Genomic DNA, 72089 nt, shown 5'->3' with positions numbered 1-72089 from the left:
TCTATATACTTATAGCATTTTTTTTTTAGTGTAAACCATAATGTGGTCCAGGTCTTTCTTTGTCCGTTTAACGATCCAAGGGCCAAAGGGAATCGTCACTTATGGGAATTGAACCCGGGTTATCCCAAAATTCTCCCCCACAAAGAGAGCTCATTTGCCACTTAAGCTACCCTGTTGGGTTATGATACTTTGTTGTTGATTGTTGAGTTGGCATGATAGCTTTGAGATTGCTTATTGTTTAGCATGATAGCATGAGATTGCTTGTTGAGTTATTTAGTATCTCTTCATCCTTGAGTTGAGCATGAGTTACTTTTGAGCTATGATTTGTATTATTTGTTGAAGCATGAGAAGTGTGTTTAAGTTGAATACTTGAGAAAGCTTTGTTATATGTTGAATAGGATGCACGCATCTAGAATTGTTGATGAGTATGTTGAGATTGTTGTTTAAGTGTTGAAAGTGTTTGATATCATGTGTGCTTGCCAAATGATTTTCAAAATCTATATTCTATGTTGAGTGGTTTTATACTTAGCATTCGTGCTAACGAGTTTATTTTCTACTTGTTTTTATAACCCCTTTCAGGTGTGCCCAGTGTTTGAGCGCGCACGAGTTAGATTAGTGCGTAGATTTTGAGTTAGTGGTTTCTAGTTTAGATTCTATTGTTGAACATTTGATGTTAGATTTTGTTGTTGATCTTTTGTTGGTGCTTGGACACCAGGGCTTGTTCCCCTAGACTTAAGGTTGTTGATTATTGAAGTTTGACTTTGTTTAGTTTATTCCTTTAGTAGCCTGAGCAGTCACCGTGGGTGGTGATTGTGGCGGTAACACCCGTTGGATGGTTTTGATTGAATTAAGTATTGAATCTTACTTTTATTCTTGTTTAGCTTATCTTGTTAAGTTAAGTATTTGGGTTTTAGATTAAGAAAAGTGGAGTGTTACAAAGACTCTTTTGCCCTTACTTTTCACGGCACAGACGACAAATGTTAACAGAAGGATTACGGCAGGTCGAAGTTCGAAACTCGGAAGACCACAGGTGGTCGATTTGAAGTTCATGACTAAACGTTCGTGGCGAAACCACCCAACTCGGACAACCTTAGATGACATTAACTCTTTCAAGAAAATAAGAATTCTAAGTCAGACCTTGAAGTTCAGTGTACAAATATTCTAAAGTAATAGGCTCAATAGAGATCTGAGGTGGATAGACTTGAGGCCGATTTGCTGAAAAAGAATGAAGAAACAAACTTTCTTATGCAACATCGAAGGGAACTTGATACAAAAGTGACAGATCTTCAAAAACAAGTGATGAGACAAAAATACCTTTGCTTAAAATGAAATTTCGCCAAAAAAGTTACTAGAAGGACCAAAAGTGTTTAAAATATGATTGTCCGGGGTGTTAAATGTCAGAAACGATAGCATGGGACTAAACGTGGAATTGTCGCAAAAGACAAGGGACCTCTGCTATAATTAACTTTTACATAATATGTTAATTAGTAAACATGAAAGATAAAATAAGACATTGAGTAATTAGAGTTTTCATATCAATGAGACAATGACTTTGACAACCCAAAATATTTTTCCCAATTTCCTATTTTAAAAAGTTTCGAAATAAAATTATTTTATTTCCACGATTATTTATTTCTTAAAACTTGGACCCAAAAGTCTATTTGAGACGAACCCGTATTTGTTCTTATTAGTTTTCCTAGCCTAAGTAATTTTGTTTGGGCCCGAGTGTAAATTATTCTTTAGCCAAATGAATTTTTATTGTTAAGCCATTCCAATCTTATAAGCCTAAATATACATGTACCTTATGTTAGTTTTGAATCCATCCACCATCTACCCCAAGTCCAAACTATTTAACTCAAGATAGCAAGCCTTGTATTCAACTCAATTCTATTCCAATAATCTAGCCCACCACAATATCTAGCCTAGCCCAAATTAATTATAGCAACCCTACCCTATTTAAATCCTTATAAATATCCATTTATATGTTTGTGTCTGGTGGATTCCATATGAAAAACAAATGTGAGCATCAACCAAACAACCCCCATGTTTACTTCTCCTAATTTCGTCTCTCTCTGTCGTTTCCCTCTTCATCACCATGGCAGCCACAACACCCATCTCCAACCATCTTCTTCCTTGCTGCAAACTGCTAGAGCAACCCACCAACACACCCATCTCTTCCTCACTCACCTCTCTCTCCCTCTCGTTTAGTAGTGGTGGTGAGCACTCGGCGTGAACCTCCGGCATCAGCAAGCAGCTTGGAAATGTAAGTAGCAACTACGGTGGAGGTGGCGGCGTGGTGATGCTTCGGCGGAGTCGCAACAACCACGGACCTCTGCCTCCTCTCTTCTTCCCGTCAACAGTAGTGGTAGAGGAGCTCGACAGCAACGGCCAGCGAGATGGAGCTCTGACGGAGCAGCGGGTAGAGACGGTTTCCTCCGGCGCGTAAGGCAGAAACAGATCTGTCGGTTGGATCTCTCTTCCAGCGAGCAGAAGCTGCAGACGGAGTAATGGTGGGCGTTTTCCGGCGACGAGCGGCCTAGGTGGGCAGATCCGACGGTGGCTGATGGCTGGACTCCTCCGGGGAACCATGATAGTGAAGTTGGTTTGGTTTCTTGTTGAAGTGGCTAGCTCGGGGGTGAGCTCAAGTTTAAGTGTTTGGCTTTTGGAGCTTGGTTAAAGGTATAACCCCATGGACTCCCAAAGCTATTTTAGATTCTGTGAAGTCTTCTTTTGTGTTTGAAATTAGTATAAATGCTGGAATAATGTTGTGTTTGAGCTAGTAAATGATCTAATGTTGATCTATGATGTGTTGTTGATGATTTGGGAGTGTTTATTTGTCTGTTATTGCAGTACAGGTGAAGAAGAAGCTCACTGGTGCACAACACAGTGTGCACCAGATGAGGCACGGAGTTAGCCAACGGCCCTAGGGAGGAGTCGTTGGCTAGGCCCGTGGAGGAGTGGCCCTAGGGCACGGCTCTAGGCTAGAGCCATGGCCCTAGGCCGCCGCTTGGCGGCTCCAGGCGGCGGGGCTCCTCAAGCCCCGCCAGGCAAGATCTGTGCAGTGGCCGGGCCCTTGTGGCTCAGCTACGTGTCGTTTCGGATCGGGACTCGCAAGCCCTTGAGTCTCGGACACTCGGGATCGTCACGACGCACGAGTAAAGATTGATTTCATTGAATTCCGAGAAGAAATGAGTATATTACAGCTGAAATTGTAAGGAAAAAGGCTTTAGTAGTTGTTTGTGAATGTTTATAGTGAAGGAAAATGTTGAATATTTGGTCTTGGCTATTTATTTGAGAAGCATGTCAATTATATGATTGTTAGATAATGAAATATGATCCATATTTGTTAAGTTTTGCTAGAAAATCATGCCTAGATGTCTATTATGACTTGTTGAGATTATTGTCAAGATTATTAAATGTTGAAGTGTACAAAGCATGTTCATCTTGAATGCTAGATTACAGTAAATGAGATTATGTTGAGTATTTTGAGTTCAAGTGCACGTTGAATACTTGCTAAGTGTTTGCCAAAGAAGATTTGCTAAGTTATGGTTTACAAGCATGTTTAGACACTTGTTGAGAATTTACAGTGAAAGTGAAATTGGAGCATTTCTTGTAGTAGAATGTACATTTGAGCATATCATGTTCTAAAATGCATAAGTGGCCAATGTGAGCCTAAATATTATTTTTGAAAACCTATATCTATTTTGGAAAATCATTATCTAGTTGCATTGAGTAGTTGCATGGTAAATGGTTTCCAATTTGAGAGAAAAGAGAAGTTGTTGAGAAGCTATGTGCATGAGTTTGCATAAGTAAAGAAGTTGCATGATATATATCTATATACTATCTTTGGTGAGAAAATAGTATTTTGGAGGACCGTTAGGACTATGTCCTTTCGGAAGAAAAGAGATAAGATCGGATAGAACCGACAAAACAGTAACGGACATTGCGAGTCGACAGATTTAACATGTAACGAGGTAGATATTCCTGAGTTACGAGGTTGGAGACTTCCCGCCGGGCTTGGAATCCTGGTTAGGGGGTGTGCACACTAAAAGTACGATACCTGATTCCACAGAGAAAGCAAGCAAGAAAGAAAGATAAAGAACCAAGAGAGTGGTTCTGTGGGCGAGTTGAGAATTAAGCCGGCTAGATTGCCGAGCATGTAAAGGTCCATTCACGAGTGTGAAGGTTCTACCTCCCCCATGAGTTAGAGGTTCCGTAGATACGGATGTGGCGGATGCACGAGATTGCACCGTACGCTAGGGCTTCGCTGCGACGGAGTACCTGCCTCGCATAAGAAGAGAAACGAGAAGTATGAGAAGGTTTGAGCAAGAAAGAAATTGAGTCAAGAGACTTAAGAGAAAGAAATCGAGTCAAGAGACTCAAGAGAAAGAAAGCGAGTCATTGTGACTCTAAGAAACCTCCACATAAAAAGTATATCTTTTTACAAAAGAGTGTATATGTATACCTATCTATACTTATACTAAAGCATCATGTTCATTTTATTGCATGATCCAGTTGATTGCACGAGATTGCATAATGAGTATATGATTGCACGAGATTGCAGATTGAGTATATGATTGCACTAGATTGCATATTGAGTATATGATTGCACGAGATTGCATATTGAGTATATGATTGCACTAGATTGCATATTGAGTATATGATTGCACGAGATTGCATAATGAGTATATGATTGCACGAGATTGCATATTGAGTATATGATTGCACTAGATTGCATGTTGAGTATATGTTAGCATGAGATTGCTTAGAGATTAAATGTTAGCCTGAGATTGCTTATTGAGTTGTATGATAGCATGAGATTGCTTAGAAATTATATGATAGCATGTGATTGCCTATTGAGTGAATGTTGGTATGAGATTGCTTATTGAGTTATGTGTTAGCATGAGATTGCTACTAAGATGTTAGATAGACTTGAGATTATTGATAAGTTAAGTATGTGAAAGTATGAGCTTGATGATAAGCTAGATAATTGTGAAAGCATGCCCATTTGATAATTAGGTTGCAAGCATTTAGAAACCCTGTTGAGCATGATTAACTGTTGTTGAGTGATTGAGAATGATTGATCTAAGTATGTGAACCAAATGTTTTCCAAAAGTATATATTGTAGTACTTTACAGGATTGAGTGGAGTTATACTTAGCTTCGTGCTAACGAGTTTGTTTTCTACTTGTTGTTTGTTAACCTCTTTCAGGTGGGCCCAGTTCGTAAGAGAGAGTACGAGTTAGACTAGACTAGCATTAGTTAGCTTTTGTAGTCTAAACTCTTGATGTTGATTTACTCTTTTGAGACTTGTAGATGACTACCCTATTCTTTTGTTTGTGCTGGACACCGGGGTATATCCCCTATATTGATTGATGTTTAGTAAGATTTTATGATTTAGTTGTTATCCCTAGCCTGTGCAATCACCGAGAAGGGTGACTGTGGCGGTGACACCTCTTAATAAGTTGTTTAGTAAGTTTATTCCGCTGCCTTAGCTTACCTTTCAATGTTAACTTTGTTAATTAAGTTTAAGAAAAGTGGGGTGTTACAATGACATTCAACAATTTACACAATCAATAATTATGTAGTTATTTAGTTAGTTATTGAATAAATTACTTCATTTTGTTAAAACTAAAAAATAAAAAAATAATAAAATAAAAATAAAAAGAGAAAAAATTATTAATTATTTTTTAATCATCTTAAGATTTGAGCTTAAAATTTTATATAAAACAACACAAAAAATAGCAACTAAATTTTTTTTCACACAATTCATAGAAAAAAAAAACTTTTCACAAATTCTTAGGATTGGAAATTGTGTAGGAAAACTAAGGAAAAAAAAAAAGTAAATTAAAAAGTACTCTGTATTTGTGAAGTTGCAAGTAAGAAAAGCTCAATATATGTCATTAATGTAGCTAACTACTTTATATAATTTTAATTCCACATTACAATTAAATTTACCAATATTAAAAAATTGAGAAGATGAAAGATAAAATTGAAAATTATTGTATTAAGTATAAACAACAAGAAATTACAAGGTATAAAGTCATTGATGCAATATATTACATTAACACAATTTTTATTCCTATTATAACTATAACATATTATCAGCTTTTATTTAATTTAGTAGAAGTAGATATATTCAAAGTATTTATGAGACTTTGAGATGGTAATGGTTTATGTGGGATTGTTCGAGCTCAATCCACATCGGGGTTGTATGCAACAATACTTTAGGTTGGACTAGCATTGTCTTGTATATGGAATTGTGTCGGGTCATTCCTCTATTTGAGGTGCACATTGATAGGATGACGCTAATGACGAGTTTAGTTAACTTAGAGTATTAAGAGAGATACTTGACTAGGATTAGTGTTACAAAATATAATAAATATGAGCGGGGTGAGAAAGACAAAAGAGGGGGCGGGGGAGGGGGGATGGATTGGTCATAAACCAATTGAATGTATATTGCCTTCTCTCTACCTTCGATTAAAGATTCGTCATTCACTCTTTGTCTAAACAAAGACGTGATTATATATCGTGTTGGAGCGTTAAAGTCAGCACTCTTTCCCTCATAAATAAGGGGTGTATTTATACTACAATTAGCACAAGTTATAAAGAGTTGACGTTTAGGTCATTATGAGCCTAAAATACAATTAGAGCATCCATATCAGTTGGAGATATTAGGGGGAGAATGTAAGAGTGAGTAGGAAAGAGAATAATGTGGGAGGGGAGGGAAAAAAAAAATCAAAACTGATTTTATAAAAAAATATATATAAAAAATAAGCATGTCATTTCTCTATTGGTTCTCTTTCCTCCATCATTAATTTTTTTTCTTGGGCAGAGTAATATCCCAACATTTGCAGATGCTCCCCACCCCTTCTCTCTCTTGATTCTCTCTCTGCCACCATGACATTTTGGCCTCAAAAGTAGTGAATTCTCCCCCATTTCTCCTCTGATGTAGATGCTCTTATAGTCTAGGGCACGATTGCCCATTACAGTCCTCAATGTTGATTGGTGAACCTTTATGGAGAGTAATTGTGCACGACCTTGTCTTCCACTAGATTCATATGCGGTTGGCTTATTGTCTAGGCAAATTATTGTGGCCTGCGGTTCACAATGCATTATGGTCCAGATATTAAATATGCACTGCAGTTTCATTTCAACACAATTATAATATCATTTTGACATAACTACAGTTTCTCTGGACAATATATATTTAAATATGTAAAATTGTTATTCAGCTTCATTTTGTATACACTGCAGTTTCATTTTAACACAACTACAGTTTCATTTCAATTCAATTGCAATTTCATTTGATAATATAATAAAAATAATACGTGAGATACTGTCAGTTTAAATACACTATAATATCTGTCGTTTTGGACCATGATCCACAAAGCTTTATAAACCACGGTCCATAGTATAATTGTTGTATTGTCTAGGTTTGGGCTCGATGAATTGGGCTTCATTCTCCTTATACCTATTGCTAAGAGTTGAGCCTAGCTATTGTGGTAGCGCAAATTATGATGTGGACTCGTGTCCACAATGCATTGTCGACACGAATCCAAAACGACGGCATTCCAGTTTGAAACAAAAATTGATTTTGTCTCGGCGTTAACGGCGTTATTTGTTTGTGAAATTATGAATGTACAGTTATTAAATTATGAATGTACAGTTATGGAGTTATGGAATTATGAACACAGAGCTCTGACATTATGAACTTACAATTATGAATATATATTGATAAAATTATGAACATAGAGCTCTAAAATTGTGAACATAGAGCTTCGAAAATCATGAATGTACAGTTATGGAATTATGAATGTACAGTTATGAAATTATGAACACAGAACTCTAACATTATGAACTTACAATTATGAACATATAGTGATAAAATTATGAACATAGAGCTCTAAAATTGTGAACATAGAGCTCTAAAATTGTGAACCTAGAGCTTCGAAAATTATGAATTTACAGTTATTGAATTATGAATGTACAGTTACAAAATTATGAATGTACAGTTATGGAAGTATGAATGTACAGTTATGGAATTATGAACACAGAGCTCTGACATTATGAACTTACAATTATGAACATATAGTGATAAAATTATGAACATATGCTCCTATAACGAAGCAGTCTGAAATTTTTTTTAAAAAAAAAATGGTGGAAGATAACGGTGCCACTAACGGCACCGTTACCGTGTCCACAATGTATGCTTAGTGTCATATGTTCCATCAAGTGTACATCATATGCTCCATCAAGTGTATTATTCTTCGTATTTCTCCCTTGTATATGCGATATATATGAAGATAATCTTAGTCGAAGCCCTAGAATGTTCCTCGTCATTCCCAATTTGCTGACTGCTCGTGTGTGCGTTCCTCCATTATTGAGATGTTTACAAGGTATAGCAGCGAAATACGAAGGGAGAAATACGAAGAATAATACATAGGCATGTAAAAGGATGACTTTTACCCCTTCATTTAAAGCCCAATTAACCATATTATGACAAAAGGACCTCAATTTGAAAGAAATTGAAAGTCAAGGGACTTAAACTGTCCAAATTAAAAGTCGGGGACTAATTTTGAAAAATCAATATAGTCGGAGGACCATTGCTGGAATTAACTCAAATTATAAATCAATTTACAACACAAGAAAATTTAAATTAAATTATAACAAATTTCATAGGTATTTAATTTACCAGCAAATTTCAATAAATAATTATTTAAGTTGTAATTATTTAATTCGTGGGTAAATTCATATGTATTCCATTGTTTTCTAATGTCAAATCAAACAAAATTGATTATTAATCAATAGCAACTCAATTTTAAAACAAATTGAGTTAAAATTAATTAAGATTATATCGATATATGAACTTTAGTCCAAAATTATTAATTTTTAAAAATTGATTATGATAATCACAACAAGTATTTACCTTTTAAAAAAAAAAAAAAAAAAGAGAATAAACTAATAAGACAATGGAATTGTTTGTTTGTCGGGTAAAATAAATGCAATAAATAGGGATGAAAATAGGCCAGACCACTTCGCATGGGCTTATGGCGTGCGTGACCTAGTTTGGGCCTAGCCTAGCCTAACCTATTTAGTAAAAAAGTCAGGCTTACGCTTATTTTATAGCCTATTTAGCTAAATAGGCTTAAGTCTAGGGATGTCAATTTCCCCCAATTGTTATACCGTGCACCAGGGCGCACATAGCAATGTGCGCCTCGCACATCCCAAAATGACGTTGTTTTGTTAATTTCAGGTATAAAATTCTATGCATTTTATTATATAATTCTGTACATTCGAAACATGGGAATTTTCAGTTATAAAATTCTGTATTTTCAGGTATAAAATTCAGTGTTTTCAGGTATAAAATTCTGTACATTCTATTATATAATTCTGTACATTCGAAATTAAACATGGATTTTTTTTTTAAAGAGTTAAGATTTTAGGTGTATTATGTTAAGAGTTTATGTGTATTATGTTAAGAATTTATGTATATTATGTATTATGTTAGATTATGTGTATTATCCTTTCAAAAAAGATTATGTGTATTCGGTTATAAAATTTTGTGTTTTCAGGTATAAAATTCAGTATATTCTATTATACAATTCTGTACATTCGAAACATGATTTTTTTTAAGGAGTTAATAACAGACATGCGTAAAGGTACAAAACGACGTCGTTTTGGGCCAGAGCGCACAATGCATTGTGCGCTCTGGTGCACGGTATAATTTGCCCAATTTCCCCATTCTTGGTGGGGATCCCCGATCCCCGCTCCAACAGGGACGGGAATGGGGGAAAATTTTGAGGAACAGGGTCGGAGATGGAGAATGTTTTCAATTCTCCGTCGGGGACGGGGATTGAGATATCATTGCTTATATTGTAAAGACCTAGTCATGATATCATTGGGAGAGGTTGTAAGTAGAGCTGTCAATGCAGGCTGGCGGGAAGGGCTAAAAAGCCTGCCAAGAATACGGGCCTAGATAGGGGCAGCCCGCCCCGCCTCTCGCCCCCCCCTTAGGCCCGCGGGCCCCCGCTAAAGCCCGTCTATTTTTTTTTTTTTAATCATGTGTGATGTGTCCTTAATCTAAACTCTAATGTGACTATGTTAATAACTTAATGGCTATCTACTTAAAATACTTATTCATAAGAAAATAACATAAATTCGTTCATCACATCATGACAACAATGACACCAACAGGGGTAAGTATAATTACCGAAAAACCGATAACCGATAACCGAACCGACCGATAATTTCAGTTATCAGTTATAAGGCAAAAAAAAATTCGATTATTCGGCTATTCGGTTATTTATTGGTTATGAAGGTGTAATAACCGCGATCACCGAATAACCGACACTATTATTTATATTATATATATTAATTTTAATTATATATATATATATATATATATATATATATATATATATATATATATATATATATATATATATATATATATATATATATATATATATATATATATATATAACTAAAAGAAAAAAAAAAAGCGGGCTGGCGGGCAAAAAAATCCATTTTTAAAATGGGCTTCAAAAACATGAGCCCACTCCGCCCTTTTGACGGGCGGGACGGAAAAGCCCGGCGGACTAAGCCCATTTTGACGGCTGTAGTTGTAAGCATTGTTTCTTCTATAAATAGTAGTCTTATTTTTTTTAAAAAAAAATATAATAATAATAATAATAATAATAATAATAATAATAATAATAATAATAATAATAATAATAATAATAATAATAATAATAATAATAGTAGTCTTATTTGATCACGTCTACACAATATATTTTTCTAATAATAATAATAATAATAATAATAATAATAATAATAATAATAATAATAATAATAATAATAATAATAATAATAATAATAATATTATTATTATTATTATTATTATTATTATTATTATTATTATTATTATTATTATTATTATTATTATTATTATTATTATTATTATTATTCCCCCTGATATTTGTACGTATTCCTTACTTGTTTGGTATCCGGGCGGGCCGTCGAGACCCGACTTCGGTTAACCGAATTATTCTCCATCACTTACCGATCTTGGAGTTAACTGACCCGACTTGGTATAAAGGACCGATCAAGGGCTTGGTTAGTGGCAGTAGTTTCTTACCTTCGGGGTCACTCCGACCGTCTTAGGTCGGGACGAACCACCCGACCTTATCTACTTAGAAAATGGAATCTCATTCCCCTTAGTCAAACCCAATTGCGACAGGAACGAGGACGTAAGGACCTTTAGTACACGTGGAGGAATTAACGGAGCCTCCACCTGCCCCTAGCATGAATAGCACGTGTCGCACATGTCGAGCTTTCGACATGTGTTCCCCATGCTCTCTTATAAATAACGCATTAACAGGGCGTTTGGTTGGAGGGAGGAATTATGTGGGAAATGAATTGTAATTCCATGGGAGTTGAATTACTGAGAATAAAGTGGCAATTTAAATTCCAGTGTTTGGTTGACAGGAATAGAATTACTGGAAATTTCAATTCCAATGTTTGGTATTCATGGGAATTGAAAGGGAATAAATAGTATAAAGTCAAAAATGTCCATTATTATTGTTAGACATTAATTTTAGGTTAAAAAAGGAATGGATAATTTTGACTAGTCACTATCTTTTTTTCCCAGGAATTAAAATCCTAGGGGGGACATGAGATTTTAATTCCATGAAAATGGGGGAATTGCAATTCCATGGAATTGCAATTCCCTCCAACCAAACTACGGAATTTAATGGCCTTTGGAATTAGGTGGGAATTAAGTGGGAAGGGAATTTAAAATCCCTCCAACCAAACGCCCTGTAAATGCGAGATGAGAGGATTTTTGGCTCATTCTACGCAATATGCTCGGGACCTTTATACCCACTTTCACCTAATCCCAAGCTCAATTCCTTAAATTAATAAATCGACGAACCAATACGCAACTGTAAGGACGATTGTATTATCCACATCAATAAACGTATATATACTACACTATCAATTATTGTTATCTTGTTTCTTGCATTGTCATCTATTTATTCTAAGCTAGTATTCAAACTTGGCTATAAATTTAGAAATCTAGTTTCATTAATTTAGTATCAAAGTTAGAAATAATTTTATTATTCATCTAATTTTTAACTAAGTTTAAAGTTTTTTTTTTTTAAAAATTAAGTTTCAAAAATCCAATTCTTGACAACATCCTAAATTTTTTATTATTAAAATTGTGTTTAATCAGTGGCGGACCCAGAAATTTTTTTCAGTGGGGCGAAACGCATTAAAACAAAAGAGATAGTTTGATAAAAAATAAAACACTTAAAAGTATAGTCATAAATATTGTTGAATGTGGACAAAAAATAAAACACATCAAAACTTTATAAAAAAAATTCATAACAAAATATGAAACATAATTAATTTGATGAAATGTGTGAAAATATAACATCCACACTTTCCTACCTAAGTCACAAGGAGTAAATCTACATACACGCAGGATTCGAACCCTCACCACTCCTAGAAAAATAATACACACACGTAGCCATCTAATCTAATCATCTTTTGTTAACTTTTATCTATTTTATTATACTTATACTAAAACTTGTACTATATATACATATATACATACAAGTGTTATATATGGGGTGAGGGGGGCAGCTGCTTCCATGCTGGGTCCGCCCCTGTGTTTAATAAAGTTTCAAAAAAAGTGTGTTTAATAAAGTTTCAAAAAAAAAATTTGTGTTTAATAAGGAAATAAATTGAATACTCTATAATGATATTTTATACAAGTTGTAGTGTTTTATCGCTGCGACACAAGAATTAAAGATAGATTGATTTTTTAATTAAGTTATTAAACAGTGACAACTATTATGTAGTGTGATGACACATTTGTTACCATTTTAAATAAGTGGTCACACGATCAAATCTTGGTGACGGGGACATTGATTCTTTTGAATTTTAAATTTTGGTTATAAATGGTTAATTTTAAAAATTTTGATTATAATAATTGAAACTTCCATCAATAAACTAATAAAATCAAGGGAAATGATTGTTTGGTTGGTCAAATAAAAGCAGCAATGTTCTTTCTAAAAAAAAAAAAAAAAAGAGTTTAAAACCACAGCTCTAGAGTGTCCCCATTTTGCCCTTTTCATCTTCCCTTTCACGATTCCTGTCTCTCTAAAGTTCTCTCTGGAGCCCGGCTTCCAGCACGGTACAGAGAAAGAGAAATGGAGCAAAAAAAGAGTGTCTTTTTATCATTGCTAGCCTGAGAGAAAAAGAGGGAAGCTTTTCTTTTGTATTATTACTTGTTGAATAAAACAATCAAATGGGTGGAGAGAACACCTCCAATTCTAGTTCAAATGATTCTTCACCCAATGATAGAAGCTCTGAGACACAAGTCGTATTGAATGTTTATGACCTCGTCCCTCTCAACAACTACACCGTTTGGTTTGGCTTTGGCATCTTTCATTCTGGCATTGAAGGTCAGCACATCAACAATCAACTCAACTATTTCATGTGTTCATTTTTTTATTTTCTAATTCTTGGTCCTTTTGGTCTGGAATTCATTTTCTTTATTTGTTGGATACTTGGCAACTGGGAAGTGATCTTGTTGTTTGAGGAGTATGGTAGATGGATTTGAGATCTGGGTCTAGGTTATTTCCATGGATTTTTGAGTTTTAGTTTGTTGAATGGAAAGTTGATTTATTCCTTCTTGCCTTTAGCTCATTGATTAGTTTTAGTTAGGTCTCATGACAAGGTATTTTGGTGCTACTATTTTTTTTGGGGTGACGAGGAAACCCGAAGTCACTACCCGAATATGTATAGTTCGTAATCCCCTCCTTATGGTCATTTGCCGCCCCCGCCTTGTGACCTTAGCCGGCAAAGGACCACAAGGACCTAAACTAGTCTAGGTGAAAGCTGAGATTTGAACTCGTGACCTTGTGGTTACAAGTTTGTATCCTTACAGCCAACTTGGCTGGGGTGACTCCCTTGGTGCTACTTATTTGTGTGTAGGGATAGAGGTTATTTCAATGCTCATGTTCACTTTTGGTTTGTATTCTAAGAGAAGTTCAATATACTGCAAGGTTCTAGCTCTTAGACCACAAAGAAGTGAATTTATGGAAAGGGGAAGATGAAAGATTGGAGCAGTGTAGATTTCAATGACATTCCTTTTAGCTTGTACTAGTTCATTATGGTGCATTAAATGCATTGGGACTTGTTAGATCAAAATCTTCAAGTTGCCACATGACTTACCCTTGCGACTTTGGTACATAGATCTAGACATTATTGCCGCAGGAATAGTAAGAATGGTCAAGAGCAATTATTGATGTGTAAATACGGAGTATAAAAAATGAAGTGAAGCAATAATTAATATGTAGTTTGACTTAACAAATACCTTCACAAAGTGATCCTAATTCTTCACAAGTGCTTAGGTTTTCTTTTGTTTTGCATATGCTATCTCCTTGAGTTTTTACACCGTTGCATATGTATGTCACTAGGCTATAATCCTTTGTTTCACCCCCTTTTGGCGTAAACTTATCTTTCAAGCTCTTGAAGGATTGGCTATTTTAATCAATCCTTGTGGACCTGTATCTTCTGAGCTCCATTGTTCTTTTTTATATTTCTTTCACTGTTCTTTTCTTTTTTACTGAATATAAAATTATAAATTAGTCATATTAGCAGAAAAGTACTCAAAATAGTTATTGATAAAGTAAGCGTAAGCTGCACTTTAGGGCTTAGGATACTTGTGTAGTCGTATTGCTTTACTGATCTTCTAGATTGTCTAGATACCAGAACTGATTGATGGTTTTAATAATCCCAGCTTTAGAGATCTTAATACTACTTAATACCGCATGCTAAGGTGATCAGATTAGATGGTTCCAAGGTACGGTTTGGAAGAAAGTCACGATCAAATTCTGCAATAGTTGAGACGCTCTCTATGCTCTCTATTTACTGATGTTTTTCACTTTTATTTTTGAACTCCAAAATACCCTATCAAATACAAACCTCTTATTTCAACCCTAATATATTCGTCTTTTTTCATGGCCAACCTTGGCACGCTGCCATATCTCATGTGTCGAAAGCCAGCATTTCATTGTCTGAAGCCAAAACCGTTATGGAAACCCTAGCCACTGGTTATTGATTGAGCCACTATTCCTACCATTTGTGGCCTCTTCTCAGTCGCTGCGGCTATACTGAACAAAATAGCGAGTTTTCCAAGCAAATTCCACAGACGAGTTGCAATTTCCATAGTTATATGCTTATCTGTTCAATCTATAGTCACCAATTAGATATCATTTTTTGCCTAGTTTTTCAGTGATTCAGTCATTCAATTCCATGAATTTTCTGTAGCAGCTCCCAGAGGATTTAGGAGCAGGGCACTCTTCTCCCATTATTTTTGGCTTTTCTTTACATTGTTAGGATAATTTTCAATTTTGGAACAGTTAATATGTTGTCAGTCTGTTTCGGGAGGAGATACAAGGAAAATGGAAATAATCTACCGTTGAGGGCTCAAATCAATATGGTTCCTTTTATGTAGTTGGGATATACAAATTAACTAGTACGGAGTTCGTATTATTCACTTGGCTTGCCACATTAGTTCTTAGAACTGGGCTTCACACTATTGAGCATATAACCATTAATGTGCAATCCAACTATCAGCTTAGGCTTTTTAGTTGAGATGGAGCGCATACTTCAATTTGGTATCAGACTTTGACCAAACCAAAGGTCATGGGTTTGAATCTCTGCGTTGCCCTATAAGCGACTACGGAATGTGCAATCCAACTATCAGCTTAGGTTTTTAGTTGAGATGGAGCACATGCTTCAATTCACACATTCATTTTCGTGATACATAGGCCTAGAAGACGCATATACACATCTATATAGCCAAATATTTTTTTTTCCAGTAGATTTATTTTGTATGTTAATTGCTGTGTTTACTTGTTCAACATTCTCTTTATGTGTGTCATATCGCAAAATTTGCAGTTCATGGAAGGGAGTATGGTTTTGGAGCGCACGACTTCCCCTTCAGCGGAGTGTTTGAAGTAGAGCCTAAGTGCTGCCCCAGTTTTATATATAGATGTTCAATCCCGCTAGGTTGTATTAATATGCCCGTTTCTGAGTTCCATACTTTCGTAGAAAATGTGGCTTCTGAGTATCACGGGGACACTTATCACCTTATCTCCAAGAATTGCAATCATTTTACAGATGATATGGCTAACAGACTGACGGGGAAGGGGATTCCTAAATGGGTGAATCGCCTAGCCAGGCTTGGTATATTCTCTGTTGATTTCTCATTTTCCTTTTTTTAATGTTTTAATTGTTATGTCTGCATCGTAGCAACCGACGTTGTTCTTGTTCAATCTCAGGATCTTTCTGCAATTGTCTTCTTCCCGAAAGCCTTCAAGTAACAACAGTTAAACAGCTTCCCGAGTATCATCTCTATACAGGTTATCTTTCATCTCCTTATTCGATATGAAAATTTCTGCCCACTCTCCCCTTCTCCCCGGTTTGATCCACAAAGAAAAACAAACGTACCCTGACTGGTCTGGTGGTCAGAATAACAAAATTTTGCTTCCAATGCGGAGATTAACAAGATTTAAGGGATGTTTGGTAAATAGCTGTTAGCTTATTGGGATAGTGGGTTTGACTAGTTGATAGCATTAGCTGATTGTAGAAAGATGTTTGGTAAATTAGCTGTTAGCTAATAACTGATTACATGCAATATGGCTTTCTCAAAAAGCTGATCGAAAAAGCTACTTTGAGCAGCTTTTTGAATTTTAGCGTTTTAGAACAATAAGCTGTTACAAAAAGTTAATTAAGCAAATACTTATATTGGTTGTTTAACAAAGTCAAACAGCTAATAGTGGTCAAATAAGCCAAAATTGACTGATAAGCTAACTATGTTACCAAACAAGGCCTTAATAAACTCAATTTGTTATTCACCAGACGAAGATGGGAGCGGGTCTCTGGAACGAACTGAAAGTGATGACGGCGATCAAGAGAAGCACTTGCTATCGCCAACCGGTAGTGGCGGCGTGGTGTCTTTTGTAAAGGAGGTCCACAGGTGAAGGGGTTGGTGTTCTAGCTGCATATATGTTTTGGAAGCCTTGATTCTTTGTGTGGGGTTCAGTATTTTGAGTGTTGGGCTGCTTGATAAGAAGAAGATGTGTGGTGAGATTCATTGACAGAACAATTGCTGCAGATCAACATTTTATTTCCTAGTACTATATAGTTTGAATCATTATATTGGCATTTGCTTTGTGTCACATGTTTGGAACATTATTATGTCATTTAGTGAGAAGCTTTTGCAATTGCAACAATTAACCTTTCATCTGTAGAAGCTACACACTTTCTCATCTATTCTCTCCCCTCCACATGAAAAACTCTGATAAAGAACACAATATTTACGACCAATGAGATACTGAAAGAGTATTAAAAATTACTCCATCTCTCACATTTTACCAGTCTTGTTTATTATTTATTGGTCAAATCAATTCTTTCTTCTTTGTTTAATTTCTTTAATTGCTTTTTAATTATTTTTAAATTTGATTTGTTGTGTTTTATAATACTTTTAATTTAGTTTCTAAATATATAAATTTTGTATTAGTATTAATGTAATATTATGAAAATTTGAATTCAAAATAACTTTATTCAAATCTTATTAATCGAATCAGACACATAAAATGGTAGGATGGGAGTATTACATCAATGGAAAACAAGTATGGTGTCAGCAAAGATGAATGCAACTCAAATGGGGAAGATCAGAACAATGGGAAAAGGCGAGAAAAATGGAAGAGGGCCCTATTTGGTAAAAAATTAGCCTATAGGTCAATTTTGGCTTATTTGACAACTATTAATTGTTTAATTTAGTTAAAATATCAATATAAATGTTTGGTTAATTAGCTTTTTGTATCTCTAAAAGGCTAAAATTCAAAAAGCTACTCCAAGCAACTTTTTCAATTAGCTTTTTGAGAAAAGAAATTATACTAAACAGCTATTAGCTAACAGCTAATTTACCAAACACTTTTTTACAATCAGCTAATGTTATCAACTATTTATACCCTCTAATTAATACAATCAGCTAACAGCTATCAGCTAACAGCCATTTTACCAAACAGGCCCTAATCTTAGATCTATTGGCCTCAAAATGACATAAAAACAAAAGAATAATACTATTATTGCTTAGGGACAAAAGGGTTCTACAAAATATGATGTTTCATGGACAAGTTGTGTTATTTAAGCAAAGCAATGAGGAAATAATAATCAAAAGTTTTCTTCAACTTCATAACACAGTCAAGTTGGTGCCTGGGCATATTCCAAAGCAAAAATCTTCTCCCAAAAGGTTGAATCCCCAATCCAACAAAGCGCACAAGGAATCTGTCCACTTTAAGTATAATTTTAAATTCAAACATTAGTCTTTTCTCTCAAATATTGTCTACTGAACCAATGAGCTAAGTGCCAGGCAAAAATCTTCTACTTATATTATTATACAATTTAGGTTTATAATATATTAGGTACATATACTTTGAATGAATTTTGATATGAAAAATTATGAATTTTCTATGGTGCCATGTATCATTGTACTGTAAATTTTTTATTATTTTTTTAAATGAACTCCATTTTTGGAGTTACACCTCATCATATCTTCAGGTTTTTTTTCCGGACATGGAGGTGAAAGTCTGAATTGAAATATATACTTATCCGGAATCATATATGATTGGTTAATTACGAAATGGCCAAAAAAAAAATTCTTCAAAATTTTTAGTTTATTAGGAAATAATACATAAATACCAAGATTATGTGATCTAATGGTATCCGGGTTGGGTTTTCATTTGAAAAGTTGTGAGTTCGAGTCTCAGTTGATGCATTCTTAGTTCTTTGTGTTTCAATAGGTTGAGAGAGTATATGAACAGATACTCATTGTAATAGAGTTAGTAGCATTTATAAAAAAGGAAATAATACATAAATGTTTTCAAATTAGTCACTCCATAAGTTTTTGTACATCATGGTGGTAAAAGGAAAAGGCCATTATACCACTACTATAAAGAGGAAATAATTTTTATGGTGAAAAATTGACTGAGATTTCACCATAAAGACTATTTGCGCTAAGAAATTAATACTCGTGGACCAATTATGCAAGTTTTGAAAATTGTGGATCAATATTGTTAGTGCCACAATACTCGTCAGACCAAAAGTACGAAAAATTCTTTGTGACGTTGTATAATTCTGTAACAAAAATTATTAAATTGTGACAATAATTGTATTGACTTCAAGTTTTGTCTCTAATGTCATGATAATTGTGACGAGTAATATTTGTTACAATGACTTTGTCACTATAATTAAATAGATGAGTATTGTGTGAAGTTATGTTGTAATAAATGTTTGCCACTAAAATTGCATTCAAGCTGGTGCCAAAGTAATTTGGTGTGAACTAGGTATTAAATATTGTGGTTAATTAAAATGCAATTAGTTAGTGACTCTTAAATTGAATGTAATTCTGAAAATACATTTTGTAATCACTCATTTTTTTAAACTTTCTTTTTGTGACAAATAAGTTCACTATCACTTATAGTACTAATTTGCCACATCAATTTTTTTGGAAATAAAGATGTATATGTTTTGTGTCAGCAATATATTTCAATAAGATTTATTAAAATTAACCAGTCAAATTCAAAATATGAAAAGTAAAATATTCAAAAGTTATAAATAAAAGTTGATCAAATAATCATTCATCATTATCATCACCAGCTTCTTAATCTTCAGTTGTTGGATTTAATTTATCTCATCATTGTCATTAATAAAAACATCTTTATCACTATCAATTTCATCTTCTTCGAGACTCATGGAACAATTTCATCTTCTTCGAGACTCATAGTATTAATTCCTCAACTCTTTTTTCATATTGTGACAATGATCTATCAAAAAGTTCTATCCAAAATTTATCAATGACCATTATCCTAAAACAAAAATTATAAAAAATAAAGTATATCAATGACCTATGTGCATAGATGTTCCAGTGGTCATCCTATTCATAGACATAGATGCTCACATTAAAGCATACACTATTTTGAAGCTATATCACTGCACTTCAACAGTTAAACACTCAATTGCAGCCAAAATATTTTTACTTACAATTGAAACATAAGAGATCATCAAATACGGAAAGAACTAATTTCACTTTTGGTCCCACGACTTTAGAGGTTCTATCATTTTTGGTGCACAACTTTAAATTTTTTCAATTTTGGTGTCTAACTTTATTATTTTTATCAATTTTGGTCCTTTCGATCAAATTGACTGATAAGTGCATTTAGAGTTAGTGAACTCTAAATGGTTGTATTGTGTGATTGCTTTGTCTTTCTAGCATTAGAGTTAGTGAACTCTAAGGAGATCAAGTTTTTATTTTTCTTTGTTCGTTTGTTTTAAATTGTGACTAAGTGCTTCCAAAGTTGTCTTTGCTTGAGTTTGGTTGTAGGTACTCCTCTTGGTGCATGCAAACTAGGTCTAAAGGAAGCCAAGACCTTCACCCTTTCAATCAAGAACTCTCTAGGGAGCTAAGGAGACAAAGAAGAGACTTGCTCGGTTGGTTGAAGGAGTTTGGATCATTGGAGATAAACATGGAAACGGGTGACACTAGCAATCCCGGTCAAATCTCTCCCAATGATACAAGCACCCAACATAGCCCGAGACAAGGGGAATTCAATGAAGCTCATGCTAATGTCTCTCAAGTGCCAATTGCTCCCGTTCAAATACCGGCACAAAACTTCATGGCAAATCCTAATGTCAATCCTTATGTTGGAGGAGGAATGGGGTTTCCACAAGCTCAATACCCATTTTATCCTAACATGAATCAAGGGGGCATTCCTCAAGGGTATGGGCAACCTCAACAACAACAAGGCCAAGGGGTTGGTATGCAAAATCTTCTTCATCAAATGAACCCCAACTTTGCCAATCCTATGTTCAACATGCCTCAAAACTTTCCACAAGGAGTTCCTCCTATTTTCTATCAAGGTGTTCCACAAAAAAAAAAGTCATGAAAAAAGAGATGAAATGAGAAAAATGAAAAGAAAAGGAAGAAGAATAAAAGTTTGAAGCTTGATTCTAGTTTGTGTTGAAAGTTGTACTCAACCCCCACTACTTTAGAGTGTTGCTTTATGTTCCATTGTAAATTGCTCCTTAGTTTATAAATGTCATATCTCTTCTAGCCTCAATTGTGAATAAATGTGAAGTTCTCTCCTTTGTTTATTTCCATACCCCTTCTTTGTTAACCATTCACCCTTAGCCCCATTACAAGCCTAATAAAGACCTATTTGATCTTAGCATGCAATCTTGGAGTTGAACTAGTGGGAGTATGAAGGGCAAGCCTATGGAATCTCATTCAAAGCCAAGTTTTGCATAATCTCAACTTAGTATTGTGCACACTTGATCCTCACACACTTTAATAATTTTGGTGCTTGGTTATTGGCTTGAGAATGGAACTTGTGTGGGATGCTAAAATGATTCTTGAAAGAAGTTGTGTTGTAGCAAGTCGGTTTGTGGATTGATAAGTTGTTCAAGTTGGGAGTGTGATCAATTTCATTGCTTGGATGGTAATTTGTCTTGACTTTGCTTGAGGACAAGCAAATGTTTAAGTGTGGGGGAGTTGATAAGTGCATTTATGTCAATATTTTTACCCCTTGTATAGACATATTTTGTGTGACAAACACTTTGATTTTATGCAAAGAAGTGTCTTAATTCCTTTGTTTATATCTTTTGATGCATAGTGTAGAGTGCAGGCAATTGTGTGCTTTTGAGGTATTTTGGATGAATTTGGAGTCAATGAGAGCCAACTATGAAGCTATGGAGATGGATGCAAAACTTCCAAAGGAGTCTAGGGTGGTTCTTTCAATGGTCTTGGTCATGTGGGCAAACCAAAGCAAAAGAGAAGCAAGCGACCATGCAATTGCAATTCCCGACCTGCACGTTGACGTCATGGTTTTTGGACCATATCTCAAGCTAAAAACATCCAAATTAAGTGATTCTTGCACCATTTGAAAGAAGACTCGAAGATCTACAACTTTCATGAAGACACCGAAGCCTAATTCTGAAGACAAAAGGGTCAAAATTAGCCTGCAAGTCGAAGTTCTGTTGCAGATCAGCGCTCGACGCGTCGAGAATTACTCTCGACGCGTCGAATCCTGGCAGAATGTTTCTGTAATTTCTCCACGCGTCGAGAATTACGCTCCACGCGTCGAGCAGCCCATCTCTGTTTCTTTTGACTGCGTTATAACTCATTTTTTGGAGAGAGGAGTGAGGTTAGAACCCTAGATAGCAAGAACTCGTTTTCCTTTCATTTCCTTAGCTTAGATTAGTCTAGTATTTCATCTCTAACTCTTCTACAAAGCTTGTAATCATGGATTGGAGTGAGATTCAACCACAAAATCTTCATCTTCAATAGAGAAGCTTCTTACTCTTCTTCTTAAGCTTTTGTGCAATGTTTATGATATTTTCTTGTGCTTTGTTGTTATTTATGCTTATGAAGTGTGAGTAGTTCGTTTTTGGGCTTGGATTAGGGTGATATTGCTAACCTAGATGCTAAATAGGTGATCATTGCATAAGGGGGAAGAACCCTAACCTAGGGTTCATTTGTTTGAGTGGGTTTTATGTTTAATCTTGCTAATATTTGGTACGTAACTCTTATTAGCTTGCTTTTGGATAGTTTTTCTCCACAATGAAAGTTGGGGGAAGAATTTAAGCCTCTCCTTTCTCTAAACCCATTTTCTTTCTATGAAAATAGGGAAGAATTGGGGGCCTAAATGCTTATGTGCTTTAAGAGCTAGGAATTGATACACCATGAAAGTGGGGCAATCCTTGCTCTAATCCTTGTTCTTTAGCTTATGAAAATGGCTTTTAGCTAGGATTTTTATGTGCTTTGCCCTTATGTTCCCTTGGTTAATGTTCTCCCCTAATCCCTAAGTTGTTAAAGCATCTAGAAGGCAACATCCCCTAATTTGAGCCCATCTTTTATCATTGTGATTACTTGTGTTTAAATTGCATTGTCTTAACTAGATTTTTAGCCTTTAATTGTTGACATTGCCCAACCATGAATTTGAATTTGCTTGGATTCTTGTGGGTTCCAATACTTTGGTGCCTAGAACTTTAGTTGTCACTCAAGTACGTGCCATAGTCCCAATCCCTTGCGGAACGACAATTTACACCCGTATACTCACCACCTCTTTCCCGTACATCAACTTTTTGGCGCCGTTGCCGGGGATTGGTTTATTTGGTTGTATTGTGTGATTGCTTTGTCTTTCTAGCATTAGAGTTAGTGAACTCTAAGGAGATCAAGTTTTTATTTTTCTTTGTTCGTTTGTTTTAAATTGTGACTAAGTGCTTCCAAAGTTGTCTTTGCTTGAGTTTGGTTGTAGGTACTCCTCTTGGTGCATGCAAACTAGGTCTAAAGGAAGCCAAGACCTTCACCCTTTCAATCAAGAACTCTCTAGGGAGCTAAGGAGACAAAGAAGAGACTTGCTCGGTTGGTTGAAGGAGTTTGGATCATTGGAGATAAACATGGAAACGGGTGACACTAGCAATCCCGGTCAAATCTCTCCCAATGATACAAGCACCCAACATAGCCCGAGACAAGGGGAATTCAATGAAGCTCATGCTAATGTCTCTCAAGTGCCAATTGCTCCCGTTCAAATACCGGCACAAAACTTCATGGCAAATCCTAATGTCAATCCTTATGTTGGAGGAGGAATGGGGTTTCCACAAGCTCAATACCCATTTTATCCTAACATGAATCAAGGGGGCATTCCTCAAGGGTATGGGCAACCTCAACAACAACAAGGCCAAGGGGTTGGTATGCAAAATCTTCTTCATCAAATGAACCCCAACTTTGCCAATCCTATGTTCAACATGCCTCAAAACTTTCCACAAGGAGTTCCTCCTATTTTCTATCAAGGTGTTCCACAAAGGCAACCCATGGCGGCCCATCTAGCTCCGGAGTTTGAAGAAGAGGATTGCATTGTTTACCCAGGGGTGGATGCCAACAATTTTGAACTCAAGACTTCTCTTATCCAAATGGTTCAAGCCAATCAATTTGGAGGTTCAAGGGTTGAGGATCCTAAGGCTCATGTTGTACACTTTGATCGGATTTGTCAAACAATCAAGATGAATGGGATTCCTAGTGATGCAATAAAGTTGAGGCTATTCCCTTTTTCATTGAGAGACCAAGCATTGAGTTGGCTCAATTCCTTTCCGGCCAACCATTTCACAACTTGGGAACAACTTTACAAGGCCTTCATGCAAGAGTATTGTCCTCCTTCCAAGGCCGCCAAATTGAAGAAACAAATTCAAAATTTTCAACAATTTGGAAATGAGAATTTGTATGAAGCTTGGAAAAGATTTAAGGAGTTGAGAAGACAATGTCCAAAGAATTTGCTAACTCCGGGGGATTTCATCTCATCCTTTTATGAGGGATTGTTGGATAGCTCAAAAACCATTCTTGACACATCTTCATTTGGAGGCATTTTTATTGATATGGGTCCGGAGTATGGTGAACAATTGATTGAGAGGATCACTTCTAACACGGCATATTGGTATAATGAAAGAAGTGACCCACCCAAGAAAGAAAAAACCGCCGGGATGTTTGAGGTTGAAGAAAAGATGGCCATGCAAGCTCAATTGGATTCAATTCAACACATGCTCAAGAATATGATGCAAGCTCCAAAGCAAAATGTGCAACCGGTGACTCAAACTCCTCAAGTATCTTACATGTCTACTCCGTATTCCTTGCCACAAGCTACTTGCAATCCTCCCGGTTCTCAAGGTATGGCACTAGTAGCTTGTTGTGCCATATGTGGTGGAGCTCATGCTTCTCAAGCTTGTCAATTGTTAGATCCTAGTGGCCAAGGCTCTTTATCGAACATGGAGCAAGTGGATATGATTGGGTATTCTAGACCCCAAAACCAAGGGCAAGGATATGGAAATTATGGCCAACAAGGAAGGAATCAATTTGGGTCTTCTTGGAACAATCAAGGTGAGCAAGGAAGGAATCCACCTCCGGGTTTTCAAGGAAATCAAGCAAGTAGAGGTGGAAATCAATTGAATCAACAATCGAGAGGAAATCAAGGATATGGAAATAATCAAAATCAACAAGGATCCTCTCAACCTTCTCAAGATGTGGACATGAAGACATTAATGAACATGATGATGTCTCAAATGTCTCAAATTAGCAAGTTGCAATCTCAAGTGGAGAATCTACAAACCCAAAATCAAGGAGGAGGCACTCAAGGATCTACACAAGCCTCATCTTCTAGTGGTAGACTTCCGGCTAACACCGAAAATCCTAGAAATCATGTGAATGCCATCACCACTAGAAGTGGAAAATCTTTGAAAGATCCACCTTTTCCTTCTAATGATCTTACAATTGAAGAAGATGTTGAGAAAGATGAAGATGAGGAAAGGCCAAATGAAGAGGAAATTGAAAAAATTCTTGAAAGTGAAAACGATGATGAACCTCTAATTCAAAGAAACAAGTCAAAAGGGAAGGAGCCAATTCAAGAAGGAAACAACTCAAGTAAGAAGAATGTGAACAAGGGCAAGCAAATAGATGACTCGGTGATTCCTTGCAACTTGTTGCCATTTCCACAAAGGTTGTGGAAAACAAAAGAAACCGAGAGAGAAAACAAGTTTAAAACAATGCTTGATAAGTTGGAGATTTCTATGCCCTTTGTGGAAGCCATTACTCAAATACCTTCATACAAAAAATTCTTGAAGGATATTTTGAGTAACAAGAAGAGATTAGAGAAGAGTGCGGTGGTGGACCTTAGTGAGGGAGCTTTGACATGTGCCGTTCTCCAAAAGAATTTGCCTCCCAAGTTGAAGGATCCGGGAAGCTTTTCTATCCCTTGCATTGTTGGAGGATTTGTGGTGAGCCGTGCTCTATGTGATCTCGGGGCTAGTGTGAGCCTAATGCCCTACTCTCTATGCAAGAGGCTCAATCTTGGAGAGCCCAAGCCCACTACCATGACACTCCAAATGGCGGATCGTTCCATCAAGCGCCCGGTGGGAGTTCTTGAAGATATCCCGGTCATGATTGATCAATACTACATTCCGGGAGATTTCGTGATTCTTGACATAGAGGAGGATACCAAGGTTCCAATAATCCTTGGTAGGCCATTTCTAGCCACCGCCGGGGCAATCATAGATGTCAAAAGAGGGAAGCTTGTGATGGAGGTAGCCGACCATAAAATTGAGTTTGACATCTTCAAGATGGCCAAGCACCAACCTTCTTACATTGATGAGTGCAACATGGTGGAAGCCATAGAAGAATGCGTTGGAGAGGTGCTTGGAATTGGAGGAGATAACCAAGGAAGCTCTCTTGCGGGAAATTTCTTTGAAAAGTTGGGAGAGTGTACCCAAATCAAGGTGGACCTTGGCATGCAAGAGTGGAGAAGCAACTTTGAAAACATGACGGGAGCTCTTGCCATTCTTGAATCCCTTGGAGAGGAGCATGCCCCAAAGGTAGAATTAAAACCTTTACCTCCAAATCTCCGGTATGCTTTTCTTGGCTCTAACTCTACTTACCCGGTGATTATTAATTCTTCTTTGCACAATGATGAAATTGATAAATTGCTTAATGTGCTTAGAAAACATAGGAGGGTAATTGGGTACACAATTGGGGATTTGATTGGCATTGATCCTAAGTATTGCATGCATAGAATCTATTTAGAGGACAATGCCAAGCCCATTGTGGAGCCCCTTAGGAGATTGAATCCTAACTTGAAAGATGTGGTAAAGAAAGAGATTTTAAAGTTGCTTGAGGCCGACATTATATACCCTATTTCGGATAGCAAGTGGGTTAGTCCCATACATGTTGTTCCGAAAAAGGGCGGTATAACGGTCATTGAAAATGAGAATAATGAGTTGATTCCTACTAGACTTGTTACCGGGCACCGAATGTGCATTGATTATAGAAAATTGAACAAGTCTACTAGGAAGGATCACTACCCCCTCCCATTTATTGACCAATTGCTTGAAAGAATGTCCAAAAACGAATATTTTTGCTTCTTAGATGGATTTTCAGGATATTTTCAGATTTCTATCCACCCCGAGGATCAAGAGATGACCACGTTCACATGCCAATATGGCACCTTTGCCTTTAAAAGGATGTCATTTGGTTTGTGTAACGCGCCGGCCACTTTCCAAAGATGCATGATGGCTATTTTCTCCGAGTTGGTGGAGGAGATCATGGAGGTGTTCATGGATGACTTCTCCGTTTATGGGAAGTCATTTGATGAATGTTTAATCAATCTTGACAAAGTTTTGTGTAGGTGCCAAGAGGTGAATATCGTGCTAAATTGGGAGAAGTGCCATTTCATGGCAACCGAAGGAATAGTTCTTGGGCACAAGGTCTCGGCAAGAGGAATTGAGGTGGACCCGGCAAAGATAGAAGTCATATCAAAATTGCCACCGCCGGCCACCGTTAAGGGAGTGAGGAGTTTTCTTGGGCATGCCGGGTTCTATAGAAGATTCATAAAAGACTTTTCCAAGCTTGCAAAGCCCCTTACTCATTTGCTTGCCAAAGATGTGAATTTTGACTTTGATGAGTCTTGCCTTGTAGCGTTTGACAAGTTGAAGGAGGCTCTATGCCATGCTCCCATCATTCAACCCCCCGATTGGAGTTTACCGTTTGAGTTAATGTGTGATGCAAGTGACTATGCGGTTGGGGCGGTGTTGTGCCAAAAGAGGAACCGAAGCTACCATGTGATCCACTATGCAAGCCATACGCTTGATGAAGCCCAAGTGAATTATGCAACAACCGAGAAGGAGCTTCTAGCGGTGGTGTTTGCCATGGACAAATTTCGATCTTATCTCATGGGAAGCAAGGTGATAGTTCACACCGATCATGCGGCTTTGAAGTACTTGTTCCAAAAGAAAGATGCCAAGCCAAGGTTGATCCGTTGGGTTCTTCTTCTTCAAGAGTTTGATTTGGAAATAAGAGACAAAAAAGGCTCCGAGAATGTTGTGGCAGACCACCTTTCAAGACTTGAAGGGCACAAGGAAAATGAGTTGCCCATTGATGACTCATTCAAGGGAGAAACACTTTTCATTTTGAGTGAATTAGGAAGAAATTATGTGCCTTGGTTCGCGGACATTGTGAATTACCTTGTGAGCGGGTACATCCCAAAGGATTTCAATTTCAACAAGAAAAAGAGATTTTTGCATGATGTGAGAGATTACTTTTGGGATGAGCCCCTATTGTTTAAGAGATGTGCCGATGGAATTGTGAGAAGGTGCATACCGGAGGAGGAATTTCTAAGTGTTTTGAGCCATTGCCACTCTTCACCATATGGAGGACACATGAGTGCCGACCGCACGGCTCTAAAAGTGCTACAATCCGGTTTATTTTGGCCTACTTTGTTTGCTACCGCTAGAGAATTTGTGCGTAAGTGTGACAATTGCCAAAGGACCGGCAACATTGGAAGAAGACATGAGATGCCTCAAAAGGGTATACTTGAAGTGGAGTTGTTTGATGTGTGGGGGATGGACTTCATGGGTCCGTTTCCTCCTTCTTTTGGGAATGAGTATATCCTTGTAGCGGTGGATTATGTGTCCAAGTGGGTAGAAGCAATTGCAACTCCGAGGAATGACTCAAAGACCGTGCTCAAGTTTGTCAAGAAGAATATATTCTCCCGGTTTGGCATGCCAAGAGCTTTCATAACCGACAATGGCACACATTTTTGCAACAAGCTTTTGGAGAAACTTCTTCTCAAATATGGTATTCATCACCGGCTCTCTACGCCCTACCATTCACAAACTTGTGGGCAAGTAGAGTTGGCCAATAGGGAAATCAAATCTATTCTTGAAAAGGTGGTGAGTCCAACAAGAAAGGATTGGTCTTTGAAGCTAGATGATGCACTATGGGCCCTAAGGACCGCATTCAAGACTCCTATTGGTGTTTCCCCGTTTAAACTTGTGTTCGGGAAGTCATGTCATTTGCCGGTTGAGTATGAACACAAGGCATATTGGGCAGTTTCAAGGTTGAATTTGGATGAGGACTCGGCAAGAGAGAAGAGGTTGTTACACTTGAATGAGCTTGAGGAGTTCCGGATGGATGCCTATGAGAATGCAAGGATCTACAAGGAAAGGACCAAGTATTTTCATGATAAGAGAATTTTGAGGAGGAACTTTGAACCGGGTGACCAAGTGCTACTATATAATTCAAGACTCAAGTTGTTTCCCGGTAAACTCAAGTCGAGGTGGTCGGGCCCTTTCCGGGTAGTGGAACATTACCCATCGGGCGCCGTTTCAATTGTGGCTAAGTCGGGAGATCCTTTTATGGTGAATGGGCAAAGGTTGAAGCTCTTCAATGAGCCGGAATTCAAAGAAAAGGAGGCTAATGTGGTTTGGGATCTCTTCTATCCCTCATATACTTGAACACCAAAGGTCAAGTCGAGCTAGCGACGTTAAACGTAGCGCTTCATGGGAGGCACCCCATGTTATCTTTCATTTTATAACACTTTACTTTCTTCTCTATTTTTCTTTACACTTTTATTTTTGATATATCATGCTCTCACTTGTGCTTATTGTGCTACCATTTCTCCCTTGTGCTTTATTTTCTTTTACATCGAGGACGATGTAATTTCTAAGTGTGGGGGGTGGACAAAATATTGGAGGGAAAATTTTGAAATTTTGAAACTTTTTGAAACCTTGCTTGGATGAGTCATTGTGCATAATGTTGGGTAAATTTCTCATCTTTGCTTGAAGTTGTGATCACTCCCTCTTTGTTGGTTTGTGGTTTGATTTGGTGGTGCTTGTTGCGATGCAATTTGTGATTGATGATTTGAGGTATAACACATGATTGATCTATTCTCTTGCCAATTGCCTTGTTAACCACTTAATAAATGAATAAATTTTTGATCTTGTGTGTTATGCTTTGCTAGTGAAGGCTTATGTGAGATTCCGGTCATGGTTGTTTTGCTAGAACTTGCCTCATTACTCTCCAAGTGAAGTCTAAGATTTGCATGTTTAGAAATGATTTAGGCCATTTTTGTTTAGCCTGAGCCTTTCAAGCCTACCCTTTACACATGTGTTTACCACTAGTTGTCCCCGTTGAGCCTTTTGTGTTTGTTTAATAAGTGCTAAGCACTTGTCCCTTCATTGTGATTGTTTTTCCTTGTGTTAACCCTCATCATTTAACCCTTAACCCCTAGCCAAAATATTTCCCTCCACCCTTGAGAGAATAGAGCATTTATTCTTTTTCTTTGAAGAGATCTTTATTGGAGCTTGTTTTGTTAGCAATCCTCTTGATAATTTTGTCTAAGTGTGGGGGTATTGGTTCATGGAACAAGTTTGTTTATTGTTTTGCAATGAAAGGAAAGAAAAGAAAAAAAAATAATGATGAGAATATTGAAAAAAAAATGTCATGAAAAAAGAGATGAAATGAGAAAAATGAAAAGAAAAGGAAGAAGAATAAAAGTTTGAAGCTTGATTCTAGTTTGTGTTGAAAGTTGTACTCAACCCCCACTACTTTAGAGTGTTGCTTTATGTTCCATTGTAAATTGCTCCTTAGTTTATAAATGTCATATCTCTTCTAGCCTCAATTGTGAATAAATGTGAAGTTCTCTCCTTTGTTTATTTCCATACCCCTTCTTTGTTAACCATTCACCCTTAGCCCCATTACAAGCCTAATAAAGACCTATTTGATCTTAGCATGCAATCTTGGAGTTGAACTAGTGGGAGTATGAAGGGCAAGCCTATGGAATCTCATTCAAAGCCAAGTTTTGCATAATCTCAACTTAGTATTGTGCACACTTGATCCTCACACACTTTAATAATTTTGGTGCTTGGTTATTGGCTTGAGAATGGAACTTGTGTGGGATGCTAAAATGATTCTTGAAAGAAGTTGTGTTGTAGCAAGTCGGTTTGTGGATTGATAAGTTGTTCAAGTTGGGAGTGTGATCAATTTCATTGCTTGGATGGTAATTTGTCTTGACTTTGCTTGAGGACAAGCAAATGTTTAAGTGTGGGGGAGTTGATAAGTGCATTTATGTCAATATTTTTACCCCTTGTATAGACATATTTTGTGTGACAAACACTTTGATTTTATGCAAAGAAGTGTCTTAATTCCTTTGTTTATATCTTTTGATGCATAGTGTAGAGTGCAGGCAATTGTGTGCTTTTGAGGTATTTTGGATGAATTTGGAGTCAATGAGAGCCAACTATGAAGCTATGGAGATGGATGCAAAACTTCCAAAGGAGTCTAGGGTGGTTCTTTCAATGGTCTTGGTCATGTGGGCAAACCAAAGCAAAAGAGAAGCAAGCGACCATGCAATTGCAATTCCCGACCTGCACGTTGACGTCATGGTTTTTGGACCATATCTCAAGCTAAAAACATCCAAATTAAGTGATTCTTGCACCATTTGAAAGAAGACTCGAAGATCTACAACTTTCATGAAGACACCGAAGCCTAATTCTGAAGACAAAAGGGTCAAAATTAGCCTGCAAGTCGAAGTTCTGTTGCAGATCAGCGCTCGACGCGTCGAGAATTACTCTCGACGCGTCGAATCCTGGCAGAATGTTTCTGTAATTTCTCCACGCGTCGAGAATTACGCTCCACGCGTCGAGCAGCCCATCTCTGTTTCTTTTGACTGCGTTATAACTCATTTTTTGGAGAGAGGAGTGAGGTTAGAACCCTAGATAGCAAGAACTCGTTTTCCTTTCATTTCCTTAGCTTAGATTAGTCTAGTATTTCATCTCTAACTCTTCTACAAAGCTTGTAATCATGGATTGGAGTGAGATTCAACCACAAAATCTTCATCTTCAATAGAGAAGCTTCTTACTCTTCTTCTTAAGCTTTTGTGCAATGTTTATGATATTTTCTTGTGCTTTGTTGTTATTTATGCTTATGAAGTGTGAGTAGTTCGTTTTTGGGCTTGGATTAGGGTGATATTGCTAACCTAGATGCTAAATAGGTGATCATTGCATAAGGGGGAAGAACCCTAACCTAGGGTTCATTTGTTTGAGTGGGTTTTATGTTTAATCTTGCTAATATTTGGTACGTAACTCTTATTAGCTTGCTTTTGGATAGTTTTTCTCCACAATGAAAGTTGGGGGAAGAATTTAAGCCTCTCCTTTCTCTAAACCCATTTTCTTTCTATGAAAATAGGGAAGAATTGGGGGCCTAAATGCTTATGTGCTTTAAGAGCTAGGAATTGATACACCATGAAAGTGGGGCAATCCTTGCTCTAATCCTTGTTCTTTAGCTTATGAAAATGGCTTTTAGCTAGGATTTTTATGTGCTTTGCCCTTATGTTCCCTTGGTTAATGTTCTCCCCTAATCCCTAAGTTGTTAAAGCATCTAGAAGGCAACATCCCCTAATTTGAGCCCATCTTTTATCATTGTGATTACTTGTGTTTAAATTGCATTGTCTTAACTAGATTTTTAGCCTTTAATTGTTGACATTGCCCAACCATGAATTTGAATTTGCTTGGATTCTTGTGGGTTCCAATACTTTGGTGCCTAGAACTTTAGTTGTCACTCAAGTACGTGCCATAGTCCCAATCCCTTGCGGAACGACAATTTACACCCGTATACTCACCACCTCTTTCCCGTACATCATTGACTGCGAAATATTGCCGGATTTTACATTTTAGGGGCAAAATCGTCATCCCAAGGAAAGATATTCAATATCTAAACAAAAGAAAAATCATGTTAAGAGAAATATAAGAGTTTGGCAATCGTCGATGCTATAAATCTCATAGATCTGTGTCTAGTTTCTGTCCGTCTTCTCAATTATTCTCATCGATCAAACACCTATAGATATGATTTTAGAGTGATTTTGTTTAGATTTGAAGATGTTTCCTTGGGATGACGATTTTACCCCTAAAAATATAAAATCCGGCAATATTTCGTCGTCAATTTGGTTGAAAGGACCAAAATTGATTAAAACAACAAAGTTAGGCACCAAAATTGAAAACTTTTAAAGTTGTGCACCAAAAGTGATAGATCCTCTAAAGTCGTGGGACCAAAACTGAAATTAATTCAATACGGAAACTATCTAAGAAAAAATTTCACAAGTCAAATTGCTTCATTCCAATACAAATGTTATTCTTAGCTTATTGTTATTCATCAAAGAATATTATGAAAAAATTAATTATTTAAAATATTAAAATTATCTCTTATTTCTTTAGTTATTATTTAGTAAATTTGAAAAATATTATTAAATTAGTTATTTAAAATATTCAAGTATGCTCAAATATTCCTTATGGTAAGTTGAAACCATCAACTAATTAAAACATAATATACTTAAAATAAAAAAAAAAATTAGAATTTCAACCCCAACTGAACTAGTCGGGCAGTGAACTTAATTGTAAGTTGTGACCTCATCAACTTCCAGTTCAATCATTATTACATGGACCATGGTCCACGCAGTGATATGGACCACAAATAAAAAAATATATTTTTAATATATTAAAAATACATTATTTGTGTACGTAAAATACATTATTTGAAAGTATATTATTTGAGTACTGAAAGTATATTATTTTATATACTATCAAATAATGTACATTCGGTACACAAATAATGTACTTTTAGTATATTAAAAATGTACTTTATATTCATGGTCCATACAATAATTTGCTTTCCAATTGGGCACCGGTCAATTAACTTATCAGTTGGGCCAGTCAACTAGGACTTGCTTAGATTGGTTTATCTCCTTAGGCACGCAAATTATGCTATGGACTCGTGTCCACAATGCATTGTGGACACGAGTCCAAAACGACGTCGTTTTCAGGGAAAACGTGGCATTCCAGTTTAAAAAAAAAATTGATTTTGTCTCGCCGTTAACAGCGTTATTCGTTTGTGGATTTATGAATGTATAGTTATGGAATTATGAATGTACAGTTATGGAATTATGAACACAGAGCTCTGACATTATGAACTTACAATTATGAACATATAATGATAAAATTATAAACATAGAGCTCTAAAATTGTGAACATAGAGCTTCGAAAATTATGAATTTGCAGTTATTGAATTATGAATGTACAGTTACGAAATTATGAATGTACAGTTATGGAAGTATGAGTGTACAGTTATGCAATTATGAATGTACAGTTATGGAATTATGAACACAGAGCTCTGACATTATGAACTTACAATTATGAACATATAGTAATAAAATTATAAACATATGCTCCTATAACAAAGTGGTCTGAAATTTTTTTTTAAAAAAAATGGTAGAAGATAACGGTGCCACTAACGGCACCGTTACCATGTCCACAATGCATACTGGACACGAGTCCATAGCATAACGATTGCCTCAGGCAAGGATGGACTTCACCTAATGGACACCTTAAGTAACGACCTCTATTTGATAAAATTAAATTATTTATCCACAAATTACATTATATAATTTCATTAAATAATAATCCTATGATAAGACATCTACAAACTATAATTGATTAACATTTTGTAGGGGAAAAAAAAAAGATTTTGTGTGTCTGGTGAGGGTTAAAGAAACACTAACAGGCAGCGTGTACGAGAAGACCTTGTATTGGGTTTTGGCCAGGTCGTTATCTCTAATTAAGCTTAATATATTGTTTTAGTTTTTTAAAGTTTAACTATTCCTATTTGGATTATGTATATAGAAGGGCTACTATTTTGCCCCCAAGTGGCACAATTTCGTGCCTTGATTTCTCACCTTTGACTAAATACGTTACTTCAAAATTGACTAATGTGTAATGAATATATTGAAAATGGGGCAAATTCAACATGGACAAGCAAAGCAAGAAGGACTCAGGTAGACCTAGGCCCCGGGATCAACCCGTGCTTGACCCGGGTTGCCTAAGCCCTGGTCGGACCCCTTGGGCCTCAGCCATGGCCATGGTACTCGGCTTGGGCTTTGGCCCAAGCCTTGGCCAAGCCCTAGGCAGGTCTCGGCTAGGGGCCTCGGCCGGCTAGCCTGGAGGCCCGGTCAGGAAATCGGGCGTGGTCAAAGGTTGTTGCAACAGTCCCTTCCTTTTTAGAAGGGGTGGGTGGGGGGGGGGGGGGAGGAGGGAGGGGTTAGGAGGCTTTAGTATAAATAGACTATTAAGATATGTTCTCTTGTCTAAACAACTATTGTAATAGTATTACACCTACGTTGTAACCGTCTTACTATCAATACAAGATTATCTCCGCGATATACATCCTTGCCTTTTTCATATTTTTATATCGTTTTTTTTGCCATTTACCGTATTGACCTTATTCTTTTATTATCAGGATTGTTAATTCGGATCACCCGAATTAATTAAATCCATCATTGACCATCAACAATTTTTTATTTTTTTTACAATTCAAATTTTCCGGTCGGGACTACATCTTGAACTCACCCCAGACACATGAAAGAAAAAAATTGAACCAATCTAGTTTCGAGAAGCTATACCAAACTGTACACTTTTGACACAAAAAGCATATTCCAAACCTCCATACTGCTAGAAACAACCGTTACGTGAGACTTCTCGTATGTTGGGTGCATCCTCGAACCCACTACCTCCCACTTAGAAGAGCAACTTGGTACCAGTGAATCACAAAATCCTTAATTGGTAGTTATTATATAATTTAAAAGTAATATAAAATTGACATAATATTTGAAGAATACTTATATTCCCATGTAAAAGGATGGGTAAACAGAAGATGGTCAACTTTTGGGTGAAAGGTCGTATGCACCCTTGGAAGTAGTAAACTCTATGAAACCTTAGACGTCACGGCAAACTAACCCAGTCAGACACCAAACCAAGCATTGAGCAGGAGAATATGTCATCTTTAAAGAATATCATTTTCAGTTGTATGAAACAAAAAAAGAATGTTTCCTTGTCCCCTATTACAACATACACAAAACAACAACACCAAAAAATCACTAAAAAAATTTTGAATCATAGATAACATTAATATTGGGATGTTTGGTAAATAACTATTAGCTTATAGCTCTTAGTTAATTGAGTTAGTGTGTTTGATTAGTTGTTAGCATTAACTGATTGTAGAAAAGTGTTTGATAAATTAGTTGTTAGCTGATAATTGATTACATACAAAATGACTTTTTTCAAAAAGTTGATCGAAAAACTTTTTGAATTTTAACATTTTAGAATAATAAGTTGTTACAAAAAGCTAAAAGGCTAACTAATCAAACACTCGTATTGATTGTATAACAGAATTGTCTGATAAACTAACTATGTTACCAAACAGACCTATATATACAACTCCCAACATATATAAATACACCCTCAAATCTCAATTATATACTCCAACAACTCTTCTCTTCTTCACTTGCTCAACTCAGTGATCATATCATACATTGCTGTCAATATAATGGAAATTCACTTCCAGCAGCAACATGAAGATGAGATTTTCTCATCATTACAGAAAGTAACCAAATCCATCGAAAGCGGGTGGAACAAACAACGCCACGGCAAGAACAAGGGCAAGAAGAAATTTGTTGGGGTGAGGCAGAGGGCTTCGGGGAGATGGGTGGCGGAGATCAAAGACACGACACAGAAGATCAGGATGTGGCTAGGGACTTATGACAGCGCAGAAGAAGCTGCACGCGCCTATGATGAGGCTGCCTTCCTTCTCCGCGCTTCAAGAAGCACTCGCACAAACTTTGAAACCATTGCCCCACCAGACTCGGACTCTCCTTTGGCCTCCAGGATCAGAAGCCTTCTTAGCAGCAAGAAGAGTAGTGCAAAGCTGCAGAGAATTGGACAGTTTTCTTCCTCCTCCTCCTCTACAACAGCAGCTACAGAAAATCAAGACACAAAAATTTCATCATCAGATGAGGCTTTGGACTTTGGCTATGATGATGAGATTCGAGAAAGCGATCATAACACTTACAAACCTGATGCTACTTCTTCTTCTATGAGTTTGCTGCAGTCATGGAGTTTTGAACAAGGACTGGAATTTGCTCAACAAATGATTGATATACCCAATACAGAAGGTGAAGTAATAGTGGGATTCTCAGAATTTGAAAGAATGAAAGTTGAAAGATCAATTTCAGCTTCTCTATATGCAGTGCACGGTGTGCACGAGTATATGCAAGCTATGGCTATCAATCATCCCTCCCAAACCCAAACTCTTTGGGATCTCCCACCTTTCTTCTCCTAAACTTATATTATTTCACTATCACTTTCTACTTAGCTTCTCTTGTTTAAAACACCTCAAGAAACATTGACCTTGTTTGGTAATATACTTAACTTATCAGTCAATTTTGACTTGGTTAAACATCCAATATAAGTGTTTGATTAATTAGCTTTTTGTAACAGCTTATTATTACAAAACGCTAAATTCAAAAAACTGCTCAAAATAACTTTTTTGATAAGTTTTTTGTGGATATCCTAATTTATCAAACATCTTTCTACAATTAGTAAGCTAATGCTATCAACTAATCAAACTCACTAATCCAATCAGCTAACAGCTATAAGCTAATTACCAAACACCCTCATTATCTGTACTACTTTACAATTGGTTCTTATATGTAAACAAAAACAAACTTCAGTGACAACTTCGAGGTAACCTGAATTAAAAACATGTGTGAATCCAGTAAACCGATCGGAAAGATGTGAAGAAAATAAAAATTAAAAGGAAAATGTAAAGAGACGAAGAAGCATTCATAAAGTCATTTAATTACTAATACGAACCATCATGGTAATTCAAATCATGGTAATTCAAATTGACTACTGGAACACACAAGAATACAAGTATGAATACAAGGATATACCGAGTAATAATTTGCAACATGGTACAATAGACAAGACAGATTTGTTGTTGTCACTGTCCTCGACTTGCAATACTTTAGTAGTCTTCCCCTTCTTCTTCTTCATCGACACCCTCTGCTCCAACTTCCTCGTAGTCCTTCTCAAGGGCAGCAAGATCTTCACGGGCTTCTGAGAACTCGCCTTCCTCCATACCCTCACCCACATACCAATGGACAAAGGCACGCTTGGAATACATAAGGTCAAATTTGTGGTCAATTCGGGAGAAGACCTCAGCCACAGCAGTGTTGTTGCTGATCATGCACACTGCACGCTGCACACGGGCAAGGTCACCTCCAGGAACCACTGTCGGGGGCTGATAGTTGATGCCACACTTGAAACCCGTAGGGCACCTGAAGAGTCCATATCAATTCACATGACACCTCAAATTTAACGGTTCCGTGACTGTGAGATTCATTCAGAATAGAATATAAACTTACCAATCAACAAACTGAACAGTCCTCTTTGTCTTAATGGTAGCAACAGCAGAATTGACATCCTTTGGGACAACATCTCCACGGTACATCAAACAACATGCCATGTATTTACCATGTCTTGGATCACACTTTGCCATCATGCTTGACGGTTCAAAAACAGCATTCGTAATCTCAGGAACAGACAACTGTTCGTGATAAGCCTTGGCAGACGAGATAACAGGAGCATAAGAAGAAAGCATGAAATGGATACGTGGATAAGGTACAAGGTTAGTTTGGAACTCGGTGATGTCAACATTAATGGCTCCATCAAACCTCAAAGAAGTTGTCAAAGATGAGATGATTTGAGAAATTAAACGGTTCAGGTTTGTGTAAGTTGGCCTTTCAATGTCTAGGGCTCTCCTGCATATGTCATATATTGCTTCATTGTCCAAAAGCACAACAACATCTGTGTGTTCTAGGAGGGAATGAGTAGATAAGACGCTGTTGTATGGCTCAACAACGGCAGTTGATACCTGCATGTTCAGAATACATAACCAACTTTAAAACTCTAAGAAGACAGCTGATTGAGTTTAGAGGAATAAAAATAATTAAACTTGTAGATTGATAATAATTCCTAGAAGATGTTAACTAAGCAGGAAATATAAGCCTTAGCCAGGCATCCAATGTTCCAGTGCCCTCTTTTCTTTACCTAGTCAGAATGAACCTTTTGATTGTTCTCAAATAAATTTATCTTTTTCTGATATTTTAATTTTCATATTTTTAATTTATTTGGAATTGAGACTCTTTTCCCAACCAGATGGAATCGGGTAATCTTTATAAGTAATTTAGTGAATTTTCCAAACTTAATCCTTTGTTAAAAGAGCATACATAATCTCATAATTCACAAAATCATGGCTAAGACTACCTGCGGAGATGGAAATATGGTAAATCCGAGTTTTGATTTCTTTCCATAATCTACAGACAAACGCTCCAGAAGCAAGGATCCTAAACCAGAACCTGTGCCACCACCAACAGCATTAAAGACCAGGAATCCTTGCAAACCAGTGCAATTGTCAGCTAATTTTCTCACTCTATCAAGGCACAGATCAACAATATCTTTCCCCACTGCAAAGCATATCAAACAAAAACAAGTCAAAATTTCAACCCAAAAATAAAAAATTAAAAAAAATTAAAAATTAATCACATTCTTTATCTACAGAAATAGAAAGGTACCTGTATAATGTCCTCTCGCAAAGTTGTTGGCTGCATCCTCCTTACCAGATATAAGTTGCTCGGGATGAAACAGTTGTCTGTATGCCCCACTTCTCACTTCATCCACAACAGTAGGCTCAAGATCAACAAATACAGCTCTAGGCACATGTTTGCCTGAACCAGTTTCACTAAAGAAGGTGTTGAAAGAATCATTTGCAATACCAACTGATGTGTCACTGCAAGCAAAAAAGTAAAGGTAATAATCATAATCCATTATAAGTTTTACACAATGCCTGACAAAATGCAAGATTAAATAGAAAATAAGTGAGAGAACAAAATTAGTGAGAAGACAGCAATTGTCAGTGAGAATTTCCTATTTCCATATCCAAAATTGAACTATATTTCCATATCCAAAATATGATTTCCAAATTGAACATGATAAGAACATACTCGTAGACTTATAGACTCATAGTTGATTATTCTTCCCTTTTATATTTCAATATCAGGTCCAAACTCCAAATGCATGCCCAGGAACACAGTTATGCATAAGTATATTCCTCATTTGATATGCAAATTACTCTTGAAAATTGTAAGAAATGAACACCACTAAATAATTATTCATAATATATCCTATATTCAAATGCCACAACCGAGAATATCCATGAATTAACCAACCTTGCCACAATGAGTTAATTTCAATTTGGGCTCTATTTATAGTGACAATTGCAGATATAATTCATGACTTTTAATTTTGACATATTTAGTCCTCTATCTTCAAAATTTTTCCACATTCAGTCCGAAACACCACCACTTGCAAAATGGTGGAGTTTGGAGAAATGTCCACAAAGTGAGGGAATTTAAGACATTTTAACTAAATGTGGAACAATTTTGCATGTAGAGGAATATTTGTGTCAAAATTGAAAGTTTGGAATAGATCTAAAATTGTCACAGTACTTGAGAGAGAAAAAATGGAATCATTCCTTATTAAATATTAATCAATAGCTAGACAAGTTCAATTATTAAATGAAGCCAATTGTACATTACTTTGAGAAGGAAAAAAAAAAAAAAATAGGTGAGCAATTAAATTAATGAATTTTATTCTAAACCAATCATTTCCTAAAAATCAAAATGTACAAAACAATAAGACAATAATGCACCAACAGGTCACATCACAAACTAAGTACCGCAATATAACCAAAATTAAAAGCCAGACAAGCAACTAAAGAAGTATATCTGCAATTCATCATCCTCCAGATTCCAGAAAAGGAAAACAAAAAAAGCAGGAAAACATGAAATAATACGGAGTACAAGACACTTTCCAATCAAATAATTTTTTTTTAGAGTTGTAGACTACCAATCCGACGAAAATTCACAAAATGAAAACGCAATTTGGTAAAATTGGAACCCAAAAAAAAAAAAAAAAAAAAGGAGAGGAAAAGTTAAAATCACCTAGGCATCATGCCGTCGGGTTGAATGCCATGCTCAAGGCAATAGAGCTCCCAGCAGGCATTGCCGACCTGAATTCCGGCCTGGCCGATATGTACGCTGATGATCTCTCTCATCTCTCTCTCTCTCTCTCTCTTTCTGCTGAGACCGAATTTGCAGACGGATCGAGAGAGATTTGGATACTGGATAGATACTATAAGTCTATAATATATCTTTAAACCAAAAAAAAAAAGGAAAATTGGTAATTATTTATCACGTGGCTGTGCCTATGAAGTGTTTATGAACTGAATTTGATATGAATCTGGAGTCCGGAGATGGTATCAGGGGGTCCACCAGCTTTTAATTGGGTCGATACAGCTGGAAATAGTTGTCCATAATCCATAGCCCACCTGTTTGGCCCGATTAATGAAATGGACCGAGCCGGACACCACGTGATGCAATTGTTATACCATGGATAAGGAATCATATTATATTGTGATCTTTAATTTAATCTAAAAATTATGTAACTACATTTAACAATTTTCCACATACAGTTAACAATTTTTATATCTGTAAATAAATTGAAAGCACATCACATAGTACTTAAAGACATATAACCTGATAACTACAGACACATAAATTGTTAATTGTAAATATAGAATATGTTAACTGCAGACATATAACATGTTAATTTAACAATTTATATGTCTGTAGTTATCATTATATGTGTCTTTAATTACTACGTGATGTGCTTTCAATATGTTTACAGATATAAAAATAATTAACTACAGATACATAATGCCTTAACTACATATATATAATCTAAAGATTATTTTAAGATAAAAATTCACAATATAAGATAAACTCGGGTCCATAGGATAATTTGACCACATGATGAACCAGGACCACCCAACCTGCTGCTTTTAGACGGCAGATATTTATATTTGTGGGACTTTGTTGTAGTTTTCACTTCCATGTTCTATTCTCCATTTGTCTCACGTTGAGTATAAACTTTTTCTATATTATATTATATATATTACTCTTTGAAAAGAATATTTGTTAATGTAATATATTATAATTAGTTAATTATAAAATTATTATTTTTAGCGATAATTGCATTTTTTGTCCCTAAGTTATTGGGTAATTGTAGAATTCGTCCCTGAGTGTTGGTCATGGTCACTTTTCGTCCCTAAATTATCATTGTCGTTGCACTTTTCGTCCCTGAGTGTTGGCCATGCTCACTTTTCGTCCCTAAGTTATCATTGGCGTTGCACTTTTCGTCCCTGAGTTATACTAAAATTGTAAATTTCGTCCCTAATCAGTAATCACTATTACACAAATGGTATACTACGCCACTTAATAGACGACGATTTTTTAAATAATCGCCGTATATATCTTAATTAATTTTTTTTACGTCATACACTTTAAATAACCATCGGGGTTATTTATTTATTTATTTTTACACATACACAACAGTTTTCGAAGTGTTGCGCATGTAAGTGACTGCTGTTGTAAATATACACTTTCTACGGCAGTTTCGGAAATCGCCGTGTATGCTAATTATATACGGCGGTTAAACAACCGCCATGTGTCAACTATATACGACAGTTATTTAAACAACCGACATTTATTAAGTGACATAATATAACACAATATATTAGACGGCGGTTATTTAAAAAAATCGCCGTCTATTAAGTGATGTAGTATATCATTTATGTAGTAGTGATTAGGGACGGAATTTGCAATTTTTGTATAACTCAGGAAGGAAAAGTTCAACGTCAATGATAAGTTAGGGACAAAAAGTGAACATGACCAACACTTAGGGACAAATCCTACAATTTCCTTATAACTCAGGGACAAAAAGTGCAACGCCAATGATAACTTAGGGACGAAAAGTGAGCATGACTAACACTTAAGGACGAATTCTACAATTACCCTATAACTTAGGGACGAAAAGAGCAATTTTCTCTTATTTTTATTTGTAATTGATTGAATATTTAATTAATAATAACATGTCACCTCATGAAGTATTTTACTCTTGAAAAATCTAGAGTATTGCTCTCCCCGACCAATCATACTTTACTTTCATTTCCAACTATAAATTAATATCAATTTTGGTTTATTGTCAAATATAGTGATATTTTCACTTTTAAATCATCGAGTAATATGTTCTTATGGGATCTCTCTCACACACACACACACACACACACACACACACACACACACACATATATATATATATATATATATATATATATATATATATATATATAATTCAGTTTTCGTGCGGTTGGGTGTGTCCCGTGCAGTTGTGCAGTTAAATCTGAGTCATTGATCTTGCTTAAATCAACGTCAAGGATTAACAAAATAAAAATAAATAAATAAATAAAAACACGGTGGCAATTTGATAATTTTTGTATCTAGGTCAAATTTAGAGTGCGTGGTTTTTGTGATTAAGGTGAGTTGTTTTAGTGCTGTGTGATTAAGGTGCGTCAGTTGTTGAAAACCTTAAGTGCGTCGATCTAAAGCTTTAGGTGTGTGGTTTTCCTTCTTAAAGTGCGTGGTCTGTGTGCTTAAGGTGAGTCGGTGTTGAAACTTAACTAAGTCGACATAAAGCATTAGGTGCGTGGTTTTCCTTTTTAAAGTGCGTGGTTTGTGTGCTTAAGGTGAGTTGGTGTTGAAACTTAAGTAAGTCTACATAAAGCATTAGGTGCGTAGCTTTCCTTCTTAAGGTGCGTGATTTGTATGCTTAAGGTGCGTCAGTTGTTGATGAAACTTAAGGTGTGCCATTTTAAAAATTTATGTGTGTGATTTGTGTTCTTAAGGTGCTTTGTTTGTGTACTTAAGGTGCGTCGACCTAAAGCTTTAGGTGCGTGTGGTTTGTGTTCTTAAGGTGTTTTGTTTGTGTGCTTAAGGTGCGTGGTTTGTGTATTTAAGGTGCGTTGCCCTAAAGCTTTAGGTGTGTGGTTTTCCTTCTTAAGGTACGTTGTTTTCCTTCTTAAGATGCGTGATTTGTATTAGTTGTTAAAACTTAAGGTGCGCCATTTTAAAACTTTAGGTGCGTGGTTTGTGTTCTTAAGGTGCGTCTTTTTTAGTTAACCACACAAAAAGCTATACCCGCACCTGAACCCTTCCATATATATATATATATATATATATATATATATATATATATATATATATATATATATATATATATATATACACTAGTTACCACAGGCGCATTGCGCGAATAGTCCAACGCTCAATGCTCAATGTGTATTTTTAAATTTGTGTTTAAGAATTTATCAAAGTATTATTCCGTATCTTGACATATATCATTGCAAGATTATCAAATTTTTCATAAAAGTAAATATTTCAAGAATGCATAACTATGACCTATGGCATAAATGTTAGATTAACTTGTGCAATTACAGTTTTAGAGGGAACCACCCTTACTAGATAGTCCCCTAAGCATAGGTTTTGCAACACAAAATTCTATAAATTGGCGTGATCCATGCTTCTTCTTGTCGTCATTTTCGCCAAAAATGAATTCTTGATTTGATCTAGTCTCCTGGTGTGCTTCACTGCAATTTTAGTGTCTTGACGTAGTGCACCTTCAAAAAACAGAACCAAATCCTCCATTCCCAAAAAGACAATGACAATATAAGTGTAAAGGATAATTTTGTTTTTTGAATGCTTAATCTACTGCATTTCTATTACTTTTTTTTTTTTTATTATTGAAAATGCATTTCTATTACTTAAGGATAATTTTGTTTTTTGAATGCTTAATCTATTGCATTTCTATTATTATTATTTTTTTTGAAAACGCATTTCTATTACTTAATCTAACCAAACACTAGGAAACAATTTGGTGAAATTCATATTCTATTTCTTGCTAATTTCACTTTTTATGAAATATAATTCATATTCCTTCTAACTTTATTATGTAAACCAAACAGGTGGTTAGTGTTATATTCTCATTTAGTAACTTATTGTTGGTTTATATTGCAACATAAATCAAATATGGTTTTGCTTTAGATGTCTTTCTCCATTTTAATATTTAAAACAAAAAAAAAAAAATCAAAACAAAACAATCTTGACTGATATAACTTTTTTTTTTTGGTATATTAGGTTCCCAGCTTATGTTAGATTAATTCTAAGTCCTCATAACTCCTGTCCAAAAACACTGGAGGAAGTAAACCATGAATCACCCACCATCCCTCAAATTTCACCTCTACCTATACACTTCACACAAGGAATCTTCATCAATTCTGACCAATTTTTTGAGGTTGAAACTTGAAACATTGCTTTTATTTTGGTGCATTCTCTTCATGACTTTCTAGTAGTTGACTTGCCAACTTTCTATATTTTCGTTTTCATTCCTGCTGTCACGAGCTACAATAATTGCTTGTAGTGCAGCTATATTATTGGTGTAAACCTTGTCATAAGGTAAGATATTTGGAGATGAATTCCACTTATATATAAGGAAAGAGTTAATACCTTCAATGGTCCTCTGTGTATTAGCAATTTATCAGTTGTGGTTATCCGAGTTTGAAATGACCTCTAATGGTTCTCCATGTTTTAAAAAATATAATAACCACCCGTGGTCCTTTTAGGACGTCTCGTGGTTATTTTAAACTTGGGTTTTTTGAAGAATTAGGCCACAGGTGGTTATTTTTTAAAATATGGAGGACCATTGGATGTTATTTCAAACTCGGATGACCACAAGGTAAATCGCTAATACTCAGAGGAGCATTAGAGGTATTTTTTCTATAAGGAAATGATAAATTCTATTTTTAATTTTACGACTATTATAATATGCATTATCATATTTAATTCATAATTTCTAATTTGATCATATTTAGTTATTTGACTTTACTGAAATTGTCATATTTGATCTTCTATTACAACTTTTATTAAATTAATTTTTTTTATAGAATAATTTGGTACCGTTCATTAATTTTATAAGTTTTTTAATGACAAATTGCTCTTTTTGTTTTATAATATATCATTTATTATGTTGTATGAATATATATATATATATATATATATATATATATATATATATATATATATATATATATATATATTTTAAATATGAATAGAAGATTAAAATTATAAAGTAGTTAAATTTGAATACATTTTTCTAAGAGACATAAATAATAAATGCTATTAGAAATTTTTAAAAAAATATTTAAATAATGCCAATATAATGTATTACTATATGCTTTTTAATGGGTAAGCTAAGCCTTGTGAAATGTTGCTTTGGCTCTTGAAGAAATCTAAGTATAATGATGTTAGCAGTGCCAGTACAACACCAAGATCACAGCATATGTAAGAGTGATCATGTGGTTGTGATCCATTATCTGGCAAACTATTTGGAGTAGTTGATGGATTGTAGCCGGAACTTGAAGCAAGTAGGACACTTATTGGATAGAAAAAAATAAAGATAGAAAAATTAGGGTAAAAAAAGTAAATTCCACTTTTAGGAGTTAATTACCGATTTGGTCCCTTAACTATGAGGATTTCACCACTTTGGTCCTCGATTTTCAAAATTGATCAATTTAGTCCCTCAACTATGCTAACCGTTAACCGATTTGGTCCTCAGTCTACTTAACCGTTAATGCAAGGGTAATTTAGGAACTTCAAATAATTCTCATTTTCCTTGACATTCATAATTTCTCTTCCAATATTTCATAGTCTAGAAGCTTTTCCAGATTTAAGAATCCATTCCCAATTCTCCGATTGCTGCCAACTCAATTTTCTTCCCTTCCAATGCGACGCATGCCGTCAGGTTTTTTGTGTAGACCACAGATCATATAAATCCCACCGCTGCCCAAAATCATACTGCCATAGCCGGAAGGTGGTGGTATGCGACCCATGTTCCATGTCGATCAAGACCACCGGTTGCGGTGCCGAAGACGACAAGGCCATATTACGAAGAAGAAGAAGAAACCCACGTGCCCCGTGAGGCGGTGCAAGGAACCTTTAACCTTCTCAAATACCACCGTCTACAAGGGCTGCCAGATTCCGGTATGCTTAGAGCACCGTTTTCCGGCGGATCACGCTTGCAAAGGCATAGCCACCACTTCATCTCCGTCGCAGCCGTCGGTCAGGGTCGCCGCCAAGTTTCAGTGAGGTGATCCAGATTGATGGAAGCGAATCAGAGAAGATCATTGCAGCAAAACCTAAAAATTGTCGTCATCTTCCTTCTCCTCGTATTCAACACACTCGCATACTATAAGCCCCTACTTTGTAATCTAAAATCGTCGAAATGAGAAGGAAATACACAATGAAGAAGGCTAAAAGAATGAAATTACATTTTTATCCTCAGTTTTAACGTCTCACAAACGGCTGTTACAACTTAGGACCAAATCGGTGAGAAATAGCATAGTTGAGGATGCAATTGGTCAATTTTGAAAGTCGAGGACCAAAATGGTGAAATCCTCATAGTCGAGGGACCAAATCGGTAATTAACTCCACTTTTAGTGTTTGATTATTGTGGTATTGTCCCGTTCAATTATGCGCTTTTAATTTTGTCACATTACATCATTGACTTTATTTGTTTGTCATAAAATTTTATTCAAGACTTGAGTTTGAATTTAACTTCAGTCCTATTTGGTAAAATAATTAGTTTATAGGTCAATTTTAACTTATTTGACCACTATTTGACTTGATTAAAAAATCAATATAAGTGCAATTCAAGTCAATTGAACGAAGCTTGAATCTCATAAAACTCAACGAGCCAAAATCGAATATAAATTTATAAGCTCAACTGAACTCAAGTTCGAACTCAATCTTGCCTAGCTAGGTTGGAACTCGACTCGACTAATTTGCAATCCTAATTTACAAGAATTGAGTTTGAATTTAACTTCGGTCCTATTTGGTAAAATAATTAGTCTATAGGTCAATTTTAGCTTATTTGATCACTATTAGCTATTTGACTTGTTTAAAAAATCAATATAAGTGTTTGGTTAATTAGCTTAGGTTTTTGTAACTCCAAAATGCTAAAATTCAAAAAGCTACTCAAAATAACTTTTTCAATTAACTTTTTGAGAAAATAAATTATACCAAACAACTACTTTAACAACACTTTTCTACAATCAACTAGTTATACCATCTAATTAACCCAATCAGCTTATAGCTAACAACTATTTACCAAATAGGCCTTATCCATCTCCAATGGTTCTAAAAGTTAAAATAAAAAAGTTTGTTTAAAATATAAGTAAAATTATATATTATTAAAGTATTGGAGTGAACTACAAATTAAAGTTATAGTTAATTATTTAACAATCATTCATAACCATCATCTTTCGCATATTTCAGTATTAGAACATTTAAAATATTATATGTTATTATTTGATTCACAAGAATTTGATACTTCCTTAACGGCTTAAGATTGAGAGTTTTCAGAATTGGGGTTTTAAATTATTTTTTTTTTCTCACAATTATGAAAAAAAAAGTTGACCCGAATTTTAAATTATATGAAATTTCATGTTATTTAGAACAAAATTGGAACCAAACATCCCCATGCATGGCATTGCGGCTTTTTGGATTTAATTATGTCAAATCGAAAGGATTAAAGTTGTGTCGTCATGTGATAGATAGGTTTGAACTCGCCTAAGATTCAATGTATGTTGTCTTACCCACAAGCATGAAAGTACTTTGTAACATTATATTGTTACATGCGGAAAAATGAAACATCAAAGTACCTGAAAAGCATGGTACAGTTTGGGTGATTTCTTTTCCAGTTAGAACATCTCCATCAATGGAGTTTGCTCAGTTTTTAAGGATATCAATACTTATGTGGAAAAGAGACGGAGAGGAGAGAGAAGAAAATAAATCTTTGCAAAAGGTTTGATTTTTAGACTGAACATGTGAGGCCCGCATAGAGAAAATGCATGTGCCTTGTTCGCGCAATCGCGCATAGAGAAAAGGTTACGAACGACGCCGTTTCACTATGGTGGAGTAACGGTACCGTTAGTGGCACCATTTAACTCCATCAATCAGTTTTTTTTTTTTTTTTTTTTAAACTCCAATTGACAGGATTTAATTACCACCATTTTCGGTGTGGATATATAGTTCACTAATTCTGGATATATAGTTCACTAATTCTGAATATATAGTTCATTAATTCTGGATACATAATTCACTAATTCTAGATATATAGTTCATTAATTCTGGATATATAGTTCACTAATTCTGAATTTATAGTTCAATAATTTTGAATATATAGTTCATTCATTCTGAATACACAGACACAACGAGCTGCTATAAGCCAAAACAGAGTACCAGTAACCGGTGTGAATATATAGTTCACTAATTCTGGATATATAGTTCAATAATTCTGGATATATAGTTTAAATTATGCACAGCATAACGCCGTTAACGGCAATCAAAAATAATTTGTTTTTTAAGTCGGACGTCAAAACGACGTCGTTTTTGCAACTGTGTGCACTATGCATGGTGCACACAGTTGCACGGCATAATTTGCCATGTTCGCACGTTCAGCGCAACTTGCGTGTCCAGAGAGTGCGTAAAAACTTCTATTTTTAATTTTTTTTTCCCTTTGATCGTTGTGTTTTTTTATATTTTATTTTATATTTTTGCTTTTATTCTCTTCCTCTCCTCTTTCCTTATAATAATTTGACAAACATCCTTTAAAAATCATGCCTATTGGAGATGTTTTTAGACAGTTAGGAAAAAACCACACAGAAATTAATAAACAATCATTAATAACAGTTGAACAACAGCTTCATCAATGAAGTTTAGACATTACCTAGGTAATATGATGATACTTTTAACTCACTCATTCAGTAGGTAATATTTGAGAGAAGTTTTTTTTTTTTTTTTTTTTTTTTTTTTTTTTTTACTGTTTTCACCTTTACTTAACTTTTTTCTGCATGTCATATATAAATATCATTTGCACTTGTGCAGTAATTAAAAAAAAAAACTTTTGATTTTAATACTCATAGAATTTTTTTTGAATGCTATTGACACTATTACATTGTAGTATCTGTTCAAACATACTTTCTCAGCCTAATAAAACACACAGAGTCAACTATGCTTCCGAGACTCGATCTCATGACCTCTTATTAAGATTATAATATTTGGGTCTTATGCGTCGAATGACCGAAGATGAGTCCAATTTATCACAAAACATTGATCGTCCAATCCAATTAGTACATAAGTTGGAGTCTTTGGACAAGACAAAATAGTACAGTTTTGCTTGAGACACATGTTAAGCAATGCAGAATGCACGACTTCAACACAGCAAATTGTAGTGTTACTTTGCTAATCCAAAGAGTACAGTGGAATAACTGCAGGGGAGTAGATTGTACTTTTGTACCCAACTACGCATGTGCCATTAAATCAAATGACAAAATTTCATACATATATAAATACTAGTTCTTTTATGCGCTTTGCGCGAATGGAATAATGCCCCATGATTATTTTTAAATAAGTATTTTAAAGTATATCAATGTAATATTATATCGGAGATGTTCATGCATAGGTAAACAAATTAAATGTTAAATTTTTTTATTTAAATCGTAATTTAAAGTATATAAATGCAAAATAATATTTGATCGAGAGATTGATTATATTGTCACTAAAATAAATATTTGCAATTTTGTAATAACGTTAGTCTAAATACTTAGTCTAAAAATGACAGTCTAAATAAATACTACTTTTGGTTTAAATTTCTCTAATTCTTCCTAATTCTCTTTTGGGTAGCATGGTCTTCATCATCTTCAGTACATGTTCTTTTTTTTTTTATTTTTTTATTTTTTATTTTTTTATTGGTAGTATGTCATGTGCAATTAGATTACGGGTTGTATAGCATAAATGGATTCGTCGTGCAATGAGATTATGGTGTAGGAAGCTTTAGATTTGCCTTTTGTTATATGATGGGATCTTAGTTGTACTATTAACTCTTTATCTTACAAGCATCTATTGATATTTGGTAGTTGTAGTTTTTCTCCTACATGTTTCATGCGTTGTGAGATGTGTGTCATAGGTTATCATGTGAAAGTATTGAACAAAATATTAATATTTATTATATTTATATAAAATACTTGGTAAATATATATATATATATATAATATATTTTGTATTATAACTTTGATATTTAATTACAAGTGTAAAAAGAAGACAATGGACAATATAGTAATATAATAAATTAATAAATTTGAAGGTAATGAATCTTTGAATTATAGAAAATAAATAAAGATAATATAAATAATAAAATTATATCTTTTTTAAAATTTTTTATAATGAATAATTTTTTAAATAAAGGCACTATAGACATCTTATTCTAAATTAATTAAATGCATATGCATTATTTTTTGTTGTAACTACTAATTTATTTAATTTAATAAGAGTATTAAATCGGCGTACATACTTTTCATCAACAATAATGAAATCATTGATTTTTTTTTAAAAAATTTACATTCGTTGTTGAGACAAATTGTTTTAAGAGTGTCAATGACAATTGTTACAATTACTGTCAATAGAGGAAAATAATAAATAATTCAAAACATATAGTTACAATAGATATTGTTATAATGATATAGTAAAAATTAACTTACAAATCTCTTTTGAAGTTTTCATGTATTGATAAAATTCTGATGTGTAAATTTATTCAATTGGAGCCCATAGGGATGTCAACATTGTCAATTCTTTGGAAAACGGTCCTACCATTTTAGAGTCCAGGTGTAATTGTATTTATGATCAACAACTTTGTACTTAGGTCGCGCATGTCTGACAATGATGTAAGAACAATTTTGTCTGATAAAAAAAATAATAGTATAATATTTGTAAAGTAATGTACAATAATTGTACTATTATAAAAATACATACAAAAAATATTAATACCATAACTACCTAAATCATACCAATAATGCAAAAATATAATCTAAATATTAAGTTTTGTTCTGATCTAAATAATCAAAATAAGATTAATTAAATAAAAAAAAACTTAACCTAAATTCGTTTTTTTTTTTTAAATGCATAAAAATCAAATAATTTTTAAAGTTCTTGATTTATAATCTTTGATGCTTAACTTTGAATGTTATGTATTTAGTCGGACTAATTATTTGACCAAAATTTATGTTAAATTTTAAATTATATATTTTTAATACATTTTAACGTATTCGTAGTTAACAATTATTTCAACTCTAATTGTGATGGGGTTCGAACTTAAGACATTTCTTATATAAATTAATGAGTAAGTTAAAAATAATAAATAGTTAACGGAATATTTCGTTACTAAAGTTTATACTAACGGAATTTAGGTTATTTAAAGGAAAAAAAATAATATAATAGAGGGTAAATAAGGAAAATCATTAAAAAATACTAAAATTAAAATAATATGAACCATTCCTTTTAAGAAACAATAGTACCGACATTTTTTTGTTTCAATTAAGAGCCTCATATTATTGGCTTTTAATAGAATTGTATTGTATGTATGTATTGTAGATGTAGATATATAAAGGGTCTTGTGACAACAAAGTATAAAAGGTTCCTTTGTTCTCTATCAAATTCATTACTTAGGCTATCAAATTGCCTCCAACAACACGTAACATGTAACAAAACATCTAGCGATCAATACAAGGAAAGAGTCATTTTTTTTGGCATATACTCGATGAGATTTGTTTCATTATTTTTAGTATTTAACTCTAGCACCTACCTCAAGTGTGTGTGTATATATATATAATTTTAAAAAACGACGTAGTGACATTTTTGTAAATAATTCGAATTTTAGTGCAAGTAACATGTGTTAAATGTGCAAGTAACTGGTGCAAGTTTACAAGTAAAAAGTGCAAGTAAAATCACTTAAAAGTGTAACAATTTTCACTAAATAGTGCAAGTAATTTACCTTGTTAACATTGGTGCACCTAATGTAGACCTACAATTATGGACACGACCCGTTAACACGATTCAAAACCGGACACGAAAATAACGAGTTACGGGGTGTTTGGTTGGAAGGAAGGAATTAGGGTGGAAAGGAATTGTAATTCGGTGGGAAAAGAATAAGGTGGGAATAAAGTAGGAATTCGAATTACATTGTTTGGTATGCAGGTGGGAATAAAGTAGGAATTCAAATTACAGCGTTTGGTATGCAGGAATAAGGCATGGAATTGAAAGGGAATAAGTGATACAATGACTGAAATGCCCTTATGTAATAATAATAATAATAATAATAATAATAATAATAATTATAATAATAATAATAATAATAATAATAATAATAATAATAATAATAATAATAATAATAATAATAATAATAATAATAATAATAATAATAATACGTAGAAAGGTGAAATAATAAGGAAGAGGACGAAAGGAAAGAAAAAAGAAAGGGGAAAGAATAAGGAAGAGGACGAAAGGAAAACAAAAAGGAAAGAAAAAAGAATGGGGAAGAAACAGAATAGCCGAAAGAATAAGGAAGGGAAAAGAAAAAAAGAAAGGAAAGAATGATGAATGGGGAAGAAGAAACAAGGAAAGAAGGAAGTAAAGCTAATAAGACAAAATAATATTGGAGGGTAAAATGGTCTTCACACTACATTTTCTTCTCCCATCAAAACACCGAATTGCAATTTATAGGGGGGAGGTATGAATTGCAATTCAGCATTTGGAGGGAATTGCAATTCGGTGGAATTGCAATTCCCTCCAACCAAACGGCGTAATTGGATCTTTCACAGAATTGTAATTCAATTACACCCAAATTACATCCAACCAAACACCCCCTTAGTGTTTAGCCTTAACGTGCCCTAGGTTGTTAACTGGTTGGCCTGTTATGTTTCGTGTCTTAACGAGTCAAACCGTTAAACATATTAAGAACCCGTTTAACCCGTTAATATTATCGTGTTAACCTGTGTTCACACGAACACATTTACACAAACCTGTTTATAACACAGTAAGAACCATTGTCATGAATGAGATTACAAAAGATATCATGAATATGAATAAAGATGAATTTACTACATTAGGCCAAGATCCTACACCAATTATTGATGTTCAACAATAATATGAAATTTGATTTTTTATTATGTTCAATTTTATTCCAAAAACTAATATGAACTTCTTTAATTATGATATTTGGATGTTATTTTATCATTTTATGAATGTTATAAATTGAATATTTTTTTAGTTCGTTTGATGGAATGAATTGTAGGTTTTATTTATTTATTTTTTATATAATTTAACTTTAATTTTAATTTTTTTAAAAAATATATTAATAGGTTTAGCGAGTTTAAAAGTTTTGTTCTTGAGGGTCTGGTAGACCCCTCAGTACAAAACTTTTGTTCTTGAGGGTCTGAGTTACCTGTGACTCAGACCCCTTAGTTCAAAAGGGAGAAGGGTGCGCAGGCAAGGATTTCCCGTTACCCTCTGCTGCATTTTGTTATGTTCCAGATTTGAAGAAGAAACACGACGCACCTTAAGCATAAAATACACCTTAAGCACAAAAATCACGTACCTTAAGAAGGAAACCCACACACCTTTAAGTTTCAACAAATACTCACATTAAGCACGTACACAACCCACGCACCTTAAGCACAAAACGCATGCACCTTAAGCACAAAATCCAGGCACCTTAAGTACAAAAACCACGCACCTTAAGAAAGAAAATAACACACCTTAAATTTGACCTAGATGCAAAAATTACCAAATTGCCACCGCATTTTTTATTTATTTGTTTTAAATTTGGTAATCCCAACATTGATTTAAGCAATATCTATGGCTCAAATTTAACCGCATAACCGCAACTGGACGCACCGACCGTATTTGAACCTAATTATATATATATATATATATATATATATATATATATATATTGTGTGTATATACACACACTCCAGTTATTTTCTATTTTAGAACAACAACATTTTGTCTATGTTATTATATCATTTTTCTTTTATTATAACTTATAAGCACATATGTGTTTATAAAAAGTTGCTATTGGTGCATCTGGAAAATTCAAATTAAATAAGTATCTTTCTTTTCACGTATGTGCTTGGATGATGGATTTGTTTTTTTTTTTTTTTTTTTTTTTTTTTTAATGACGGAAACCAACAACCAATATCATATAGTACATACTTGATAAATCATTTTTCTGTGTTATAGTCCATAAACCACACATCAGAGGTAGGACGCATTACGAAAATCATGTGATCAGATAAGTTCGATGGAAATGGTGTCGGTAGAATGATAGAAGATTTATTCAGTATTATTATGTTTTCAACAATAATATACTTTTGTGGCAAATTATACCTTTTTTCAATCTGATGGACCAAACAATCTGGTTAATCAAATGATCTAAAATAAATATTATGAAAAATAGCAACACACGATTACTTAAATTATATTAATTGCATAGTTGATTCATAATTCAGTCTCCAAAATTACAACTATAGATCTGTCTCATTTCTTATATAAATACTTCCCCACAAAATAAAGAAAATAAACAAATTTACCCCTTATAGTTATGCATGCAATATTACATTATCAAATGATTTTTTGGCAACAACGTCGCATACACACCAGCCATCAGTACAGAGTCCAACTCCAACATCACAGTAGTACTTGCAATCCGTATTACTCTTGCAGGGTTTTAAAGGCAATTTTGCTTCCACCTCCATGCTTGGAAGCCCTATTTATATAAAATCAAATAATCATAACATATCACCATTTGTCCAAATTAAAAGACGGAGACCACATCACATAATGAGCAATACAACTAAAAATCAGGAGATTTTTTCTAAATATATATTTTTAACTTATCTGGTAGACATTAGTTTATGACAAATAATAATAATAATAATAATAATAATAATAATAATAATAATAATAATAATAATAATAATAATAATAGTTAATTCCATAGTTATAAAATAAATTAACTCAACTCCTTATTTTCACGGAGTACTCATGAATTGAGCAACCCCACCCCCACCCCCAATGTTGATAAGGAATATAATATATATATATATATATTTTTTTTTGATAAGGAATATAATATACGTGATAATCAAATATAAAAAATATTTAATAAAATTATAACACGTTAAATAGTGACTTAATTATGCAGGGGCGGTGTCTAACATGAAATGCACCTTTTGGTGTACAATAAAATATAAAAATAAATGAATAAACAGTGCTATGTATAGAGAATGAGTGAAAGAAAAAGAATCTAACCAGCCACAAAAATCATGAGAGCAAGGAAGACAACAATTTTTGGAGAAACTATTTCCATAGCTTATGGAGTACTATGAAACTTGTATGATATGGGAGAAAGAAAAGACGCAAATATATTATTGATAATTGTATGTATATCGAATAATCTTTACAGAGTATAAATAGCAAATGAAAGGGGCTTAATTTGGTAATAAAAAATAAAAATAAAAATAACGTCTAGCTGCATTTTCAAAATATGGTAGGTGAATCAATTGGATATATTTTACTATACTATACAATTATTATAGTTATAAAATAAATGGTTTATTGGAGTTCCAAGTAAGAAATTCTTTTCCAACAATCAACCCGTTTTGTAAAATCACCAATAATATAATGTACAAGTAATATTTAAAATATTAAAATCTTTAACATTTTACAATTTGAAGTTAAATTTTTATATTTCGTGATAATTATTATATCTAATGATATTATTTAACTGATTTAAAAAACTTTATTTGACTACTTGTTGATTATTACTTTTTTTGAAAATGGTTGATTATTACTTAGTATACAACTTATTTTAAAAAGTATACTTTGACAGCCAAGTCACTTACTACATAAGTAAAAACTAGTAAATTACCTGTGCGATGCACGGATAAATCTTTTTATTATATATTTAAATAATAAAATTAATGATGAAATTATAAATAATTTTAATATTTGAAAGTGTGTATCTATTTAAAATTAGAAGATTTGTTATATATTAGTGTTGAAATTGATTACTTAAAAAGAAATTTGTAAGATAATTTTTACTATATTATTATAATAATATCTATTGTAACCTTATATTTTGAATTATTTATTATCATCATCTATTGACAGCAATTGTCATTGACAAACTCTCAAAATAATTCAGTGAATGGAAATTTAAAAAAAAATCAATGATTTCATTATTGTGGATGAAAAGTATGTACGCCACTTTATTTCATAGTTTCACTTTATGCTGTGGAACTATGTCCACCTTGCAATGTGGACACAGTTTTATGTTCATAATTATTGAACTATATGTTCATAATTATAAAGCTATATATTCATAATTTTTGAACTTCATATTCATAATTATTGAACTCTATATTCACAATTACAGAACTCTATGTTATAATTACTGAACTATATTTTCATAATTATAAAGCTATATATTCATAATTTTTTAACTTCATATTCACAATTATTGAATCTCTATATTCATAATTACAGAACTACATGTTCATAATTATGTTCACAACTCTATGTTCATAATTATAGAACTATATGTTCATAATTTTTGAACTATATATTCATAATTATGAACAGTTTTGGGTGGACATGGTTCCACATCATAATTTTTCCACTTTATTTCTCTTATTACTTAAATTAAAAAATAAATTAGTATCTACAACAAAAAATAATATATATGCATTTAATTAATTTAGAATTAGATGTCTCACAACACATGAAACATGTAGGTGAAAACTACCACTACCAAATATCAACATATGCTTTTAAGATAAAGAGTTCATAGTACAACTAAGATCTCAGTCATATACACAACAAGACAAATCTAAAACTTCATACACCATAATCTCATTGCACGATGAATCCCTCTATGATACTACCAATAAACCAATTGCACATGACACACTACCAATAAAAAAAAAAAAGACATGTACTGAAGATGAAAACAATAACAATGCTACCTAAAAGAGAATTAGAAAAAATTAAACCAAAAATAGTATTTATTTAGACTATCACTTTTAGACTTAGTACTTAGATTAACGTTATTACAAAGTTGCAAACATTTATTTTTGTGACAGTTATATATAATCAATCTCTCATACATTATCTTGCATTTATATACTTTAAATTACCGATTTAAATAAACAAATTCAACATTTATTTACCTATGCATGAACATCTTATATATAATATTACATTGATATACTTTAAAATACTTATTTAAAAATAAGTATTGGGCATAATCCTATTCGCGACAAGCGCGTAGAAAAACTAGTTATATTACGAAAAGTCTAAACAAAAAAATTAGTGTTGATGTACGTTGTACTAGTATATATAAATATAGTATTTTCCTATTATACATATATGTAATTATGAAATTGACAGTTACATACGCTCATATGAAAATAGTTATTATATAAATAAATATCTTGCCTTTTAATAAACTATTTTTATATGGTAATTAATTTAATAATTACAAATAAAAATTTCTAACTGCACATAGACTTCTGTAACATTCCAATTTGTCAAATAATTTTAAAATAATATTTTAAATCATTTCACACCTTTTAATATGTTATTTTTAAATTAATATACATAATTAAATTATTTTACCCAATTATATATATATATATATATATATATATATATATATATATATATATATATAATTCCTAATAAATTCAATCCTAATAACTATATATGTTGTACGATATATATGTATATATAATATATAAAGAGAATCCGTCCCTTTTTACATAAGTGCCTAATTTAATGAATAAAAATTCAAACCTTTTAAATTCAGAGTGTAATAATTATAACTACATTTTTTTCATATGGTAATTTTAATCCTAATTTTTGTTATTTTAAAAATAATATCAATTTTCTTCATTTCTAGTATAGTAAACACCCTTGTTTGTTTTTTTTTTTTTTTTGTTTTTTTTTTTTGTTTGTTTGTTTTTTTTTTCTTTTTTTTTTTTAAGGACCACCCTTGGTTTAGATATGAAATAATTCAAATAAATTAAATGAGAGATATTATTATGATGAATGATGAATGTCATTTAATTTTAAACCAAATAAAAATAAAGTAATTGTTATAATATTATATGAACATTAATTAAGACATTATATTGCAATTTTTAAATTTTGCAATTTTGTCATATTTAATAATATTCTTGATTATGGAATGTGATTCTTGATCATGAAATGTGATTTTCTATATCACAGTTTCTGGAGAGAAAAAAATATTTGTTTTCATGGCGCCAAGATATTACGTCCTTTTCAGTCTTGCCGTAATAATTATGATTAAGATTAAGATTTTAAACATTCCTTTGAATTGGTTTATCCAAAATTCTATGGTAATAATGATATATTATTAGACATTTAATAATAATTATTATTATTATTAAAAAAATTTGATTACGATTAATGAAATTGATTCTTCCGTTATTATTGTTACATAATAATTAGTATTATCATAATTATAACGATATTGATTTTGAATTAAAAGAATCAATATTTTGTAACGTTGTAATCATAATTTTCATAATAATTATGATTAAGATTAAGATTTTAAACATTCCTTTGAATTGGTCTATCCAAAATTCTATGGTAATAATGATATATTATCGGACATTTAATAATTATTATTACTATTAAATTTTTTTTGATTATGATTGATGAAATTGATTCTCCTGTTATTACTGTTACATAATAATTAGTATTATCATAATTATAACGATTATTGATTTTGAATTAAAAGAATCAATATTTCGTAACATTGTAATCATAATTGTTTTGGATTTTGATTGAGTATGAATATTTGGTTTTATCCCTTGTTATTTTTGAGATTGTGTTTATGCATATAATCTAATTAACTGCATAATATTATGACTTAAGATTATGCAATTTGCTTTGCTGAAAATTTCATTTGCAAGTAAAAAAAAAAAAACATATGATTCTTATATTGTTAGAACTTGCATCTTTTAAAGCCACTTCTCAAGAAGATGACTATATGCATTATATTGAAACCTTTTACATTAATCTACACGTTGAAACTTTTCAATAATTGAAAAGTATATAGATATTGAAGTATTATCAAATTTTATAAACTTTCAAGTCTGGGGTTTATATTCTTATTATTTTGTTAGTGTTTTAAGTCTAAACCCCAACTTATAATTGGCAAAATTAGATAGGTTTTAGTTTTAGTGTTTGTCAGAGATTTAAGGGATGCGTTGACTTCTACTTATAATTGGCAAAATTAGATAGGTTTTAGTTTTAGTGTTTGTCAGAGATTTAAGGGATGCGCTGATAGAAGTAGTTACTTAGGTGTTTTACAAGAAAGTCCCTATCAGAATATTCACCAACCCTAAGGGCCCCCACACTCCGACCCGGCAGAGCATGTGTGAGGATGTAAATCAGGGCCCCCACACTCCGACCCGACAGAGCATGTGGGAGGATGTAAAGTAAATCACGGTGTCTAGTCCCCCCACACTCCGACCTGACAGAGCATGTAGGAGGATGTAAATCACGGTGTCTAGTCCCCCCCACACTCCGACCCGACAGAGCATGTGGGAGGATGTAAATCACGGTGCCTAGTCCCCCCACACTCCGACCCGACAGAGCATGTGGGAGGATGTAAAGTAAATCACGGTGTCTAGTCCCCCCACACTCCGACAGAGCATGTAAATGGTTTAGTGCGCACAAGGAAGGGCCCCTATGTGGGAGGATGTAAAGTAAATCACGGTGTAGTCCCCCCACACTCCGACAGAGCATGTAAATCACGGTGTCTTAGGGTTTAGTGCGCACAAGAAAGGGCCCCCACAATCCGACCTGACAGAGCATCTGGGAGGATGTAAATCACGGTGTCTAGTCCCCCCCCCCCCCCCCCCCCCCACAGTCCGACCCAACAGAGCATGTAAAGTAAATCACGGGTGTCTTAGGGTTTACTGCGGACAAGGAATCATACGCTGACACAAACAGACGGTGCGCACAGAGCATGTAAAGTAAATCACGGGTGTCTTAGGGTTTACTGCACAAGGAATCATGCGCTGACACAAACAGACGGTGCGCACAGAGCATGTATAGTAAATCACGGGTGTCTTAGGGTTTACTGCGCACAAGGAAATCATGCGCTGACACAAACAGACGGTGCACACAGCATGTAAATCACGGTGTCTTAGGGGTTAGGACGCACAAGGAATCATGCGCTGACACAAACAGAGGAATCTGCCCACTTTGGACATAATTCCCACACTGCCGCTGCCAAGGTTCGAACCTTGGTCTCTTCTCCCAAAGATGACGATAACAATGGACGTGGCTGTTGCGGTAACAATGGTGGTCAAAATAAGTGTAAGATTTGTGGGCGCAATGGTCACACGGCTCTTACATGTTATAACCGTTTTGATAATCAAAGGTATCCTTCTCTTCAAGCTAATCTGACATATCAAGATAATGGTTCAAACACTAGTGGTTCTCAGGTATGGATTCTAGACACGAGAGCAACCAATCATGTGATACTAGACATCGCCGCCCTATCCACGTTTGAGGAGTATGTTGGTAATGACACGTTGCAGGTTGGTGATGATATGAGTTTATCTATTAGTCATGTTGGTCATGCTTCCTTTGATACCCCATTTAAGTCTTTTCAATTATCAAATATCCTTTATGTTCCCAATTTGTCTACATCTTTATTATCTGTTTCCAAAAATTTGCATCAGATAATAAGATGTTTTTTGAGTTTCACCCCATTTTTTTATTTTTTTTGTTTTTTTTTTTTGTTTTGTTTTGTGAAGGGTATCAATTTCAAGGAAATCCTGCGACGGGGCAACAGCTCTGGGGTCTATACAAGCTTCCTATCACTAGTTCGTCTCCTTTAGCTTTTCTTTTTGCTCGCGCATCCGAGTCAGTGTGGCATGATCGCTTATGACATCCACATCATCGAGTCTTACATCGTATTCTTCAGTCTTGTTCGGTTAGCAGGTCTAGTAATTCAATTCATTGTAATGCGGGTCTATGTAATGCGTGTCAATTAGGGAAATCTATCCGATTTCTACCACCACGTGTTGAGTCATCTAGTTCCAATATTCTTGATTTAATATACAGAGATATTTGGAGTCCATCTCCTTTGTTATCCACTAATGGCTATCATTATTTTGTTATTTTCATGGATGATCACTCGAGTTACACTTGGTATCACCCCATGAAATTAAAATTTGATCTTTATGTCATCTTTGAAAAATTCTGTACTATGGTTGAGCATTCCTTCAATAGAAAAATTAAATCCATTCAATATGACCTAGGAGCTGAATACAAAAAATTGCACCATTCCTTTGTTCAGTTAGGAATCACTCATAGACAGTCATGTGTCTACACTCATGAACAAAATAGTCGTGTCGAAAGAAAACATAGACACATAGTTGAAACAGGTCTAACCCTCATGGCTCGTGCCTCTGTTCCATATAAATTCTGAAATTTTACTTTTGAGACTGCTGTGTATTTAATTAACAGGATGTCATCTACTGTGTTAAATGATATAAAATAAATATTATGAAAAATAGTAACACACGATTACTTAAATTAATTGCACAGTTGGTTCATAATTCAGTCTCCAAATTACAACTATAGATCTGTCTCATTTCTTATATAAATACTTCCCCACAAAATAAAGAAAATAAACAAATTTACCCCTTATAGTTATGCATGCAATATTACATTATCAAATGATTTTTTGGCAACAACGTCGCATACACACCAGCCATCAGTACAGAGTCCAACTCCAACATCACAGTAGTACTTGCAATCCGTATTACTCTTGCAGGGTTTTAAAGGCAATTTTGCTTCCACCTCCATGCTTGGAAGCCCTATTTATATACAATCAAATAATCATAACATATTACTTTCAACAATTAAAGAATCACATTTGTCCAAACTAAAAGACGGAGACCACATCACATTATGAGCAATACAACTTAAAAATTGGGAGATTTTTTTCTAAATATATATTTTTAACTTATCTGGTAGACATTATTTTATAACAAATAATAATAATAATAATAATAATAATAATAATAATAATAATAACAATAATAATACCAAAGGCCTTGTGGTCAAGCGGCATAGCTGTTGCCCCTCAAATGAGAGAAAGTATGCATAACCAGATATTACATAATAATAATAATAATAATAATAATAATAATAATAATAATAATAATAATAATAGTTAATTCTATTTTTGGTCCTAAATTTATAGATGACAGTCCATTTTTAGTACTTTTTAATTATAATATTCTCATTTAGTCCTAGTATTATAGTGACATGATCATTTTTAGTCACTTATCTTTCAACAAAATCGTTAAAATGTCGTTAAATACAAAGACATTTCAATCATTTTTATACAAAGTAGGCTGAACTGCTATATTTTTATGTTTCTTTTTTGAAAAAAATCCATAATTGAAGACCGAAATGACCTTGTATTTAAAGATATTTAAATTATTTTATTGATAAAGGACAAAAAATAGTCATACCATAATAATACTACGACCAAATTAAAAGGGGACGTTCTAATAAAAAAAGACTTAAATGCATTGCCATCTATAAATCGACGACAAAAATGGAATTAACTAATAATAATAATAATAATAATAATAATAATAATAATAATAATAATAATAAAAGAGGAAACCAGTTTACAGTTATTTCCATTTCTGGTCCAAATACTATTATGTCATATCCACATTTGGTCATTAAGCATAATTTTTAATTTTTATCACATTAAGTACAAACCTTTTATTTTTCGCCACATTTAGTCATATAATTTCAACCAAATCTCTGATAGAAAATAATCAAAATGTATCACATTTTTAGTTTAAAATCATACATTTATACCCACTACTGGAAATTATGAAATTTCCGACCACCTGACAGTGATCTTAAATCAAGTCGAAAGTCTTGTCCCGACCACTTTTGGTACCCGGAAAAACCTTTGTTGCTATTTCCGACCACTTTTTGGTATCAATTTGATTCAAGATCACTTTCAGGTGGTCGGAAATTTCATAATTTTCAGTAGTGACCCAAGAGCAACAAGAGGTTTCAATGGTTAAATGCATAGTTATAAAAGAAATTAACTCAACTCCTTATTTTCACGGACTACTCATGAATTGAGCAACTCCACCCTACGTTGATAAGGAATATACGTAATATTCAAATATAAAAAGTATTTAATAAAATTATGACATGTTAAATAGTGACTTATGCAGGGGTGTCTAGTATGAATCGAACATTTTGGTGTGCAATAATTTTTTTTTTTTTTTTTAAATAAATGAATAAACAATGCTACGTATTGTGAATGAGTGAAAGAGAAAGAATCTAACCAGCCACAAAAATCATGAGAGCAAGGAAGACAACAATTTTTGGAGAAACTTCCATAGTTATGGAGTACTATGAAACTTGTATGATATGGGAGAAAGAAAAGATGCAAATATATTATTGATAATTGTATGTATACGGAGACTCTTTACATAGTATAAATAGGAAATGAAAGGGGCTAGATTTGGCAATAAAAATAAAAATAAAAATAATGTCTAGGTGCATTTCAAACTATGGTAGGTGAGTCAATTGGATATATGTTACTACTATACAATTATAGTTATAAAATAAATGGGTTTTATGGAGTTCCAAAGTAAGAAATTCGGCAATTTATATCGTGCACCAGGGCGCGCATTGTAATGTGCGCTCTCGTGAAAAACGATGTCGTTTTGCATTTTTTTTTTTTTTTGAAAATTCTGCTTTTTCGTATTTACTATTAATTTGTAAAAAAAAAAAAAAATTCATGTTTGGGAAATGTACATAATTGTATATTAAAATGTACATAATTGTATATGAAAATGTATATAATTGTATAACAGAAAACACTTAAACTTTAACTGTTAAAAAAAAATCGCATGTTCGAATGTACATAATTGTATAAAAAAAATGTACATAATTGTATAAAATAATATACATAATTGTATACCAGAATATACATATATAATTAATTGTATAACATAATACACATACACTTTATTGCGTCGATTCTTCACACAACTTAAAAAAACGACGTCGTTTTGGGAGGCGCGGGGCGCACAGCGCTATGTGCACCGTGGTGCCGGGTATAACGATTGAAGAAATTCTTATCCAACAATCAACGCATTCTGTAAAACCACCAATAATATAATGTAGTATCTGTTTAATTACTTTTTGTCTCTCTCAACTAAATGAAGCACAAAGAGCCAATATCGTCTCCACTGAGACTCAAACCGTATCCACAACCTCCCCTATGAAGGAGCAACTTGGTGTCATTGGACCACAGGATGAGTTAAATTTTTATATTGCGTGATAATTATTATATCTAATGATATTATTTAACTCATACAAAACTTTTATCTGACTACTTGTTGATTATTACTTAGTATACAACTTCTTTTAAAAAGTATACTTTGACAACCACGTCACTTTTTACATAAGTAAAAATATCTAATTTAATGACTAAAAATTCAAACCTTTTAATTTCATATTGTAATAATTATAAGTGAATTATTTTCCATATGGTAATTTTAATTCTTTAAAAATAATACGGAGTATCAATTTTCTTCATTTCTAGTATAGTAACCACCCTTGGTTTATATATGAAATAATTCAAATAAATTAAATGAGAGATATTATTATGATGAATGATGAATGTCATTTAATTTTAAACCAAATAAAAATAAAGTAATTGTTATAATATTATATGAACATTAATTATGACATCATTGCAATTTTGAAATTTTGCAATTTTGTCATATTTAATAATATTCTTGATTATGGAATGTGATTCTTGATCACGGAATGTGATTTTCTGTATCACAGTTTTTGGAGAAAAAAAAATATTTGTTTTCATGTCGCCAAGATATTACGTCTTTTTTAGTCTTGTCATAATAATTAAGATTAAGATTTTAAACATTCCTTTGAATTGGTTTATTCAAAACTTTTATGGTAATAATGATATGTTATTGAACATTTAATAATAATTATTATTATTAAAAAAATTTCGGTTACGATTGATGAAATTAATTCTTCCGTTATTACTGTTACATAATAATTAGTATTATCATAATTATAACGATTATTGATTTTGAATTAAAAGAATCAATATTTCGTAACGTTGTAATCATAATTGTTTTAGATTTTGATTGAGTATGAATATTTGGTTTCATCCCTTTTTTTGAGATTGTATTTATGCACATAATCTAATTAAGTGCATAATATTATGACTTAAGATTATGCAATTTGGTTTGCTGAAAATTTCATTTGCAAGTGAAAAAAAAAAAAAGATATTGTTAGAACTTGCATCTTTTAAAGCCACTCCTCAAGAAGATGACTATATGGATTATATTGAAACCTTTTACATTAATCTACAAGTTGAAACTTTTCAATAATTGAAAAGTATATAGATATTGAAGTATTATCAAATTTTATAAACTTCTAAGTTTGGGGTTTATATTCTTATTATTTTGTTATTATGAATTTACAATTAAAAATAGAAAAAAAATGAAAAGATGTTGAAATGTACAATATAATAATATAATTAGACTTTTATATATTTGGTCAAGTATCTATTTTCCTAACATACAAAATTTAAATTTAAATTTTGTTTCGTTAATATAATCTCTAATCATTTACATATTTAGATAAAATTTATAGAAAAAATTCACATAATTAAGTTGATTTGTTCCTAATTGTATTAGATATATATTATAATTCTAAAAATATGAATAATAACTAAGAGAATTATACTTAGAAATCAATAAAAAATGTAAATTTTAAATTTTGTATGAGTAAGTGTAAACTGTAATCGGACGCATTTCTTTATATGATTGTACAATACATTGTATATACACAGAATATTTATTAATATGTATATAGGAAAATTCTATAATATATATTTTCATCAATTATAATTTATATTGATAGATTTATAATTTAAAAAAATTACATTTAGAATTTAAAAAGTTAGCATTTAAATTTTGTATGATTAATACAGTGTATAAGTGTATGTATGTATGTATTTAAAAAAATTTCTAAATATTTATTAACACATATTTTGTTAATTTTATAATTTCATTTCCTTAATTATATTTCATATTTTATTAATTAATCCGTATAATTTAATGAAATTGACACAAATATTGCAACGAAGAAATATTATATTTCTCAATTCAATAGGTACTCGTACTTGATAGAACATTCGCAGTGCCCCATCAAAATTTTGGCCATCTTCTACAAGATATAGTCGTGGTTGGAGTTCTTTGATGTTCAAACCCATCGTCGGTCTCTAGATAGCAGCCATGGTGTCTCTAAAATATGCAAACTTGATTGGTTTCTATGTGATCAATCTTCCAACAACTAAAAACTCCTTCTGGGCAGGACCGGTTGTTAGATTTTTGTGGCATTGTTTTGATAAATAAATTAGCCCCTATCAAAATCACAATCTTTAAAATTAATACCGTAATTTTTTTCTAATAATAATAATAAGGTGATAAAATGTTATTGTGCGCAAAGAAAAAGCCAAAAGATATATTATGGAATAAATTATAATTTTAACAATAATAATAATAGTGTGCGCAAACTCACAATGCAAAAGGATTAAAAAAAATAGGGAGATGTTCAAAGCTAGAGCAACACGCAAGTTTTGAACTTCTAACCTACAAGTTAAAATGCAATAAACACACATTCCTACCATTTCTTTTTGGAGTCTTTTAATTTTTATTTCTAAACTAGCTAGGTAAGAATTAAATATTAAGCGTCTAAAATTTGGGACCCTGTGCGATACCCCAACTTGCACAGCCTAAAATCTGGCCCTGCTTCTGGGTATCTTCTTGGCTCAGGGTGACATTCGTAAATTGATGAATTTGTTCATCGTTGTCCAAGTCCGTTAGAACAAGGTTGGCGAGCCGGCCGGTGGTCGACGGTGCTTTGATTCATGCATGCATGGAGGAGGGCGGCTGTGCAACGACCCCCAAAGGCGGTGGTGGAGAGAAGACCCGCGAAAAGGTGAGAGGAAAAAAACCTTGATTAGTATCCTCACTACTTGATAGAACTTAAAGAATCGATTACATCAAATAGGTATCATTCTAATTACACTGCAGTTTCATTTGACAATATTGCTATGCTTTTCAATTTCATTTTCCACACACACTAGTTTCATTATAGTAATACCAAAGTATCATTTTAATTTTACTACAGCTTCATTTAACAATATACATTATTGCATGAGCTCTACATTTTAGTTTCATTTTTCACACACATTAATTTAATTATAGTAATGCTTAAGTATTATTTTAATTACACTTCAGGTTCATTTGACAATATATGTTATTGTATGACTCTGAATTTCAGTTTCATTTTTCACACACACTAGTTTCATTATAACATCGCTATCATTTTGATTATATTATAGTTTCATTTGACAATATACATTATTGAATGAACTTTGTTTTTTTAGTTGCATTTTCTACCCATACTAGCTTAATTATAATAACACAAAAGTAACATTTTAATTTTAATATAATTTCATTTGATGATCATAGTCTACACAACGTTGTGTGAACCGTGGTCTACTGTATAACAACTGCCAAAATCTTACTAAAATTGACTACTTTTCAAAACTTCCCAAAATCAGCTATTCCCCCTCAAATATATAATGGGTCTAACGTAGTGAATCAGGATGAATTGTTCAATTTATCACAAAACATGCGTCGTCATCTAATCCAGATAGATCATATAATTTTGGACTTGATAAAATAGGAGTAAATACCAGCCAAGGTCCTTCGAGTTTAGTGGTTTCGCCACCTATAATTCCTAACTTTGTAATTATCAGTCATAGTCCTCTGAGTTGCGAAATCTGACATGCTGTCATCCTCTCGTTAGTTCATTCTGTCTCAGTCGTCTCAAGTGGGGGTAAATATGTTTTTTGACATAAAAATAAGAGTTAATTCTACTAGAGGTCCCTTGTCTTTGGTGGCAATTCCAAATTTAGTCCCAGACTATCGTTTTTGCCATTTAACATCCCTAGACTATTATTTTTTGGACACTTTTAGTCCTTCTCATGACTTTTCTTATTTTTAGTAAGGGTATTTTTGTCTCTTCATATTTTTCTGTTATTATTTTTCCGGTTTCAACCGGTTTAATTGGTTTAGAACTTAGGTAACCTCTGATTTTTAGTAATCATATTTTTCAATCGGTTTTAATAAAGTTCTAAACCAATTAAACCGGTTGAAATCGAAAAAATAACAAAAGAAAAATATGAAGAGACAAAAATGCTGTGACACCTCGTAAATCCAACCCTTAATTGAGGAATTAATCCTAACTTTCCTTTGACAATTTCCTTCTAAATCCTGAAATTTGATAGTCGAGGGACTAAAATTTGACTAGTCTCCTTAGTCAACCATGTGTACCTTTTGCCTTATGCTTTGTACCTCAACCTTTTTGTCTTCCTAACTTTAGTAAGGGTAAAGTTGACATTTCACATATGTTTTGATGCTCATGTTTTCCCTAGCAAGACATTTCATTCATTCCCCTTGCTAGCCAAGTCACAAGCACTCCACCTTCTCTCTAAAGAAATCTTAGCTTTCTCTCCAAGCTAGAAGAAGAGTTCTCTATCCTTGCAAAGTTCCACCTAAAGATTCCACCTTTCTACCTCCCTAGCATAGGAAAGGGTAAGATCTTAAGTTGTTTAATGTTTTTAGTTAGCTTTAAGGTATCTTTATCTTATTTTGGTATTTTCTTTGTGGTTTGGTTGTGTAAGAAGTCTTGGGTGAGAAAGAGCTTCAAGGAGAGGCTTAGGAGTGTGAAAAGGAAGTGGTTTTTGGTCTACAAAGGTAACCCATGCTCTACAAAATCTATTTTCTATTGTTATGAATGATTATTGGCTTCTATTTGATGATTCTTGATGTATTTGTGAGATTTGATGCATGATCTTGTGATAATGTATGTTTAGAGCTTGTATTTAGGGTTCTTGAATGCTATTCTTTGAGCTATTCTTGGGTTCAAGTCATATCTTTGTTGTGTGTGAGGTTTTGGATGTTTTGGACTTGAACTTGACCTTGGAGATGAATTTCCCCGAAGGGAATTTTTGGTGTACAGGTGGTACCTCGCGGGCGGAACGGCAGGCAGTGGCCTACCCGCCGCCCCACCCGCGGGTGGAATATGGTTTGTGGGTTGTACCCCGCGGGCAGGCCCACGGGCAGGGCACTACCCGTGGCCCCACCCGCGAGGAACACGTATGAGATGGCGGGGAATTATTTCCCCGTGGTTCTTTCCTTTGGTATTTGATGTTTTGACCCACCGTTGTTGGATTATTGAGCTTTTGTGAGTCTTCTTGATGTTTCATATGTCTAGAACGATGTATTAAGTATCCTTGTTAGGACTTGGTGTCTTGAATCGTGCTTGCGGTCCAATCTTGTGATTCGTTGGGCTAATATGAGTCTTGAAGGTTCGTTGAAACCATTTTGGTTTACCCGTTTTGATGAGCATGCTAGTTTGATATTGTTATACTAGTGTGTATGGTTTGTTCCTTCTTGTTGAGGATTGGCAACTCGTGTTGCCAATCATGTTGGTATTGGATTTTAGTCCATTGTTGCTGAGTATTGCTTCATGTCTTTATTGAAATCTCTTGGTTGATTCTTATGGTGTGATCTTGTACAAATCGTTGTACCCTTTGTTGATACTTGATTGGGCTATTGATGATCCTTAATCTTCTTGATGATGACTATGTGTGAATATGTATGAGATTGGTGGTATATTATTTGAGCTTTGCTCACGAGATCGGTGGTAATATTGTGTTATTTAATGGTACCCTCGTGTACTGAGAGATCAGTGGTAATACTATGAGATTGGTGGTAAAGATTGGTGGGGGGACGACGGTCCCAGGCGGAATAAGGTTGGACTCAGAAGTACAGGGTGGCACTCGGAGGTAACGGTTAGAACTAGTTATATAGCCGGGGTAGCCATAAGGTTGGAACATGGCATAAAGTTAGAACTTGGAACTTGAAATGTGAAACTTGTCATTATGTGATTGTTGTATTTCCGGCTTATGAGCATGTCTATGATGAACTCTACCTTGTGAATGGTAGATTGCATCTAGAGTTGTGGTTGTCGCTTGTTGTTTGTGGTCTCTATTGTTTTGTTGTTGAAGTTATTGGTCGTGATCTTTATTGAGAGTGTGATAAGTTGATTGTTGTCTCATCTCTTGGTTTTCAAATGCTATATACTGTATTCCTCGGTTCCAAATGGTTTTGACTATATCTATGTATATATATTGATACTTAATGCGTATTAGTAGGTTACCATCTTTATTCGCTGACCAGGTGTTATCCATTGTATTTACAGGTTTTGATTAGATCGGAGAGCGCGCTAGTGGATCTAGTTAGCGTAGCCTTGCCTTCCTTTTGTTTAGATTGCAGCCTGTGTGCCTTAGACAGTTGTTATGTTTTGTTGATTTTGTAGACTTAGCCTGTGCACCCATAGTCTTATGGGTGTGGCATAACACCTTCCCGTTAAAGAGTTTTGCTTCCGCTGATTTAATGGTTTATGATTAGATTGTCTATCTCTTTAAATTAAGTTTTAAAAAATTTGGTAAAATCGGGGGTGTTACAAATGCCCTTACTAAAAATAGAAAAAGTCATGAGAAATACTAAAAGTATCCAAAAAATAATAATCCAGGGATGTTAAATGGCAAAAACGATAGTCTCGGACTAAATTTGGAATTGTCACCAAAGACAAGGGACCTCCGGTGGAATTAATTCTAAAAATAACATTCAGAAATAAATAATAAATAAAAATAAAAAATCAAAGTAGTGATCACATTCTTCGACGTTGGGTTTTGCAGAGTCCGCCGAGGTTGCGGCGGGTGAGAAGTGGGGGTGGAAGACACTGCCATGGATGAAGTGCGGTGTGGGTTTGGAAGGCCATCGTTTCCTTCTACGGTTCTGTCCGCCGAGGTTGCGGCGCGGCGGGAGAGAAGTGGCAGTGGAGGCGCCGTCGTGGATGAAGAGCGGCGCGGGTTTGGAGGGCCATCATTTTTGTGACAACCCAAAATTAATTTTTCTATATTCTATTTTATAAATTTCAAAATAGTCATTTTCACTCTTCCAAAATTTTATTATGAAAACGGTGTTTGAATTAAATATTTTAAACTAAGTTTTTAAATAAATTCAACACCGAGATTTATTCTAATTCGAAAATTCTAAATTTCGGGTACATTTATGTACCAAGCTTTGACCCAAAAGGCTGAGTGAAACTGGAAAGGAACCTCTGAAAC

The 72089-nt window shown here is 33.9% G+C and overlaps 3 protein-coding genes across 3 annotated transcripts; 2 read left to right on the top strand and 1 right to left on the bottom strand.

Moving 5' to 3' along the window:
* Positions 1–13133: 13133 nt before the first annotated feature.
* On the top strand, positions 13134–17349 carry LOC109168711 (deSI-like protein At4g17486). Its single transcript, XM_019317692.1, has 4 exons — positions 13134–13471; positions 15975–16262; positions 16358–16438; positions 16938–17349. Exons 1-4 carry the CDS (start codon positions 13315–13317, stop codon positions 17057–17059), a joined length of 648 nt encoding a protein of 215 aa, XP_019173237.1. The 5' UTR covers positions 13134–13314; the 3' UTR covers positions 17060–17349.
* An 18835-nt stretch (positions 17350–36184) lies between these two features.
* LOC109168710 (ethylene-responsive transcription factor RAP2-11-like) lies at positions 36185–37516 on the top strand. Its single transcript, XM_019317691.1, has 2 exons — positions 36185–37180; positions 37455–37516. Exon 1 carries the CDS (start codon positions 36328–36330, stop codon positions 37117–37119), a length of 792 nt encoding a protein of 263 aa, XP_019173236.1. The 5' UTR covers positions 36185–36327; the 3' UTR covers positions 37120–37180; positions 37455–37516.
* A 103-nt stretch (positions 37517–37619) lies between these two features.
* On the bottom strand, positions 37620–41071 carry LOC109168709 (tubulin alpha-3 chain-like). Its single transcript, XM_019317690.1, has 5 exons — positions 40844–41071; positions 39416–39630; positions 39108–39307; positions 38207–38715; positions 37620–38119 (listed from the first exon to the last, which is right to left on the bottom strand). The coding sequence occupies exons 1-5, from the start codon at positions 40954–40956 to the stop codon at positions 37807–37809; spliced, it is 1350 nt and encodes a 449-aa protein (XP_019173235.1). The 5' UTR covers positions 40957–41071; the 3' UTR covers positions 37620–37806.
* Between the last annotated feature and the right edge of the window lie 31018 nt (positions 41072–72089).

The sequence above is a fragment of the Ipomoea nil genome, unplaced genomic scaffold (genome assembly GCF_001879475.1).
Source record: "Ipomoea nil cultivar Tokyo-kokei standard unplaced genomic scaffold, Asagao_1.1 scaffold3213, whole genome shotgun sequence".
NCBI classification, from domain to species: domain Eukaryota; kingdom Viridiplantae; phylum Streptophyta; class Magnoliopsida; order Solanales; family Convolvulaceae; genus Ipomoea; species Ipomoea nil.
This window is presented reverse-complemented; position numbering and strand designations above follow the sequence as displayed.

What these genes read in the sequence shown, in the direction of transcription:
- LOC109168711 (XM_019317692.1), top strand. Translation starts at nt 13,315, where the DNA reads ATGGGTGGAGAGAACACCTCCAATTCTAGTTCAAATGATTCTTCACCC. An exon ending in CTTTCATTCTGGCATTGAAG is followed by an intron (nt 13,472 to 15,974) that starts GTCAGCACATCA and finishes CAAAATTTGCAG; the next exon opens with TTCATGGAAGGGAGTATGGT. An exon ending in GAATCGCCTAGCCAGGCTTG is followed by an intron (nt 16,263 to 16,357) that starts GTATATTCTCTG and finishes GTTCAATCTCAG; the next exon opens with GATCTTTCTGCAATTGTCTT.
- LOC109168710 (XM_019317691.1), top strand. Translation starts at nt 36,328, where the DNA reads ATGGAAATTCACTTCCAGCAGCAACATGAAGATGAGATTTTCTCATCA.
- LOC109168709 (XM_019317690.1), bottom strand. Translation starts at nt 40,956, where the DNA reads ATGAGAGAGATCATCAGCGTACATATCGGCCAGGCCGGAATTCAGGTC. An exon ending in CCCGACGGCATGATGCCTAG is followed by an intron (nt 39,631 to 40,843) that starts GTGATTTTAACT and finishes TTTTGCTTGCAG; the next exon opens with TGACACATCAGTTGGTATTG. An exon ending in CCATATTTCCATCTCCGCAG is followed by an intron (nt 38,716 to 39,107) that starts GTAGTCTTAGCC and finishes CTGAACATGCAG; the next exon opens with GTATCAACTGCCGTTGTTGA.